The sequence below is a fragment of the Vipera berus genome, assembly GCF_964194415.1.
Source record: "Vipera berus genome assembly, chromosome: 4".
In the NCBI taxonomy this organism is placed as follows: domain Eukaryota; kingdom Metazoa; phylum Chordata; class Lepidosauria; order Squamata; family Viperidae; genus Vipera; species Vipera berus.
In genome coordinates, this window is record NC_138206.1 from 52,318,907 (window position 1) to 52,390,995 (window position 72,089).

The window sequence follows — 72,089 nt, forward strand, 5'->3', positions numbered from 1 at the left end:
GACGAGAGAACAAGGCGGGATCCAGCCTCTGTCGCCCCCTTCTCTCAGCTGCCCGGGCAGCTGAGAGAAAGGGGCGGCAGAAGCTGCATCCCCCGAAAGAAGTCTTCGCCGAGAAAATCTCAGCGCCCATTTTCTCGGCGAAGACTTCTTTCGGGGGATGCAGCTTCTGCCGCCCCTTTCTCTCAGCTGCCCAGCTGAGAGAAGGGGGTGACAGAGGCTGGATCCCCCGAAAGAAGTCTTCGCTGAGAAAATGGGTGGCAAGCTTCCACCGCCCCATTCTCTCAGCGGAGGCTTGCAGAGGTGGCGGCGGAGCTGCGCGCGCAGCTCTCCAAACCACCGCAGCACGTTTGGAGAGCTGCTGCCTTCGTCCATGTTTGATGAAAGCAGCAGCTCTCCAAACTGGGGGGTGGAAGTTCTTTTTTTTTGTTCACTGGAGTATAAGCCGAAGTGGATTTTTCAGCCCAAAAAGTGGGCTGAAAAATTCGGCTTATACTCAAGTATATATGGTACTTTATTTTTCTCATTAACTGCTCCTGACTACCAACTTGGTCTCACTGATTAGAAAATTATGAATACTTGGGTTGTACTTTTAGTATGTTGCAGAGGCATGGCCAAGAGGTGTTTTTTCCCCCTTTGTTTCCCAGGGTGGTATACCAAGGAATTCAAGATTTTCAGTGTAAATTTAATCTGCTACTAAGAAATCACCCAATTATTTATTTTCTGAGAAAACTGGGACAAATGCAGATTGTTTTAAAGCCTTAATTCCTACCTATTTAAGAAGAGGAAATCAGCTTTATCTGAAGCAATAATATAAATCCCAAATAAATAAGTAAAACCAAACATCTGCAAAAACTGCAGTTACCAATATGCCTTAAGAATTATTAAAACGTTTATATGAAATCCTTCTTAGACAGATAGTGTTTTACGTGTAGTCCCGAAGAATATGGTGCCAGGGCCTGAAGAATCTATTACTCATGCTGGGCACAACCACAGAGATAAATATGTATGGGCAATCTGTTTGCCAGAGGCGTCCTCCCAAGGTATTGGTTCACTTCTTGTAGCCCTCGCCCAAATTACCATAATTTAATTTCATATTGAGTTTTGGCAGCAAATCACTACACCGAGTGTTAGGGGCAAATTGCTCGGAAGCAGTTTTAGCAGTTAGAAAAAATTAAAGGCTGAAGTTAGAAAGAAGTTGACAAATAAAAAATATTGAGGACAGTATCATTAAACCTCTGGATAAGAAATACTGAACATTTGATTAGTTTATTTTTAAGTATTATTTTTTCTTCTTTTCAAATGCCCTCATTGATTATTTTAAGAGTATAGAGCCAGTTTATTTCATTTTAAATGTATATAGTGTTTAGATCCTTTAGCCATGAATAAAAATTTATTGTATTATAATACAATAGAATTATAGAATATTTATTGTATTATTGCATATATTTAATTGATGAACAATCAGCAGCTGGCTCTGTTGTTCACTCCAGCTCTTTTGGACCTCCTGTTTTATTTTGGCTCCATCTACTTTTGAGTATAATCCTCAGGAAGCCACCCAAGAGCAAACGTATCCCTTAATCCAGGAAAAGTTACTCACCTTATGGCTGCCTGCCCAGCTTCATGAAGCTGGAGGAACGGTCTTAGAAGGAACGCAGAACATATTGAATGGAAATTATGGAAAAAAGATGTTAACAGGCAAGAAGAAAATGTTATCTTTCAAATTGCTGGAGAAACCTTCTTATAAATGGAACAGAGCTCCAAATATACCTTATTATCTTGAAGACTTATCATGGGAATCCATGTGGCTATGTTGGAGTTCCTATATACCCAGTGGTCAAATAATTCAGTAAATTACTTTCTTCAAGTTCCCTATCTACAAAAATGCTGAAGAAAAAGCATCATCTTCCTTAGAACAATGCACATTGGCTGGAATAAAAACCTTGTGCTCCTCTTTTACTAGAACAAACTTAAATTAACCTTTCATTGTCAGCAGATACAGTTAACACTTCAGCGTTAAAATTCTTCCAAGGAATAGCTACAGATCTCTGCATTCCCCATCTCTTACTTTATTCTCCAATCCCACAGATCTCTCTGCAGAGAAGAAGCAGGCAAACAACATTCAGTATCTATTATTCCCCAGGCGGCCACAAATAAGCAGGGATTGCAGTTGGTCCTTGAAACATTGTTCAGGTATGCTTTACAACAGGGAAAAGAGCAAGCATTTAAACCAACCACATTCTCACATTGGGAAAAGGGGGAGCGAATGACCCAAAGTTACAAGTTTAAGTATGCAAAGAATGCTGCCCTTGGTGACCTGAACAAATTGCCTCTAAATCAAGAGCCAGCTCTGTCATGTCTACGCAGCACACCAGCATGAAGTAATTATCAAATTAAATGAGCAAGTTCTTAATATGTATACTTCAAATTTTATAGGGAATCCAAGACTCTAGAGAGACAGCAGCCCCCAAAATATATTGCCCATATTGATTGCTTGTGCAACATATCTCACAGCTCAAGATAGTTCAAAGGTTGCAGAGCTCAGAGCATGAGGTAATTCCTAAATGCACGTGTACAATTCTCCTCACAAACTTGCTCTAAGTTAACACCATCTAGAGATAAACATGGTTTCATGCAAAGCTACAACCTAGGTTGTAACTAAAGAGCTCTTTAATTACTTTTCCACTTAAAAATATTCATATTCAATTCTACTTTTAGTTTCCTCTTTTTATTTCTCTAACATTTCCAGTACAAGCAAGTCATATTATTTTCCACATCAGAACATTTAGACTAGAACAGCAAAATGGATTGTCATTACCAGGGCTTTTTTTGTCACAGAATGCCCCAGAACGGAGTTCCGGCACCTTTTTTGGATGGAAACTTGTAGGGTAGGCAAGGCGGGTTGTATGACATGTGTGAGTTCCAGCACCTTTTTCTTTTACAAAAAAACCACTGGTCATTACTGATATCTGAATAAAAACAATAAAAAGTGGTCTTATAACCATAATTACTAAGTTCCTGTACTTGTAGGTATTTGTAATTCTAAAACTTTTTTAATTTTATGGAATTTGCTAAGACCAGGATATTTAGTCCTATTTTAGCAAAGTGGCTTTGCAGTAGTTTGAATCTTTTGCTTCTCAGCCATTCCTCAGGGAGACCTGTGCACGTGCAGGCAAGCATGTCCCCATTATTGTGCACATTCATATGGTTGTATATTTTCTTTTTTAGACATCTTATTTTAAAAAAATAGCTGAGATCTAAAGTTCTCTCCTCTTGTTTCCTGCCTTAGCAGGGGTTTGGACTAGATGACCTCCAAGGTTCCTTCCAACTTCTTCTTCTTCTTATTATTATTATTATTATTATTATTATTATTATTATTATTATTATTATTATTATTATTGTTAGCTCTAAGGGTTCCCTTTGTTTCCCTTCCCAACCACTCCACTCCCTCTTGTACTTTCCATCCTTTCCTCTAACTCAGCGTAATATTAATACATTGAATTCATAAAATATTTGAATATTTGAAGTGACCTGAAACCACTGAGGAAATTTTCAGACAGTTCTTCCAAGATAATTTTTAATTATAAGTACAACTCTAGGAAGATGTGCACTGCTGAAAAACTGCTTTATTTCTTTAAGTATGCTAATGCATTCAAATATAATTTAAGAGTAAATTTGGGAGAATAGGAAGCACATATCTGTACCTTACTACAAAAACAAATAAGTATAAAGCAGATATAGTGTTTCTGTGCATGCTGGTATCCCTGTTTTATAAAATAACTTGGGTATTTCTGAGCCCTAGTACAAATCTAACCGATATATATGTCTAAATATGTATCTAACTTTAATTCAAATGAAGAAAGAAAACCTTTCTGGGCAAAGGAATTCAACATTGACACAGCAGAATAATATCCACAAGAGATTAAAAATGCCTGGCTGAAAACAATGTATGACCAACAAACTGCCTTCAGAATAAAGAAGCAAAAATCAAACAAGCACATATTCCCAACTTCAAGCATTTCAGAAGTATAGCAACCAGAAGTCAGGTTCTCAGGCACCATCTTATGAAAGACATCTTGTGAAATAACAGATTGTCTGTAGTTACCCCTGAGAGGTAATAATTTAGGCTGTGCAAATCCTTCAAAATGGCTGCTCTGTAACTTACAGGAGTGCTCTAAGTGTACCTTGTTGTTGTTGTTTTTAAATCAGTAAAGCAACCATATCTTTTTTCAAGCAGGTGCAATTACTTTGAAAAATTGTTCCAATTGTCTCCATGTTACCCTGCTTTCAATAATTTAATTAAGAATGATATTAAAATAAAAGTAATACAGGAACCTTATAAAAATACAAAAAATATTAAAAAGTGTGGAAGAAAGGGGGGGATTCCTCCCAAAAGGAAATGGTAAGAAAAAGAAACTTCATCCCCACCAAGTATATTCAATATAAAGTAATTTATCATTGTGTCTTAACATATAACCATATATATCTTCATACCCCCACCCCATTTTCTATTATCTCTAAATCTTCGCTTCTCATTAATCAAGAAAGGTCCAGTAAAAACTAACAGAAATATGTAACAATATAAATATATAATACTCCTTTCCATTTAGTCTAAATCCCTTTCATCTTTCTCTTTAATAATCAAAATCTAATCCCAATTAACAAGTAAACATTGTAAAAAAATTAAATGTTTAAACGGATATTATCCTGTTTTAAAAGAAGTGGTTATGCACGGAGACACATTCAAAGATAGCCAAGTACATCCACACAAGTTTGAATAAAATTACACATGTTAATTGATTTAAAAAGAGCTGCATCCCATGTTTTCCTACATATTGAAGGACTTGCACAGCTCTAACTTTTAACCATACTAAATGGGAATTCTGGAAGTTATGTTCCAATATATCTGGATGCTTCTTGACTGGAGAGGCCTAATATAGTGTATATAGCTGTTTCCCCCCAAATATATATAAAAAAGATTTATTGGTAACAAATCAGTTCCCATTTTTATTATAAATGTCATAAAGATAGAGTTGTCTGTACTTCAAAAGGAGATTTGCCATTGTATTCCAGCTGATGAAGAATAATTCTTTGAATGTGCATTGTCTTTTATCAATATCTCAATATTAAGTTATACATTTCTATATTTGTGTCTGTTTATCACAGAAAGGAAAACTACCCAAGGCTTCAAATTTACTTTCCAACACTATTGACATTCCCAGCAGATCTGGAGACTGCTAATACCTCATATCTTTCTCTCAACTTGATTTTGTTTTCATCTTGTTACAAATAAAACCTTTTTATTCAACCAATATTTCAAGAACAATATGACTCAGCTGCCAGCTTTCAATATACATGCTATGTAGCATGGCATAGGTTTTATATATTATACAATCTTGTTACAGAGATATAAAAATGTGTTTGAGTGAATTAAATTGTCAGCTCCTGCCCAGAGCCAGCTTGGTTAGTGGTTAAGGCACCAGGCTAGAAAGCAAGAGTCATTGAGTTCAAATCCTGCCTTAGCAATGAAAACCAGATGGGTGCCCTCTGCCAGTCAGTTTCTATCAGCCCAACTCACTTCACAGGATTGTTTTGGAGAAAATAGGAGAAGAATGGTGGGTTGAATGTGTTCGCTGCCTTATTTGTAAACTAAATAAATAAATAATCCCAATGCATAATCAGCTTTTTTATTTTATTTATTTTATTTTATTCTATCTATCAACTATCTATTCCACTCATCTGTGTGACTCTGGATGCTTGGTTAGTTGGTTTGCTTACTTGATTTATATAGCCACCATCTCAAATAGATGGTTCTGCGAAGCTAACAATGAATAAAAACCAGATAAAAATAACATAACAAAATAAAAAATAACATATACAGCAGCCAAGATAAAAACCAACCAACACAATCAACGTATCTATGATATGGGCTCACCCACAGATCCAGGGCTTAAGGTTCAGTAACAAAACTAGGTGTTTAAGGCCTTGCAGAAAGCTACTGTATTCATATAATAGCACATGTTGCATGGGAACATACGTTTCATATGCACCCTCTCAGACGCATCTCAACAGCCATTTCCAACAGATTGTAGGCAATCAACCAGTCCTCTGTGGAAGATAATTTTACATACTACATGGCTCTGTCATTCATATGTATACTTCTATATGGAAGTGTCTGTAAGAGATGTAGGTACTTCCATTAGTAGTTCTCTATAATAGTGAATTTGGGAAATTCTCAAAATTAGTAGAAGTGAGCAACACTGCATGTTACTTACAGCCTAATCTTTTGTATACTTGTTCCAAACTCAGTAAGATAAAAGATTGCAACTATCTATCTTGGTATTTTTCAATCTGGTGCCTCCAAATATGTTCAGACTATCATTCCAATAGTACCCAGCCCACATGGCTTTTAGCACAAAGCTGAGCAAGAATGTCTTCTTATGCCCTCTTGTTACTGCACCTAGTATCCTTACTTGCATCTGTCTCTAGAACCCCATCTCAATTTTATACATTATTTTTGGAGGGAGGAAAGCACATATAGTAAATGTTCACCATTCCACCTTAGCAACTAGTCTGAACATCCGTGCAGTTGAATGTATTCACCAGATAAATTGATAGCATTGATTATTAGCACATTATATTAAGGTAACATTACTATATTTTTTTTCAAAAATGTTCCCCAACTTCTACTACAAAAATGCAAGTTTTTCCACATTAAATTACTTTGAAAGCAAACAACCAAAACACTGCCCATGGAATTATACAGTTATATCATTTAAGAAGATATGCATCAACCAAATCAATATATTAATCACGACCAATTACCTATTCAGTTAAATATATGTTTGGATGTCCTTGCCTGGCCATAATTCTCTATAAACAAGGACAGGTAATCTTTCAAATAATGAGACAATTCCTGGCAATGTATTTCTTTCATTTAATCAGCAGGACCAAAAATGTCTGAATTACAACTTTTTAAAAATACATTTTAATATCATATAAAATGTTTCAGAAAATTAATGATTTACGTGCTGATATCCTAGATGCAGATGATTTTTAAAAAGGGCGATATCATGCACAAAGTATTTCATTCATTTTAGACTTTTTGAGAGCCAGATCATTTATTATAAACATGCCGTAGCAAACTGAAATAAGATACCGAGGGAGCTGATGTCCTTTAATTGCCTGCCATTCATTCCCATTTGCTTTCAGTGATAGTATAGGATTTTCCCATTAGAAAGAACAATTAGTTTCTCCAGCGACAAGAGAATAGGTGCTGAAGGAAATTTATGTTATCTAATATGCCACTGCAGATCCTGACCTTTTGTTTCACTTTGTTTCATTTTTCCATCATCAAGCCTCTAGGAAACAGAATCAAGTGGTGGTGAGAGAGAGGCAAATAGGCAAGATTTTGCAGGAAGTCCAAGTAATCAGGATCAAATACAGGTAGTCCTCGACTTACGACAATTGAGCAAAAAATTTCTGTGGCTAAATGAGACATTTGCTAAATACATTTTGCCCCATTTTATGACCTTTCTTGCCCAAGTTGTTAAGCGAACCATTGCAGTTGTTAAGTTAGTAACCCAGTTGTTAAGTGAATCTGGCTTCCCCATTGACTTTGCTTGACAAAAGGTTGCAAAAGGTGATCATATGACCCCAGGAAACGTCATAAATATGAGTCAGTTGTCAAGCATTTGCATTTTGATCACGTAATCATGGGAATGCTGCAGCGGTCGTCATTGCGAAAAATTATCATAATTCATTTTTTTCAATGCCATTGTAACGTTGAACTTTGAACGGTCACTAAATGAAATGTTGTAAGTCGAGGACTACTTGTGCAGTTCTGATCCCAAACTGTGAATACAACTATTTACTCATATGAAAGAAAGCTTCAGTTTTCAGATAGGACACTAAGAAGAAAACTTGTTCTTTGCTTCTCCAACTGTGGTGCTCCAGTTTTGTTTCCGTCAGCAAAAAAGGGCCGATGACATACAGTATAACATTAGATGGTCTTGCAAAAACACAATACAGGCTTACATAAAAAGCAATCTCAATAGCAGGTCGCCTGAAGCACAAAATCAGCATTTTCCAATCTTGGGAAGTTTAAGATGTGTGGACCAACTCCCAGAACTCCCCAGCCAAAACATACTGGGACTAAACAAACGAGAAACTCGCCTTTAAAGATTCCCTGTTTGCAATCTTGGTAAACAAAGTGAGGACTACCTCACTTCCAGTTCTGTAATTGTGTTCTGTTATTAATCAACTGTGGTGCAAAAGGAATCACAATAAGTCTGACTTTGTGACCCTAGTCACCTGCCAGTTTATCTGACTGCTTTACAAGCATAGATTTTTGTATCAGTTGCCTCACATCTTACAAACTCTTGTTTATCACTGATCTATAATTCTTCAACACCTATGCATTTTTTTGTTTCAGGGCAATACCATCTGCTACCGTATTAACTGTACTTAGCATGTTTGTAGCCAGATAAACTACTCTGTGTCCTACTTATTTTAACAGTGAAATTTTCTATTCCCCATCTATTGATTTTTTCCCCCTTGATGTACTAAGTCTTTTCTTCTCTCTATTTTTAAAACTGAAGAGAGTTTTACTTGCTTCGGGGTTTGCATATCACAGGTTGCCAACACCGAGCAAGAGTTAATGAATATCTGGGACAAATCTAAAAACTAGTTTTCACATTTGGTAACATTATATTTGTCCCTGAAACGTTTTTATTCAATTTTTTTATGCAAAAATGGAATTGCTTGAGAAACTCTGGCTCCCAAGTCATTTGGGTTTAAATCTGATTTAAACTGGCCTAATCCATCTCTATGAGTCAGGTATCAAAGATCTACACATCTTTCTTTAGTTCTAGCAACCATACCCCATTACTGCAATCTATTCAAACTATACAGATAGACCTCAACTTACAACCCAATTAGGACCAGAACTTCTGTTACTGAGTGAAGTAATCATTTAGTAAGTTGTACACAATTTTATGACCTATTTTACCACAGTTGTTAAGTGAATCCAGTTTACTACTACACTAACTTTGCTTGTTGGAAGCTAGTTGGGAAGGTTGCAAATGGCAATCATGTGACCCCAGGGCAATGCAAACATCATAAACACATTCCTGTTGCCAAGTGCCTGAATTCTGATCACATGATCACAGGAATTCTGCAATGGTCATAAGTGTGAAGGCCAATCTTAAATCACTTTTTTCAGCACCACTGTAACTTTGAACAGTTGCTAAACAAATGGTTGCAAGTCAAGAACTACCTGTATTTACATAAAGTGCTTGAGCAACCCCATTCTCAGCCATTCTGCAAGCATATTTTTTGACTCATGTACCTTTTACGTCATAAAACCTGTGAAATACCCTTTGTCTTGCCCTAAGGATAACTTTTGCACCTGCCTGTTTATAGTTACCTAATCCCCAATTGCACCATCCCATTTCTTAGAATAATATCCAAACTACTAAGAACTCATAACTGTATAAAAAGGAGAAAAAGAAAACAGATTTTTGTTTTCTATAGGTTTTGTAGATATAGGAGCATCTTCGACATAAAGTCAATTTTTATAACCCCCTATTGGCCAATGAGTACGTTGATTAACAAAGTTAATAAGGGTTTATTAATCAATACAGTGGATTTCAAGAACTATTTCCAGTTATGAAATATTGTTAGCTGGATTAAGAAATAAGTGCTATGAATTGCAAACTCCATACATACAGAGTATATTATCCAAACTCAGCACTTTCAAATCAGCTATATTTTCCCAAGATACTGCCAATTATAAAGATTCTGTTTCACTGAGGGGCTTCATTTGAGAAATGATTCCATCCCACAAATTCACCTGTGTTTTCTGAACCTACAATTGACCACCAGTTGCAATGTATGGCTGTGAAAGTTGGACCATAAGAAAGGCTGAGCGCCAAAGAATTGAGGCCTTTGAACTATGGTGCTGGAGAAGACTCCTGCGAGTCCCTTGGACTGCAAGGCGATCAAACCGGTCAGTCCTAGAGGATATCAACCCTGACTGCTCTTTAGAAGGCCAGATGCTGAAGTTGAAACTCAAATACTTTGGCCACCTAATGTGAAGGAAGGACTCACTGGAGAAGACCCTAATGGTGGGAAAGATTGAGGGCAAGAGAAGAAGGGGACGACAGAGAATGAGGTGGCTGGATGGAGTCACTGAAGCAGTAGGCGTGAGCTTAAATGGACTCCAGAAGATGGTAGAGGACAGGAAGGCCTGGAGGAACGTTGTCCATAGGGTCGCGATGAGTCGGACACAACTTCGCAGCTAACAACAACAGTTGACCAAGATACAAAGATTATTGCAAATTTTCCATTTTCTGTTTTTGATTTGATCAAATTACTACCTAAAATAGTGATAAACCGGGCGAGGTTCAGCTAATTTTTCTAAGAAAAACATGATAAATACGCTTTTGTGCCCTTCTTCTACTTTTAAAATATTATTTTTAACAACAATCACTTTTGTAACATCTCTGGTTTTTTCTCTTCATTTTCTCATCCCAGTTTTCTCCATATATTTTTATTTATTTTCTTGTTAAAATAAATAGTTTTATTTCTATTATTGAAGGAAACATCACTTTTCTCCTAATTAAATAGCTGTTAATTATTTATCTGGAAGAAAATTGTTCCTCCTCCTGACACTGGCATAATACCAACAAAAGGAGCTTATTAATACTGTACAGAGCATGTTAAAAGTACGAATTGATACATTCCCTTCCCTCCGTTGCTCTTGCCTCCCAGTAAATGTTAGCAGCCGGTAAAGGAATGATGTTTGCTGTCTTCCATGCTTGAGACATCCATAAGTCTTCATATAGTAAATTTCAATTTTTTACTATATTCACAAAAACTACATTCATATCTTTAAACTACATGGATTTTTATAGCATGCTGACAAATTTTACGGATATCAAATCAAAGCCTAGCAATAACAGGACAAACCCAATTATATAAATATGTCCCCTTATTCATTTTACACTTCTATTTTATAACACAATCATCTTTTGTTGAGCTAAGATCATAAGAAACCTACTTAATATTGTTTAATTTCTTAACCATTGATTTCTTAATATGGAATTGTAACTTATGCCAGATTTTTTTTGCGAATATCTAATACTGACCATAGTAATACATTAGTTTATAAAAGATACCACAGACTTAGAGTCTAATGCACATTCCAATACATGATAATAATTTGGGTGCTTTAGATGCTGCTAAGTACCAAATTGTGAATTAGTGCCATTTCACAATTTTAGGCAAACCCCATTCCACCTTCAATTATTCAAATGGTTTAAAACTTTGGAGGATAATAAGCTGGACTAAAGTGATAATTTCCTTAATTTGACATGGAAACAAGAATCAAAATTATACTCCTGCCCAACACTTTCAAAAGATCAGTTGCAAAGAGTATTTTCAGCTTAGGGTCCTTGGTGCTCTCTGAGCTTGGTTGTTTTCCTGCATACAGGGAGAAAACATGGAAGCATGGAGACATGGGTTTTTTGCAGGTTATAAATGCCAACAGTGATGATGTTACCTAATCAGGTAATGAAACATCTTCAAGAAAACAACCAAGCTCAGAGAGCAGCAAAGACTCCACGTTCAACATATACCTTGTAGCTTTAACGGAGAAAATATAATGGAGCTATGAATAATCATTAAATTTCTCAATGCATTCAAGGGAACAGAAGATGGGATTATGCCCTCCTAAAGTATCTTAAGCGTTTGAAGTCCTATTAATGATGGCATTTTCTTTGCATTTGCTGCAATCAATAGGTGAGCCAAATGGCAGCAAGAGACCTTGGGAATAAGCTCACGCAAGCAGAAACACTGATCTCAGCAAGAGTGGAGTCACTTTTGATGCTAAATGTAAAGGTATTGTCAGCCTTTCCTTGGAAAATATTAGAATTGGAAGGAGGCTCAAGTGTGCATTCCAGGATGCAATTCTTTGATAAGTAGATTTACTCTTAAAAAAAACTGCAGAAGAAAATTTCTAGTGACTGCTATATAACAAATTCAAGTTCTATTTATAGTGTAATCAAGGTGCAAATTCTAACACCTTTTTCTCCTACTGTGCAGGAGGTGAAGTTTCTCTCTTTGGGGTAGAAGAGCAATTTCCATCTGTCCTTCCTTATGATAATTAACTACTTGGGTTTCAAGCTGTTAGCTTCTGACCTTGCAGGAAGTAGTTCTTGGGATATGTAAATATGTTGAGACCTTAAGTTACATTTATAAAGAGAGGCTTGGGATTTTGTGGTCAAAATTCTTTCATAATTCTGGATCTTAACTTCATTCAAAAAGACATGTGTTATATTAATAAAAGCATATGTTTCTAAAATACATGTTAAAAGCTCTATCTCGCGATCCTTGTGCTCTATCCTTCTATGAAAACTGATCCTTAAAAATTTCATCCGGCATCCAGAGTGGGGGAGGTTTGGACTGCTATCGGCAGCATTGCAATACAAGCCCTGCTCCTTTTCTACATGCACGGAAATGCCACACACAGGGACAAAAGTGGCAATGCATGTGGTGTTAATACCACTCCTGGCCTTCTGATGAAATTGGCAATGGTCACCTCTGGAGACCACTGTGGCTTCTTCTTGCTCGGCAGCTGTGTCCATCCTTCCGCCCATACTGAAAACTTCTACAGTCTGATTTTGACTTTCAGATACTCCCTTTTTAATTCAAATTATGTTACATCTTTGCACTGTGGTTTATTTTGCTCTCTAAATAATGATTCCTGCAGAGAAAGATTTATTTGGCAATCAATTGTTGAGTATATCGTTTTTAATTATTAAATGTACATTCTGATACATGTTTTATAAAGTAGTTTACTTAGGGAGAAATCTACCAATGTAGGTGTTTCTGTTCTGACAAATGTAACATTCACATATAAAACAGAGTAAGATCTCATTAAAGATCTTACAGGGGGGAAAAAAACCTACTAGTTGCACTTCAAAATGAATTAAAACAACTTTTAATGATTTACTTTTTTATTTGTTAAACATAATTATATCGATTATCAGTGGAATAGAAGGTAATCAGTGGCTACTAATTATGAAGGATTTGTATTAGCCACGGACAAATCCTTCAGAAAAAGTGTAGAAACAACCAGAAAACAGCTTCTGAAACAGCCAGGAAGGGCTGCAAAAGGATGTAACTGCTTAAATTACCGTATATACTTGAGTATAAGCCGACTCGAGTATAAGCCGAGACCCCCAATTTCACCCCCAAAAACTGGAAAAAGTTATTGACTCGAGTATAAGCCGATCCGCCGTTCTGCAAGCCTCTGCCACCAGCAGAGGCTCGATCCGCCATTTTGCAAGCCTGAATACACAGGAATACCCTGTGTGGCCGCGGCTCTCGGGGAAGCCCTGGCTGTCCGCTTCCTCGCTCCACGCTGCCATTCGGGGCCCGCGCGTTCCCCGGGCAAATCGCGGCGCCCAGCAGGCGAGGAAACACGCCCGCTCCAGTCGCCCCCCCCTTCCCTCAGGAAACGCGAAGCAAGTGACCGCCCGGAGCTTACCGAGGACTTGCGCGCGGCCGAGGCTTCGGTGCTTCCAGGATCGCGCGCACCTCCCCAAACCTCCCCAAACGTCGGCAGGTCTCCGTTCCTCCTGCCGACGTTTGGGGAGGTTTGGGCGCCTCCCCAAACCTCGGCAGGTCTCCGTTCCTCCGCGCAGACCTGCCGACCTTTGGGGAGGTTTGGGCGCCTCCCCAAACCTCGGCAGGTCTCCGTTCCTCCTGCCGACCTTTGGGGAGGTTTGGGCGCCTCCCCAAACCTCGGCAGGTCTCCGTTCCTCCTGCCGACCTTTGGGGAGGTTTGGGCGCGTCCCCAAACCTCCCCAAACCTCGGCAGGTCTCCGTTCCTCCTGCCGACCTTTGGGGAGGTTTGGGCGCCTCCCCAAACCTCGGCAGGTCTCCGTTCCTCCTGCCGACCTTTGGGGAGGTTTGGGCGCGTCCCCAAACCTCCCCAAACCTCGGCAGGTCTCCGTTCCTCCTGCCGACCTTTGGGGAGATTTGGGCGCCTTCCCAAACCTCCCCAAACCTCGGCAGGTCTCCGTTCCTCCTGCCGACCTTTGGGGAGGTTTGGGCGCCTCCCCAAACCTCGGCAGGTCTCCGTTCCTCCGCGCAGACCTGCCGACCTTTGGGGAGGTTTGGGCGCCTCCCCAAACCTCCCCAAACCTCGGCAGGTCTCCGTTCCTCCTGCCGACCTTTGGGGAGGTTTGGGCGCCTCCCCAAACCTCGGCAGGTCTCCGTTCCTCCGCACAGACCTGCCGACCTTTGGGGAGGTTTGGGCGCCTCCCCAAACCTCGGCAGGTCTCCGTTCCTCCTGTCGACCTTTGGGGAGGTTTGGGCGCCTCCCCAAACCTCCCCAAACCTCGGCAGGTCTCCGTTCCTCCGCGCAGACCTGCCGACGTTTGGGGAGGTTTGGGCGCCTCCCCAAACCTCCCCAAACCTCGGCAGGTCTCCGTTCCTCCTGCCGACCTTTGGGGAGGTTTGGGCGCCTCCCCAAACCTCCCCAAACCTCGGCAGGTCTCCGTTCCTCCTGCCGACCTTTGGGGAGGTTTGGGCGCCCAAACCTCCCCAAAGGTCGGCAGGAGGAACGGAGACCTGCCGAGGTTTGGGGAGGTTTGGGGAGGCGCCCAAACCTCCCCAAAGGTCGGCAGGAGGAACGGAGACCTGCCGAGGTTTGGGGAGGCGCCCAAACCTCCCCAAACGTCGGCAGGTCTGCGCGGAGGAACGGAGACCTACCGAGGTTTGGGGAGGTTTGGGGAGGCGCCCAAACCTCCCCAAAGGTCGGCAGGAGGAACGGAGACCTGCCGAGGTTTGGGGAGGTTTGGGGAGGCGCCCAAACCTCCCCAAAGGTCGGCAGGAGGAACGGAGACCTGCCGAGGTTTGGGGAGGTTTGGGGAGGCGCCCAAACTTCCCCAAAGGTCGGCAGGAGGAACGGAGACCTGCCGAGGTTTGGGGAGGTTTGGGGAGGCGCCCAAACCTCCCCAAACGTCGGCAGGTCTGCGCGGAGGAACGGAGACCTGCCAAGGTTTGGGGAGGTTTGGGGAGGCGCCCAAACCTCCCCAAAGGTCGGCAGGAGGAACGGAGACCTGCCGAGGTTTGGGGAGGTTTGGGGAGGCGCCCAAACCTCCCCAAAGGTCGGCAGGAGGAACGGAGACCTGCCGAGGTTTGGGGAGGTTTGGGGAGGCGCCCAAACCTCCCCAAAGGTCGGCAGGTCTGCGCGGAGGAACGGAGACCTGCCGAGGTTTGGGGAGGCGCCCAAACCTCCCCAAACGTCGGCAGGTCTCCGTTCCTCCGCGCCCTGCCTGCCTGCTTCTTTCCACTGCGGAAAGAAGCAGGCAGGCAAGGCGTGGAGGTCCGGAGACCTGCCGACGTTTGGGGAGGTTTGGGGAGGTGCGCGCGCACCTCCCCAAACCTCCCCAAACTTCGGCAGGTCTCCAGATGGCGGTGGCTTGGGAGAGGTGCGCGCGATCCCGGAAGCACCAAAGCCTCGGCCGCGCACAAGTCCTCGGTAAGTTTTTTTGTTGACTGGAGTATAAGCCGAAGTGGAATTTTTCAGCCCAAAAAGTGGGCTGAAAAATTCGGCTTATACTCAAGTATATACGGTAGTTGAAGAAAGGGATTGTACATTGACCTGCATATTATAAAGCACCTCTTACAAAGAAGCCTTACCCAGCCTTACTGTGAATTACATCCAATATCATTGGCTGAGGGATGTCATTTTCCCCAATGATGTGATTGTGCACTGTCAAAACAGAACACTGAATTTTGACCAGACAAGAGTCTGGTCAAAAGTAACTAACTAGTCCTTCTTATGTTCTCAATTTACACCCTGAAGGTATTACAACTTTGGCTGTTCTACTGGCAATGATTACCAAAACTAATAATAAAACCGCCTGATTGTCAATATACTCCAATTGTGATCTAGTTATAGATTAATACAATAGATAGAAATTTTATTTATTTTTCTGAGAGAAGACAACTCAAGACAGTAATCAAAGTTATTATCTTCTCACTGTGCCACTAGGACTGCTAACTGGAGAGAGAGGAAGAATGTAGTGAAGTGTGTAGTGGGGTGCCCCAGGGCTCTGTTCTGGGCCCAGTGCTCTTCAATATCTTCATTAACGATTTGGATGAGGGGATAGATGGGGAACTCATCAAATTTGCAGACGACACCAAGCTGACAGGAATAGCCAATACTCCAGAAGATAGGCTTAAGATACAGAAGGATCTGGACAGACTCGAACACTGGGCACTATCTAACAAAATGAAATTCAATGGTGAAAAAAGTAAGGTTCTACATTTAGGCAGGAAAAATCAAATGCATAGGTATAGTATAGGTGGTACCTTGCTCAATAGTAGTAACTGTGAGAGGGATCTTGGAGTCTTAGTAGACAATCACTTCCATATGAGCCAGCAGTGTGCTGCAGCTGCCAAAAAAGCCAACACAGTGCTAGGCTGCATTAACAGAGGGATACAATCAAGATCAAGTGAAGTACTAATACCACTTTACAATGCTTTGGTAAGGCCACACCTGGAATACTGCATCCAGTTTTGGTCACCACGATGTAAAAAAGATGTCGAGACTCTAGAAAGGGTACGGAGAAGAGCAACAAAGATGATTAGGGGGCTGGAGGCTAAAACATATAGGGAACGGTTGCTGGAATTGGGTATGTGTAGTTTAATGAAGAGAAGGGTGAGGGGTGACATGATAGCAGTGTTCCAATATCTCAGGGGCTGCCACAAAGAAGAGGGAGTCAAGCTATTCTCCAAAGCACCTGAAAGCAGGACAAGAAGCAACGGATGGAAACTAGTCAAGGAGAGAAGCAACCTAGAACTAAGGAGAAACTTCCTGACAGTTAGAACAATTAACCAGTGGAACAACCTGCCTCCAGAGGTGGTGAATGCTCCAACACTGGAGGTTTTTAAGAAGAGACTGGACAGCCATTTGCCTGAAATGGTATAAGGTTTCCTGCCTGAGCAGGGGGTTGGACTAGATGACCTCCAAGGTCCCTTCCAACTTTATGATGATGATGATGATGATGATGATGATGATGATGCAGGCCTTCAGGGGAGCAGGGAGAAAGTCTCCTGGCAGAATTTTCTGGCTAGAGGAAACAAGAGCAAAACATCTTTCATCCTGGGATATAAATTCCAGTATCTCCTGCTACTCTTCAAGCCGAGGCCTCGATCATAGGAATCTACTCACCTGTCCCTTAGTGACAAAAGGACTCCATCACCATCAGATTTGCATTTGCTCACACTGGAATTCTTTCTTATTTTGCTCACTCTTGTTTGGCTAAGGTTACAAAACAGCAAGGCACAAGCCCACCTTTGCCAGAAACATTATCCAGAGATTCTTTCACAGATGCGGTATTATTTCTATTGTAGCTTTTTTTTTTATTAAACAAAATCGGACTTAAATTCCTTCAGATAGCTTACATCTCACTGTTAAAAGTTGATGTCATTTTGATTTTATTTATGAAGCAGAAGATAAAGCATCAAGCAAAACCAGACAGAATTATCTTCAGCAAGACTGACCTATAGGATTTTGTTCATACAGAAACCACCTCCAGTCTGAGTCCCTAAGGTATCTATCTGGCTCTAGTATTCTCACAGGAGGGATTTTATCCAAAGAAAGATGGTGTAGGAAGAATATTTGGAGCGTAGGAGGTAGAGAACAGTATTTTAGCTGGATACTACAGCTGCCAGAGAGAATTCAGAGATACACTCCTACACAAAGCAGATGCAATGTATTCACTTCTCATTTTAGAAAGTGCTCAAATATTCTCTACCTCCTCAATTACAGCAAGTGCTCCCAAAGCCTTTCCTTTGCCTACAAGAACCATGCTTTCCATTTCTAACTTCTGAAAATAAAATAAAATCAGGGTTATGCTTATGGCTTAAAAAGTGATGTTTGCACTGAAGCTGCATTTTTTTTTTGTCTTGCCTTAAAACAATCTAACTTTACAAGCTTGTTGTTATCTCTAAGAAATGGGGAGTGAATTCTTGTTACAAGAAATGCCAGTTCTAGAAGTCCCATCTTTCAAGTATTACTGCCAAAATTCTCATAGACTGGAAAGTCATTCAAGCCAGCACGCAAGAGAAGGAATACAACTACAGGTAGTCTTTGACTTACAACAGCTCATTTAGGGACTGTTCAAAGTTACAATGGCACTGAAAAAAAGGGACATGACTGTTTTTCACACTTATGACCATTGCAGCATCCCCACAGTCACATGATCAAAATTCAGACGCTTGGCAACTAACTCATATTTATGACAGCTGCAGTATCCTATTACTGGATTACTGCAGTATCCAGTAATCACCTTTTGCGACCTTCTGACAAGCAAAGTCAATAGGCAAGCCAGATTCAATTAACAACTATGTTACTAACTTATCAACTGCAGTGATTCACTTAACAACTGTGGCAAGAAAGGTCATAAAATGGGGCAAAATTCACTTAACAAATGTTTCACTTAGCAGCAGAAACTTTGGGCTCAATTGTGGTCATAAGTCGAGGACTACCTATATCTTGAATTAGAGTTGCTTTACTTTTATAATGAGAGAAGGTTTGGTGTAGTAGTTAAGGCATCAGAGTAGAATCGGAAGACCATGACTTCTAGTCCTGCACAAAGCCAGCTGGATTGACTTTAGGCCTGTCACTTTCTCTCAGCTCTAGTGGCAAACCACTTCTGAAAACCTTGCAAAGAAAACGAGCCTTGGTGGAGCAGTGGGCTAATGCCTCCTTAAGTAACACCAGCTGCCTGCAATTAGTGCAGGTTCAAGTCCCACCAGGCTCAAGGTTGACTCAGCCTTCCATCCTTCCGAGGTAGGTAAAATGAGGACCCAGATTGTTGGGGGCAATAAGCTGACTTTGTAAACATGCCGCTTGTGGGGGGGCCGAAAGCCCTAATAAGCAGGCATATACATAGAATGAAGGCTATTGCTAAGCACATTGATTTGTGCTTTAAATTGTAAGCCGCCCTGAGTCTTCGGAGAAGGGCGGGATATAAATGGCATTAAAAAAAAACCTGAAGGGATTTGTCCAAGCATCTCTAATGCAAACAAGTAAAAGAAACTAGGGAAATGCACAGGATTATTAACTAATGCATCACTTTTCAGTATTTTGCTCATTTGTGTGTGTGTGTGTATGCATGCATTTATGTCAAAAAAAATTAATTATCCTGTACTTCCAATAAGTTGTCAGACTTTCAACTTGTACCAGATGGTAATTTAAATTCCAAGCTCAAATGGATGTGAATTCTATGCAGCCAAATTTTAGTTGCTCACAACATTCATTAATTTACATTAGCATTTTTAAACCATAAAACAAGCTTTCAAGACAATGTCAAAAGCCGGGATCAAAAAACAGCCATGGGTATATTGGAAAAATGAAAGCATGTATGAATAAAATGTAGCATATATATCCATTTTTAAAGATAAAAATAAAAATAGAAGACCACCAAGAACAGGAAAAAATGTTCCATGCAAATAATCTGTCACATCAGTTTTCTATAAACTGATACCGTCCAGCTGATCCTAGACTTCAGCTTTTATTATTAAAAAAGCTGAATTGCAACCAAACTGAAGGAAGCAAAGTAAGGAAGAGGAAGACAATAGAGAGTCATCAAACATTTGACAAAATAAGATCATCGACTAACTCTGGAGCTACAAGTATTATGTGAACTCCAGTCTAGGAAAGTTCCATTCTGAAGCTGCAACAAGATTACTTTATTTAGATTGCAGATGAACAACAGAAGACTTTGTTTGTGATGGCTTTCTCTAATACTTGCCTTCATTTTTTTTAGAGGGACTTAATAAATCAAGTCTCTCTCCAACATCCAACTTTGCACATAAAGTGAAGAGGTTCTTATTTTGCCAGGCTTTTGAAGATGATGTATTGTTTTTAGCTTTAATGGACTGCTCACATAATGGCTTCTTCCTGAATTGCTGCCAATTGTTTTATTCCATTTACTTTATTGTTCCTGATTTAGATTCTTCTTTCATGTATTATGTTTTCTTTGTTTCTGTGCTTGTAAATAAAAAAAAACAATGATCTAAAAATAATACATAAAGTAGATACCTAAATCAAGAATGATTGAAATCTACAACAAATTATAATTATTCAATAATAATATGTACAATTGCTCCTGAAGATGCATAAAATAAAAATCATTTTTCCATGCTGGAAAGAAATTACATCACTTTAAGAAAAACTTAAATGTGTTAATGTTAGGACTCCAATCTCATACTAGTTATCTGGGATAAAATGTGGTTAAACGTCTGCCAAGCAACATTCAAAATTATGTTATTAGGGTCACCATCAAAGATATCTTCATATATAGCCAGGTGTACCAGCTGCCCTCTGAGCACAGAAATAAGCATTTTCACCATCATCTCTAACAAAGGACAGTATTACATTATCCTTTACAAACTTACCATTCCCAAAACAATTTGACAATAATATTGGCTGCTCTGATGCATCATTAGAAGGCAGGAGAGAAAGTACATTGCTATTACTAGCATCCAGTTAAAATAATAAGAACGTAATAACATAGAATTTTTGCTGGCACATAATCTGATCAGAATCATTTTCAAGTAGGGGTAGTAAATTAAGAATTTACCTTAGGAATTCTTCTAGAATTATATCCAATATAATTATAAAATATCTTCACTTATAAAACGGATGTGAGCTAAAACATGGCTACATAAAAAGCAAACAAAAAAAAACCCAGAATGTTAATTACTCTCAATAATTTTTTGTAAATACCTTTAAGTAGCCCACAGGCATTCCTAAAATGAAAACAGCTGAGTCTAAAACTTTGCTGTGCAGTATTCCAGGTTCCTTTTCTCTTCAAGAAAAGAATGGTTTTTTAAAAAAAATGTAAAAAAAGAAATCAGATGGAGCAGGGAGTGGCAATCACAGTGAGAGAAATGTGTGTGATACCTAAAACTGGAACAAGATTTAAAGAAACGGGGCTCCATCTCCTCTAACTTAGGAAAACAAAACAATTGTTTTTGCCAGTACAATTAATATGCCAACTTTCATAAAAAATAGATGCAGTGATTTTCTAATATGTCCTTTGAATGTGAAACACTTTAAACAATGTGAAAAATTTAAGTCTCACTGATTTGTATAGTAACGTGCATTCAGATTACCGTAATTACACATCTAACCCTTAAAATCACTTCCCCCAATAGTCACTAGGAGTCAAAAATAATAATAAATCACAGGTTAAAGGCCACACAAACCAAAAATATTCACACTTCTAGCAGAGCCCAGAATAATAGGAAGCCACACCAGAGAATTTAAACCAAACACAAATTCATTTGTTTCTCCTAAGCAAAAAATTCAAATTAACGTTAAACAATACCCACTAAAGAAAATTAGATTTCAGTATAGTGATTGGTGTGTTAAAAGTATGGTAGATTCAAGAACGTCATCTCTGGTTCTTAAATCTTACTCTTCGTTTTACTAAGAGTGTATTTAATTGTCATTGCCCACACAGCAATTTTGATGAATCTTCCAGACAAAGCACAGTGGGTCAAAGTATCTGATTGTGTAAACTGAACATGGGTGTGACCTTGGGAGATAGAAAGAAAGCTGCAGATTGCTGTACTACTGTGGATTGAGGCAAATTCTGCCCCAACTGTTGCATTAGCTGTATCATGGCATACTGTAAATTGGCAGATAAAGGTATTTTCTGAGCATTGGGGGCCATTTTTAAAACTCCAAGTAGCACCTTGGTCCCTATAGTATTCAGGTGTATGTGGGAACAAAAACAATTGCCAACTGGAATAAAGGGTAGAAATTCATAGATGCTAGGATTTATACATAGATGTATAAATATACATATAGAATACAGAAATACATGCACACAGCTAAGTGTGCACAACATAGGGATATATCCTTAGAAAAGTTGAGGCAAATGAAATACAAACAATATTTAATCAGGTCTTGAAATGAAGTCCAACCTATCTCAGAATACCCAACATGCATTTAAATCATTTAAAAATGAAAAAAAATCTTAACAATTAATTCAGTAATATATATTATATTATTTAGAGCTAACATGTTATTTGTAGTCAAATGAAAGATATAAGAAGTATACAGGACAGCAAGTGCAACTTTATTTCATTTTCGATTTAATACAAATTATATAATACAGCTATATTAGGATTCCTCAGACTAATTAGCATTTAGCAGCTCCTCTGACATTTACAATAGAACCACAAAGCATGTACGTAGCATGTAATCTAGACAAGATTTAATCTGTGAGTTAAAAAGAAAATAGCAGAAAGCATTCAAAGTTTTTAGTGCATAAGAACGTCTTGTTAAGAATCATTAATCAGGGACAGGAAATCCCATCTTTTGAGAATGCAGTCTTAGCATTACTTCTTGACATGTACAAACATAGTGACATAAAACACTGGCAGTCCCTCCTTCCTTCATCTTTAGCCATAAAGGTAATTCTAGAAGGAAATGTTTTCATCAATAATTAGGCAAATGTATAATACTTAAAATTTATCACCGTGAATTAACTTTACTTTTTATTCTATCAGCTTCAACTATTTTAAAAAGAATTTGCATCTTTGGCTAGAGAAACAGCAAGCTGTCAATGCTTCAGCTTCAGACACATCTCAAGTATCGTTTCCAAAACTGAAAACATATACAGCGGAAAGGGAAGGGAAGGGAAGGGAAGGGAAGGGAAGGGAAGGGAAGGGAAGGGAAGGGAAGGGAAGGGAAGGAAAGGAAAGGAAAGGAAAGGAAAGGAAAGGAAAGGAAAGGAAAGGAAAGGAAAGGAAAGGAAAGGAAAGGAAAGGAAAGGAAAGGAAAGGAAAGGAGAAAAAAATGGGACGTGGGGGAGAGAGCTTCTCCAATTCTAATCTCTCATTTTGAGTCTATACTACCTAATATAAATTTGTATCCAGTACAAATGCCTGTTCTACAATACCTCTAATTTAGCTTTGGGGGACTATGTATCAATGTAGTTTCTCTGAAAGAGAAGGTGCATGAATTTTTGTTATCTAAGCCAGAAAAAAATAAGTTAAAGTTACATATACACAAATCCGATCAGAATAACAAGAAAAAATATAACATCTTATCTGAACCTCTTCTGGTATCAAATTCTTCAAAATAATTTTCACATTGAGAATGTAGGAGGAACTCTTGTTGGATTGGACTAGACTAGAGTCACCTTGTCTAGCATAATGTATCTTTTCTTGGTCAACCCAATGCATTTGAGAAGCTCATAAATATGGATGAGAGAAACAGATCTCTTTCATTGTTGCTTCCGGCAGCAGCCACTTAACATGCACTCTTTTCAGAGGTAGTCCATACCCATCAAGCTAGTAACCATTGATAGTTCAGTCTTTTATAAATTCAACTAGCTTTTTTTAAACTATCTAAATTTGTTGGTCATCACCATACGTGATGGCAGTAAATTCAATAGTTTAACTATGTATTGTATAAAGAAATACTTGCTTTATTAGTCTTGAATCTTTCTGCATTTAATGACAATAAATGATTGTGTGCTCTAACATTCTGAGAAAAATATTCATGCATTTTTCTTACTATGCATGACTTATATGCCTTTATCATACCTTCCTTTAATTACTTTTATTTAAAGTACAAAAGCTCCAGTTCATTTCCTTGTAGGAGAATTAGTCTAGTTCCCCAATCATTTTATTCATTCTGTTCTGCATTTTTTCAGTTCTATAATATCTTTTTAAAGGTAGTTTGCAAAAAAATACAGTTAATATTTCAAGTGCAATCATAATATAGATTTATGTCAAGGATACATAGGCTACCAATTTTGTTCTCATTTCTTTTTCTAATTATTTCTGCCTCTTTTTTTCTTTTTACAAGTTACATTTTCACTATCCACTGTAATTAATTATTGTAATTTATTATATATATGAAAGGGTTTTGTTTTATGTTGCAAGAATATGCATTGTTATGCACTATCTTCACACAACACCTTCCTTTTAAGAGAAAATGTAGAATGCTAGCATTGCAAAAGACTCTGGCTCAAGCATAATTAGAAGTTAGGTGCATAATGCATTCTTAGTAATATGAGTAGGAAACTTTAGTGAATTACAATCATGATAACAGTGATAAGGAATGATACTATGCTTACAACGTTGACTTACCAACTGCAATTTCTCCATTAGAAGCAAGGCAATCTGATGAGCTCACTTGACATCATGGCTCCATAATTTGAGAGTGATGGCTGTGTAGAAATAAACACCATTTTTTTATTTGCACAGGTTTGCAGCATGGGATGTATGTCATCCTTGGGTACTGTTAGATACGGTAACTATCTCAGGAAACTGAAAGGAATTGTCTACAGCTTAGATTGTTTAGCAACATAAGAAAAGAAATTGGGGGATATTGTTCCATGTCAAATTAACCATGATGATTCATTTTTGCAAGAAACCTTGATAAGATTTTCATGCAATTTTCTTAAGCATTAAAGCAATTCTAGCACAATAAACTTGGATGTATAATTTTTTGAGAAATGTCCTGATTCATAAATCGTGCACTCTGAAATATAGGATGTATAGCATCAATATGTGTGTGTGTGTGTGTGTGTGTAACAATTAGCAATCCCAAAAAAAAAATTTACACAAATATGAGCTGTCACTGTTGTGACTACTGCCTGTGGATGGCCTTCGGTTAGGCTGAAACAGGAAATAAGATTTGTCCCATGTTTGGGGCCTAGCAATACATACATATATATATATATGTATATATGGGCCGGTGCTCATCTCTGTTTCAAAGCCGAAGAGCCAGCACTTGTCCGAGAACGTCTCCATGGTCATGTGGCTGGCATGACTAGATGCCAAAGGTGCACAGAATGCTGTTACCTTCCCACCGTAGTGGTCCCTATTTTTCTACTTGCATTTTTTACGTGCTTTCGAACTGCTAGGTTGGCAGAAGCTGGGACGAGTAACAGGCGCTCACTGTTACGCAGCACTCGGGATTCGACCCGCCAAACTGCCGACCATCTGATATATATATACACACACACACACACATACATATATATATACACACACACACACATTACGACTTGCTATACAAGATAGTTTTAAATAACTATCGTCCAGTCTCCAACCTTCGCTTTCTGGCGAAGGTTGTTGAGAGTGTGGTGGCGCATCAGCTTCCTCTGTTCCTGGAGGAAACTGATTATCTGGACCCGTACCAATCGGGTTTCAGGCCCGGGCACAGCACGGAGACGGCATTGGTCGCACTGGTGAATGATCTCTGGCGGGCTCGGGACAGGGGTTGCTCCTCTGTCCTAATCCTATTAGATCTCTCAGCGGCTTTCAATACCATCGACCATGGTATCCTACTGCGGCGTCTCAGGGGGCTGGGAGTGGGAGGCACCGTTTTATGGTGGTTCTCCTCCTATCTCCTGGGCCGCTCGCAGTCGGTGTTGATGGGAGGGCAGAGATCCACCCCGAGGCCTCTAGTTTGCGGAGTCCCTCAGGGGTCGGTTCTCTCGCCGTCCTGTTCAACATCTACATGAAGCCGCTGGGCGAGGTCATTCGTGGTTTCGGGGTGGGGTATCATCAGTACGCTGATGATACCCAACTTTTTTTGTCCACCCCGAACCAACCCAGCGATGCCCTCGCTGTGATGCCCCGTTGCCTGGAGGCGGTCCAGGTCTGGATGGGGAGAAACAGGCTTCGTCTCAATCCTGCCAAGACTGAGTGGCTGTGCATATCGGCATATCGGGTTAACCAAATTATTCCACCTTTAACGATGGGGGTGAAGTGTTACCCCCCGTTGATAGGGCTCGCAACTTGGGCGTCCTCCTGGATTCACAGCTCAATTTTGAAGACCATATAGGAGCTGTGACCAGGGGGGCCTTTGCCCAGGTTCGCCTGGTTCGCCAGTTGCGACCCTACCTGGACCGAGATGCCCTACGCACAGTCACTCATGCGCTCGTGGCCTCCCGTTTAGACTACTGCAACGCTCTCTACATGGGGCTGCCCTTGAGGACCACTCGGAGGCTTCAACTGGTGCAGAATGCAGCTGCGCGAGTTGTGATGGGGGTTTCCCGATACTCCCATGTAACACCTCTACTCCGCGAGCTGCATTGGCTTACGGTTGCCCTCCGGGTGAGATTCAAGGTGCTGGTGATGACCTATAAAGCCCTGAATGGCTTGGGTCCGGGTTATTTGAGGGAACACCTGCTGCCAGCATCAAGTTCCCTTCGTCCAGTGTTCTCACACAGGGAGGGTCTTCTCAGGGTGCCGCCGGTAAAAGACTGCCAGCGGATAACACCCAGGGAGAGGGCCTTCTCTGTGGGTGCACCTGCCCTCTGGAACCAGCTGCCCGTGGAGCTTAGGACTGCCCCTGACCTTTGGTCATTCCGCCGGGACCTGAAGACCTGGCTCTTTGAGCTCTCCAGCCCAGGCTGAGAATTTTTAACTGGGGTTTTTATTTTTAGGGATAATTTAATCTTTTTTAATTGTTTTTTAACTTTTGTATTTTGCATTGGTTTGATTTTAAAATACCCTGTAAACCGCCCTGAGTCCTTCGGGAAAGGGCGGTATATAAATCTAATAAAATAAAATAAATAAAATAAAATAAATATATAGATAATAAAAGAATGTAATAAGAATATATTAAGCTATTTTAGATCAATTTGTTATACATACTGGTACAATATTAACTTCTTAACCTTGCACTTTTTTTTCAGTATATAGGGCAACAACCTGGCACTTCCCTAGCCAATCAGCTGGAGAAAACCTTTCTACACTGATAGGCAGATTTTCCCAAGGTTTCAGATTTTTCCCCATTCTACTTAGAGACGGTACAGACAGAATCTGGGATTTCTGGATGTGCAGGATATTAAGGTACTGTCCATCCTCAAAATAGGTATATGGTAAGGTAACAAGAATGTGCTTAGTTTTGCAGCCGCAAATTTGCTTTCATGTTTGCATCACTCACTGAATAGCTTAGCATCCTGAAATGAACATGCAAATTGTTCATCACTGAATGGATTAAATGCAGATTTAACCAAAATAAACACAAGGTAATTACGGGGAGAAACTAGTTGGACCAAACCAATGGGACTATTCAAATCCAGATCTAATGCATTAAGTTTAAAACAAGGATTTGCAATGCTACATAATAAAAAATACCTTGACTCCATGAGAAAAGCAGTTCAATGCCCTTGATGCTACGCAGTCTTGAAGTTAAGCATTCCAAGTCACACAATGAAGAGGGCCCAACAGCAACAATTTAGCACATCATATTTTAAAATGCCAGCATGTCTTTAGGGCAATACATATCTTGTGAGGGAAAAACTGCTCCCAAAGATGATGTTCAATTTGAAAGCTGTAAATTAAATGACACACATAGATACACATCAGGGGTGGAAATCAGCTGAAGCTTCTTCTAATATGAAAACCTTTCTTTTTTCCCTTTATGGCACCGGTAGTCTCTTTATAAAGGCAGTACACTTACAATACAATAATATTCATTTGTTTATATTCCTCAGAGAGAGAAGAGATTGTAGTTTAATGCCTTTATATTTGGAGATACTCTTCACATTTCAATATTTTTGGCCTGACTTGGGGCTATTTTTATTATTGTCTACAGCAGTTGATGGTAAAATATATGATAATCCTCTGAAACAGTTCCCCTAAAATGTATGATTTTTCTACAGTACATTAATTTATCCATAAAGCTGTGATTATTAATCTACATCAATTGAACTATATCTGTTTCATTTAGTATCCAATAAAACTTATTTTCAGTTTCTTCCCAGTTTAAAAATTATTATTTTTAAACTATTATGTACACGACTTTCTATTTGTCACATATTCAAGGTAGCAACAACTTTTTCCATTTTGAATAAAATATAGGGTTGTTTCTTCATTATAAACATATCCAAAATAAACTCAATCACTTCACATTTTGTTCCCTGTGCAGCCTACTGAGGTTATTAATACCATTGTTACAAAAGTCACAGCCATCTGCCCAACTCAGGGAATAATGTTCCATTTGCCCCTCTGAATCTTTACCATTTTAGCAGCTCTTGTAAGAAAATACACATAAACTGTTCTTTCTTGTTGGATGCTTTTAAAAGAATAGCCCCTTCAGGGCCAAACATGGTACAGATTTAATTATGCATTAAGCAACTGCAGATCAAAGACTCAAATAACATTTTGTGTTTATTCTTACCTAAATTTTACTTTTACTAGACCCCAAGTATGCAGTCCCCTTCATGGATTACTGCCTTGTCGTGGCGAAGGGGCTTGCGTAATTCAATGAAGCTATGAGCTATGCCGTGCAGGGCCACCCAAGACGGAAAGGTCATAGCAGAGAGTTCTGACAAAACGTGATCCACTGGAGAAGGAAATGGCAAACCACTCCAGTATCTTTGCCATGAAAACCCTATGGACAGTACCAAAAGGCAAAACGATATGACGCTGGAAGATGAGCCCCTCAGGTCGGAAGGCGTCCAATATGCTACTGGGGAAGAGCAGAGGGCTAGTACTAGTAGCGCCAGAAAGAATGAAGCGACTGGGCCAAAGCCGAAAGGACGCTCAGCTGTGGATATGTCTGGTGGTGAAAGGAAAGTCCGATGCTGTAAAGATTTTTTCTCCATAGGAACCTGGAATGTAAGATCCATGAATCAAGGAAAGCTGGACGTGGTCAAACAAGAGATGACAAGACTAAACATCGACATCTTAGGTATCAGCGAACTAAAATGGACAGGAATGGGTGAATTTAATTCAGATGACCATCAGGTATACTACTGCGGGCAAGAATCCCTCAGAAGAAATGGAGTAGCCTTCATAGTCAATAAAAGAGTAGGAAAATCAATACTGGGATACAATCCTCAAAATGACAGAATGATCTCAGTTCGAATCCAAGGCAAACCATTCAATATCACAGTAGTCCAAGTCTATGCCCCAACCACCGGTGCTGAAGAGGATGAAATTGACCGGTTCTATGAAGCCCTACAGCACCTTATAGAACTAACACCCAAAAATGATGTCCTTATCATCATGGGGGATTGGAATGCTAAAGTAGGAAGCCAAAAGATAACTGGAATAACAGGCAAGTTTGGCCTTGGAGTACAAAATGAAGCAGGGCACAGGCTGATAGAATTTTGTCAAGAGAATACGATGGTCATAGCAAACACTCTTTTCCAACAACCCAAGAGACGGCTTTACACATGGACATCACCAGACGGTCAACACAGAAATCAGATTGACTATATGCTCTGCAGCCAAAGATGGAGAAGCTCTATACAGTCAGTGAAAACAAGACCAGGAGCGGACTGTGGCTCAGACCATGAGCTTCTTGTTGCAAAGTTTAGGCTTAAATTAAAGAAAGTAGGGAAAAGCGCTAGGCCAGTCAGGTATGAATTAAATCATATCCCTGTTCAATATACAGTAGAGGTGACAAATAGATTTAAGGAATTAGATCTGATAGACAGAGTGCCTGAAGAACTATGGACAGAGGTTCGCAACATTGTACAACAGGTAGCAACCAGAACCATCCCAAAGAAAAAGAAATGCAAGAAAGCAAAATGGCTGTCTGAGGAAGCTTTGCAAATAGCTGAGGAAAGGAGGGAAGCGAAAGGCAAGGGAAAAAAAGAAAGATATGCCCAATTGAATGCAGAATTCCAGAGAATAGCTAGAAGAGATAAGAATGCCTTCTTAAATGAACAATGCAAAGAAATAGAAGAAAACAATAGAATAGGGAGGACCAGAGATCTTTTCAAGAAAATTGGAGAGATGAAAGGAACGTTTCATGCAAAAATGGGCATGATAAAGGACCAAAACGGCAGGGACCTAACAGAGGCAGAAGAGATTAAGAAGAGGTGGCAAAATTACACAGAAGAACTATACAAGAATGAGCTTAACGTCCCTGATAATCACAATGAGGTGGTCACTGACCTCGAGCCAGACATCCTAGAATGTGAAGTGAAATGGGCCTTAGAAAAGCTGAGCAACAACAAAGCTAGTGGAGGTGACAGTATTCCAGTTGAGCTATTCAAAATCTTAAAAGACGATGCAGTAAAAGTGCTACACTCAATTTGCCAGCAAATTTGGAAAACTCAACAGTGGCCACAGGATTGGAAAAGATCAGTTTACATTCCAATTCCAAAGAAAGGCAGTGCCAAAGAATGTTCAAACTATCGCACCATTGCACTCATTTCCCATGCTAGTAAAGTTATGCTTAAAATTCTACAAGCTAGACTCCAGCAGTATGTGGATCGAGAACTACCAGAAGTACAGGCAGGATTTCGAAGAGGCAGAGGAACTAGAGATCAAATTGCTAACATACGCTGGATCATGGAAAAAGCTAGAGAGTTCCAGAAAAACATCTACTTCTGCTTCATTGACTATGCTAAAGCCTTTGATTGTGTGGATCATAACAAACTGTGGCAAGTCCTTAAAGAGATGGGCATACCAGACCATCTTATTTGTCTCTTGAGAAACCTATATGCGGGCCAAGAAGCAACAGTGAGAACTGGACACGGAACCACTGATTGGTTCAAAATTGGGAAAGGAGTCCGGCAAGGCTGTATACTGTCGCCTTGCCTATTTAACTTATATGCAGAGCACATCATGAGAAAGGCAGGGCTAGATGAATCAAAAGTTGGAATTAAGATTGCCGGGAGAAACATCAACAACCTAAGATATGCAGATGATACCACTCTAATGGCAGAAAGTGAAGAGGAACTAAAGAGCCTCTTGTTGCGAGTGAAGAAGGAGAGTGCAAAACTTGGGTTGAAACTAAACATTAAGAAAACCAAGATCATGGCATCCGGCCCTCTCAATTCCTGGCAAATAGATGGGGAAGAAATGGAGGTAGTGACAGATTTTATTTTCCTGGGCTCCAAGATTACTGCAGATGGGGATTGTAGCCAAGAAATTAAAAGACGCTTGCTCCTTGGGAGGAAAGCCATGGCAAATCTAGACAGCACACTAAAAAGCAGAGACATCACCCTGTCAACAAAAGTGCGTATAGTCAAGGCTATGGTCTTCCCAGTTGCAATGTATGGTAGTGAAAGCTGGACCATAAGAAAGGCTGAGCGCCAAAGAATTGAAGCCTTTGAACTATGGTGCTGGAGAAGACTCCTGCGAGTTCCTTGGACTGCAAGGCGATCAAACCAGTCAGTCCTAGAGGAGATCAACCCTGACTGCTCTTTAGAAGGCCAGATCCTGAAGCTAAAACTCAAATACTTTGGCCACCTAATGAGAAGGAAGGACTCACTGGAGAAGAACCTAATGTTGGGAAAGATTGAGGGCAATAGAAGAAGGGGACGACAGAGAATGAGGTGGCTGGATGGAGTCACTGAAGCAGTAGGCGTGAGCTTAAATGGACTCCAGAAGATGGTAGAGGACAGGAAGGCCTGGAGGAACATTGTCCATAGGGTCGCGATGGGTCGGACACGACTTTGCAACTAACAACAACAAGTATGCAGTATAAGACTTGAAGAATCATTTATTGGCAAGGCCAACCCCCAAAACACAGAAACATCTATTGTACAATAGGGGGAGACAGGGAAATAAAGAAAATTCACTAAAGAAATGTATCTAAAACTGAAAGCGTTTTGTGGAATTTTTGCAGGAAATGAAAAAAATTCAAATTATGACATAGGTATTTAACCATTGTTAAAATTTAAAATTTTCCCTATGGGGAAAAATGGACATCATATTACAGTATTAAACTAAGTGTTTAATGAGTTTCTTATAACCTTGGAAGAAGTTGGAAGTTATTTTTATACATATGTTTCGTTTCCTTTCTTTTTCTTTATATCGTTCTGCATCCCTATTTCTATCTACCTGTTTCCTCTTTAACTTAGTTATTTGGTTGTTTTGTAAAAAAAATATTATGAAACATTCATAATACTATGGACTGATTTGGGCTTATTTATTATCACGTATCATGAAGATGCTAGACACAGCATAAATTTAAATTTAGCCCTATAATATTCAAATATCATTATCAAAATCAGACAAATCAGTATTTGGGTACAAGCCCCATTCACAAAAGAGATTAAAAGTATATGAACATAATCCTTAAATAAGAGTTAAACTATCTAATGTCCTCCAGATTTTTGGATTGTAACTCTCATTAGCTGCAGCCAGCAGTCAGGAATTATCAAAATTGTAGCCAAAACATCTGGAGGGCAGCTTGTTATCTATTACAGTCCAAATCACATGAAAACACTGGTTTCTAATGCAACAGATGAATTCCTCACTGCTTTAGATCTAGGTCTACATCTACCTAAGAGAGAAAGAATGTGTTTGAATTACAAGAGGAATGTGGATTATCAGTAAAAAAAATGAAAACACATTCTGTTTTGCCTGAAAAGGAAGGAAGAAGCAGCAGGTATCAAGAACAAATAGAGTAAGCTGGTTTGTGTTGTATGTGTATGGGTTTTTTTTAAAAAAAAAGTGGCTTCAAATCAGTCTTGACTCTGGAAAACTGCCCAGAGATGTCCCTGCAGTTTTCTTGGCAAAATTTTGTAAGTTGTTTCCTAGGGCTGAGAGAGTGTGACTGGCCCAAGGACACCCAGTTGATGTTATGCCTAAGGCAAGAGTAAAACTCAGATTTCCAGTTTTTAGCTTGTTGTCTTAACCACTTTTTCTGGCTCTCTCTCTCTCTTCTAAACAGAGAAGTGTTATTAAAGGGATATGCATTGGGAAAACAATATAAAAATGGCATAGGTTAGGTTAGGTTAGGTTAGATCATATTTTCATTATTTGGACTATGTTTCTCCTCTCTTTCAAGTAATCTGGTACATTACAAAACTAAGTGTTCCAATACTTAATTTTTATTTATTTTATTTTTTATTTTAATTCCATTTATATCCCGCCCTTCTCCGAAGACTCAGGGCGGCTTACAAGCTTAGCAGTAGCCTTCATTCTATGTATATGCCTGCTTATTAGGGCTTTCACACACACCCCAAGAGGCATTATTACAAAGTCAGTTTATTGCCCCCAACAATCTGGGTCCTCATTTTACCTACCTCGGAAGGATGGAAGGCTGAGTCAACCTTGAGCCTGGTGGGACTCGAACCTGCACTAATTGCAGGCAGCTGGTGTTACGTAAGGAGGCATTAGCCCACTGCTCCACCGAGGCTCTATTATCAGAAACATGGTCTGGTTCTTCCTGAGATTCTTTACACAGTACTTTTCCTGCCCTCTTACCCAAAACACAATGAAAAATGGAAGAAGAAGAAGAAGAAGAAAAAAGAGGGAGGAATCTGCCTAGTTTCTTTACTCAATCTTTCTTTCCATCAAAAAGAGCAGGGGGGAGCGGAATTTGCAACGGATCCGTTCCCTTTCGTTTCCCAGGCCCAGAAATCAGCCTGAAATATCTTCTGGGACCGGGTGATCAACTCTTCCTCCTCCTTTATCCTGGCTGCTGAAAACCAGAATTAGTCTGATTAAACTTGTGAGACCTTCCCACCCTCGATATCTTTTTTGGGGGGGGGAGTTTTTATTATCTCAGCTGACAAGAAGCCCGGACAATGATGGCCATTCAAAGCGACCCACAGCAGAATGAGTTGACTCTACAATCATTTTAATCTCTGAGTTGGAAGGGACCATTTAGGCCATTAAATGTAACTCCCTGATCAGTGAAAGTTAATAACTGAAATAATTCAATGTTCACAAATTCATTGTTTAAATTATATATCAATAACATTTTTACCAACCCAATGAACCCAATCACTGAATTCAAGGACTGGAAGAACAAACTGCATAAAATCCATCTATCAACCAACCTCTCAAAGCTCTTTTAATTTATATAATCCCAGGTTTTGCACACTGCCTTAAACTATCTACGGAAGCACAAGATTTGTTCAGTAATTAAAACATGAAGGATGGGAAAATGCTGAAAAGTATTGTGTTGAAACTGAAAATCAACATAATTTTGACAAACTTCCAGCCCCCTACATAAAAGCTTGTAATTTCAGCCCAGATTGTATACCATTTAAGAACTCCTTGGTAAGGAAGTGTTTGTCCCATTATGAGTTCTTACAAGATTTTGGGCACTGAGCTAATAAAACACAAGTACTCTATAATTACCCTTCATGCACATCAAAATCCTTTCTTGTTCAGATATGCTTTCTTCCACTACCACTCTCCTCAAACCCTAATTGGAGCATCATTTTTCATTTTTAAATCTTCACTCTTTAACTGGCTGATCCTTTCCCGAGTTCTCATGACTCATACAATTGTATATTGTATTGAAGAATTCAATTTATCTCTCAACCTATTCTTACCACATACTTCAAAGGAGATGATCTTCCAATATAATGCATTTGAGAAACCAGACAAAGGCTTATCCAGTCCTAACAAGTACCTTAATTTTCAAATACCTTTCTTTTAGCCTGGATCTATATAAACAAAGAGCAAAGGAAAGCATTACAGTATGATATATATGAGCTAGGGAAACAGGAAATGCATTGTGTCACTTTGCAACTTTAAATCTGAGAAATAGAATTGCACAAAGCCATCAGTACACAGCATGTGCCAACTTGCAGATTTAGTTTTGGTCACCCTGAATTTAATTCATCAGCACCGCAAAGAGTCTAAAGGACATGAAAATACATACACAATAGATGAGCTCACCTGCCTGAGAATCATTTGAAAAAGAAATACACAAGTTCTCCAAATATTAAGTTCCACCATTTCCAGCAGTTGTAATCCAACATATCTGGACGTTCAGTGAAGACAAATCTTCAACCAAGATTAAAAATCATACATAGTAGCTTATGCACCAATTTTATAGACAAAAGTGTTATTTCTGAACTGCTGTGGAAGCCATATTTATTTGTCTGTTAGCCATCAAGAGGAACTGAAGAAGAGTTTGCCATGAGATATTTACATAGGCAGTTACTGAATCCTGCTAAAGAACTGTGCCAAATAAAATAAGATGACATAGGGCAGGGGTGTCAAACTCGAAACATCACGTGATGTTTTGTGACGTATTGTGACTTTTTCTCCATTGCTGGCAATGGGGTGGGCGTGGTTTTGGCATGACGCATCTGGCCCGTGGGCCGGCAGTTTGACACCCGTGACATAGGGCACTCAAACAATCACTTCAAAACTTGGAGGATGGGCTTCCGGTTTGCGTGTGGGTTGCTTCTGGATGCGCAGGAACAGTCCACTTCCTGCCGTCTGTTTCTTTCTTTTTTGGAGGACGCTGAAAAGGGCTAAAAATCGCCCTGGAGGGGCGATTACTGAGAGGAGGCCTTCCCTGCGATTGCAGAAGGGCGGCAGCCCTCCGCTTGAATCCGGGATAATCTCCTTTGGCCCGAAGAAGAGACCGGCCACAAAGATGGCCGATCACTAAGCCGCTCCCTGCCGAAAGCCAAAAGCACTACCTAGCACTAAGAAGCAATCTGGAGGACCTGGGTGAGCCTTTACCTTTCCTATTCGCTTAACCCTCTTCCTGTGGGACTTTCCTGAAAATCTCCTTCCCTATTTCTTGAGAAAACGGCAAATATCTACTCTGGGAACAAATCTTAAAGCCTTAAAGCTTTAAAAGAAACTCAATTAATTCAGCAAAGAAATTAAGCAATTTAATCTGTATTTACTAAAAAGCTCCTATTTGTTGCTGGGGATCCACTATCCTATTTTCTCTCTAAGCCGTGAATTAAGGAAAAAAATTGGACTAATCCTACAAAAGTTCTATATTAATTTGGGGAAGAAAAAAAAGAAAGTTCTTACATTGTATATTATATGTTATTGATGACATCTTGTGGCGAAACGTGGTACAGCAAGTAAATTTCTTTTTTCTGTTGTGAGAGCTGACTGAATAACAGAGCTGTCCTTGACATTATGCTTAAAGATAAGTGTGGGAACACCTGGCACTGAAAACAACTCTTCAGGAGGTGGAAAATCTTTGACTCTTATTAAAATAGCCTTCATGGAAGATTTAGCTGCAAACAACAACAAAATGGATGAATATATCCCACCACTTGACTATAAACTGATACTGGACACAATTTTGGCAATGACAGAGCAAATTAAAGCCAAACTGCAAGAAAAATCTGACAACTTAAAGCCACGAAATCAAATTTTGACTTTAAATGAGGAAAAGACAATCCAAAACCAAAGAAAGAAGTGGAAACTAACACTAAAATAGGAGATTTCAAAGAACAACAAAATCAACCTACAGAAAACCTTAAAATCCAAACCTTAATGGCAACTACAAAACTTACAACTCAAAAAGCAACAGCACCTGAAGAAAGCAATACTAAGAGTGAAGACACTAAAGGCCTTCAAATGCACTATATTGAGAATTCAACTAATCAAATGACAACCATAATACCAGCTACTACTTTCTACCTAACCCAGATAGAATTGGAAGAACAAAAAGACTTGAGTGATCTAATGACAACTATATTATATCAATCATCAAAACTGAATTATCAAAGCAAAATTACAATGGTTACAAAGGGGACATTTTCCTTGCAAAATTGTCATTTGGATACGCTCCCTGGATTCAAATAAGGGGTATAGGAAGAAAGGAAGATACATTTGAGAATTTAAAGATGCCAAGAGGGAAGCCTGATTGGCACAAAAGGAAGGCAAGAGTTAGATTTAAAAAACTGAACTTGTTTTCTTTTTTGGGATTCCTAAGGATAGACTATAAAAATATATTTCAATGGATTAAGGGGAATCTCTAAAAATATAACTGATTTTACATTTAGCTTTTAGATCTGTAAATGAAAACAAAAGTAAGCTCTTAGAATATAATTCTGAACTATATTATAGAATTTGGAATGACATATCAAAAGATAGTATTTTAACAATTGATGTACGGTCAAGATGACATAGAATATATTAGTGGTTACTTTTGAACTATAGTATAGAATCTAGAATTTTATACATAAAAGATAGTATTTTAATAATTGTTGAACGGTTAAGACAAAAAATATATTTTTAATAATTGGTGATTTGTTAAGATGAAAACTAGACTTTAATGGTAAAACATAAGAATGTTTTGTAATGAACAATGTAAGTTTTGTAGACAAGAGAATTACTCTTTATTGAAATAGGGAATTGTGGGTTACCCAAAAATTAAGCTTTCTTTTGTATACTATAGGCTATTCTAGAATATTCTATTGCAATTAGATAAATTTTAAAAACAGGATATTGATATGTATTAGTGAAAATATATTTTAAATTTTGTTAATTGACTAGGTTACAACTAGAAGTATAACTAACTTGCCTATTTTGACTATGTAATAACTAAGGGAATCAGAGAGGGAATCCCTGTTGATGCAACCTGAACTATTTACAACTTGTTATTTCTTATTTTAACTACCCAACCACCATATTGTTTCACAAATACATGTATATGTAAATATTAAAAAAAATCAATAAAACTTGTATTAAAAAAAACTTGGAGGGGGATATGAGAAGCTGCTAGTAGAAAAGGAAAATGGATATCCGTCCCCATTAGTGTAATATATCCTCCTGACAAAGGAAAATACTGACTTCTTGTTCTCACATATGTCAAGAACTGGAAGCAAAGTACAAACTACATTTGTCAAAATCCAAATTGTTCAGAATACATGCTGAATGTACACTAAAGAAACAGGTACTGGATTTCCTGTTGTTGTTTTTAAGATACTCCTGCTAGGAGGAGTCAAGAAAGAACAGTCAAATAGCCCGCACAAGCATGTAAAGTTAAAAAAAAACCTTAAAAGATGCATCCACCTAAAATTAAGCAACTTTAACCTATCTCACTAGGACACAGACAAATCGACTCCAATCTTCCTACGGAAGTAAATGCTATTATGCCTTGCCTTGTTTTAAGTATTAGATTCCACAGGTTTGCAGAGTGGCAGTTCAACGGGTTATATCTCTGTAATTATTCATGTCACTTGTGACCTAATGAAAACACAAAAATATACAGATACACAGGAATATTATGCATGTAGGTATACAACCTCAAAATGTTTTAGACATTTTGCAAGACAACAGAAGTGATTAACATATTTGGTATGTTTGCTATACTACTTGTTCACATGCAAAACATGTGGACCTATATGCTCCTCTGAAAAAGTGGAGGCTAGATTACTAGTAAAGCATGAAAAAAATCTACCTTTTCAAACCGGCAACCTAGCTTTACAGACTGATCCATATGAATTGTAATTTTCAGCTTTCCTAATAATTCTGTTATGATGGTTCTCTGGTTACTCTTTCCTACCAGTCTTTCCAACAGAAGACACATTAGACAGACTCTTTGCTAATATAAATTTTCTAGGGAAATTCCAATGATGTGCTTCCAGGTGAAGTTCTCTCACATACTAGATCTCTCTGAAGAAGCAGTAACGGCACACTGAAGTGAACACTGGCTAGCAGTGATTTCTAGCCGGCAAAAGTCTTTCTGGATAAAGGGGAGAACAAGGGTTTGCCCATCTGCAAACTGGATAGCTGCTTCTCAAGAGGATACTGCAGGATAGAAGTCTTGTGTCTTCTTATAGGTAGAGTAGATGGAGGGTCATGGGAGAAATAGCTCCCTTGAATGACACTAAGTAAGACCAATCCACATTTTCTTAATCACATTGGGATATAATCAATGTACAGTTGAAAAGAGCTCATTGAAAACAACAGGACAAAGAAAACTTCTCAGTGAAGCAGCTTTTCTTCTGAGTTAAAGAAAGTGAAATAAAGAGGAAAATAACACTTTTAAATATATATATATATATATATATATATATATATATATATATATATATATATATATATATATATATATATATATATATATATATATATATATATATATATATATATATATATATATATATATATATATATATATATATATGCATTCAAACCCAACTTGGTGGGTTTAATGGATAATTAGAAAAGAGAATGAAAGATTATTTCTGCATATGATTACTATTATATGTGCAAAAATGGAAAGACTCTGAAATACACATTGGATTGGTTGGTAAAAATGACTGAACTAGCAGAGAAAGCAAAATGAACTTGTTTGATTACAGAAAGATCAATGGCTACATTTATTAGTGACTGGAAGGGAGTTTTTGTTGAAAGAAGAGAAAAATGAACTTGTGATTTATATCTTTGGCAATTAGAAAGAAGAAAATTATGATGTAAACTAAGACAAAGAGAGGGTAAAATATAAATGTGTCTATAACTGCTGTCAAGATCAGAAACCACTAGAATTTTTTTCCCCTTTCCTTTCCTTTTTTTCTATTTCCTTTTCCATATTTTTCACTTTTTTATTGGTTTTCTTTTATTCTTCTAAAATTCAAAATCTGTATTGTCTTTAATTCTGTTGAAAAAATTACAATAAAAAAAAGAAAAGAAAGGAAATTCAAATGATGCATGTTGCATTAGACTAACTTGGCCTTCTGACAATTTGCTCATTTTGTTCCAAAGCTTATTTCCCCTGAAAAACTTTCTCAGAAAAAAGTGTAAGATTCCAAAAACCAAAGTAATCAATGATGTAATATATATAAAATGTCAGATCAGAATCATCTGAAGGTGCATAGATTGCACTTGATAAGCTATATAAATAGATATAACAGTTCCAAAGGAAAACCAGACATTTCTGGAAACTGGTCTTCCTGGGTATTCGGAGATTGTGAAAAATTCGCAGAAAGTTCATGTGGATGTGTTACATAAATCGACTGAATAACACAGAAATTTCCATGTGAGTATGACTTAGATGAGTGTTTCTCAACCTTAGCAACTTTAAGATGCGTGGACTTCAATTCCCAGAATTCCCCAGCCAATTTGGAAGTCCATTTATCTTAAAATTGAAGTACATACATCATAACGTTGCCAAGGTTGAGAAACACTGACCTAGATTAAGAGAAATATTATTCCAAAAAGAAGCAGACATTTATGGGCCAGTTGTAACACATACTGATGTAGAAAGCTTGTGACAAGAAAACAACAATTTTTAGTTACCAAAGTATTAAAGACACACACACCTTGGCAAACTGAAAATAATCTACTAAATAATATTTCCATAGCTGAATAAGGTGACTTTTGGTATTTCTGACACTTATGAAGACAGCTACCAACCTTTAAATTTCTAGTACGGGTCACTTATTCAAGTGCAAGTGGAAAATATTAGAGACAGATGATTAATTGCTGCAATATGGCATTCCTTACTGGCAGTTTTTATTAACAACGTCTTGGTCAGCCAAGCTTGAAATCCCACTCACTCACTGCAAGTCAGACATTCTCCTTAGAGAGTAAAAAAAACCATATATCCATCAATCTCTGAACATTTTTTTAATGTGTGTGTATTTGTGGAAGTCCTACTCCCAACGAAAATAAGATTCTATTCCAAAGATAATACATATTGTGGTCTTGTTCCCAGATCTTCTTAACAATAATTGCTTAACAGTAAGAATTTTTTTTTAGAAGGGACGCGGTGGCTCAGTGGGTTAGGACGCTGAGCTTGTCGATCAGAAGGTCGGCAGTTTGGCGGGTCAAATCCCGAGTGCCGCGTAACAGAGTGAGCGCCTGTTACTCGTCCCAGCTTCTGCCAACCTAGCAGTTCGAAAGCACGTAAAAATGCAAGTAGAAAAATAGGGACCACTACGGTGGGAAGGTAACAGCGTTCCGTGCGCCTTTGGCGTCTAGTCATGCCGGCCACATGACCACGGAGACGTCCTCTGACAAGCGCTGGCTCTTCGGCTTTGAAATGGAGATGAGCACCGGCCCCTAGAGTTGGAAACGACTAGCATGCATGTGCGTGGGAACCTTTACCTTTACCTTTAACCTAAGAATTTTTTATAAGAATAGATGGTTTTTGTATTTATTTTTAATAAGAATATAGGTATCTCTTATGACTACAATTGGGAACAGAACTTCCAATACAAAGCAATGCAGTCGTTAAATGAATCATGCCCAATTTTATGACCTTTTTGTCACAGCTGTTAAGCAAAGAGCAATAGCAATAGCACTTATATACCACTTGAGCTGGTCAGGATCGAACTGCCAAACTGCTGGCAGTCGACTATCAGCAGAAGTATCCTGCAGTTCTGCATTCTAACCACTGCACCACCACGGCTCACCACAGTTATTAAGCAAATCATCCAATTGTTAAGTGAATCCAGGTCCCCCCCCCATTGATTTTGCACATTGGGAACCCCCTGGAAAGATCACAAAAGACAATCATGTGAACCTGGGACACGGCAACTGTCGTAAACAAATGCAAGTTGGCAATCACCTGTATTTTGATCATGTGATTAGAGGGACACTGCAGAGTCATAAATGCAGACAAACACTTTTTTTTAGCACTGTTGGAGCTTCAAACTACTCTTAAAGAAATTGAGGGCTCCTGTACTGCTAAATTCATGCTGCATTTGTATTTAGTGAACAAGTATAAATCAAATGAAATATTTATTATAGTCATGGACCAATAAATTAAAAATACTCAAAGAGTATGTAGTTAAAAGTTTTAGAATAAAATAATGGCAAATAACTAATAAAAACTCTTGTCGAAATCCTAATTTGGCAGCCCTATCTATCACTTAAACAAGAGCACAGCCTGTAATGTCATATTAATCCTTACACTGGGGAAAGCCTATAGTTCTTAGGTACTAAAATGCAAAGGGCGATAATATCAAAAGATTTGGAGCATTAATTATATAAAATGGTTAAAATGGATTATTCATCAAGTTGCAGCGAATCTTTAGTGCCGCTGCACAGAATCTGGCTACCTGCACTGTGACTACAATTTGTTGTCTTTAAGCGACCGCTGAAGATAAACAGCGTCAGAATGGCCAGGTTTTCTATTAATTATTGGGAAAATAAATTTTATTTGAATGTCTCTATAAAAAGAGCAATGAAGAAGGATGTGTCCAGAGGATGTTTCCAGCTCTCCAGAATCACAGGGACAGAGTCTTTCAGCCAGTGGTATAACTTTATATTTGCTGTCCAGGATGGGTAAGCAAGTAAAAAAAATTCCAATGTATAGTAGGAAAGTAGTAGTAGTAGGAAAGAGGAAAGAGATATATTCTAATTGCACAGCCAGTGAGTGGAGCTGAATTACTAACAAGGGGATAGTATTCACGGAAGCTGCTGCACGCCATGCAATTGTTAATCAAGGCTTTTCCCAGTAACTCGGTTTTTCCCAGCCATAGCATTGCAGCATAAATAGATTTTAGGAAGCTGTCTTATCTGGAGTTTATCTAGCCTGGTATTATTCCTAGCAATAAGAAATGCTTGTCCAGGGTGTTAAGGAGTAGTTTTTCAAGATCTACTTGTAAAGACTGAAATCTGCTACATGTACATTCTCTATAATGTACATTCTCTCCCTAAAAAAAACACAGAAAATATAACTTACCTTTTAACTTTATTCTGATCATGATAGTAAAATCTGATACAAACTAAACTTAAAGTTTTAAGGCCTTGAGTCTTTGTACTTACTTAAACTAAGAGTATCCCCAAGGAAACAATTATCTACAAAATGAACTAAACTAAACCTGCTCAAGACTGATAAAGACTGACTTGAAGAAAAATACCTTCCCATACAAAAATGTGAGATCTGAAATAGGAGACCTGAAATTGAGCAAAATCCATTGATTAATCCTTTCAGTTAAATTTGCTTTCTCAAGGAGTATTTTCTTTCTTTTTTTTCTTTTAAGAAATTTTTATTGGTTTTCTAGTTTTACATTTAAATATTTGAAAAGCAACATGGTGGCTAAGTTGGTCAATAATTCAATAACATCCAAATATCTTTAGTACAGATCTCAAACTATTACGTTAAATGTTTCCTCTCTTTTCCCCTTAGTATTTACTGTCTCATATTTAAATTAATACAATTCTTATTATATCGATTAAATAAAAAATAACTTTCTTACATTTATCAATAATTTTTAGTTTATACATATCCTAGTTGTTTTAACATTCAAACTTTTTAGACAATCAATTTCCTGGTTAATTTTTCCCAATTTTTAGTTTTCCATTAATATTTATATTTAACGTTTGATATTTATAATTTCCAAGTTTTAAATAATCCCAATTCCCTTTATCACAATTCATCACAAGATCTAATGTTCAGAATACAAGTCTTATCTATTTGAATTCTCACCATCTTACATCAACTAATGCCTCAGAGTCACTTGAAAAGCCCATACGTCGGAAACTTGACAATAATATTCTTGTTTTCTGGTAATTTCCAGATATCTTAAATTTAGTAACCAAAATTCCTCCTATTTCAACATTTAATAATTCCTGTCTTTTTCTCTTAATATCTACTATCTCATATTTAAGCTAATAATTCTTATTATTACCACTAAATAAAAACATATTTATTACATTCATCAATAGATTTTTAGCTTATATAATTATATAATCTTAATTACCTTTACATTTAACCTTTATAAGCAAATCAAAGTTCAAATTTAACTATTAATATTTATACTTCTAAGTTATAAATGACCAAAGTTTTCTTTATCTCTTCTCATAACAATATCTAGTATTCAAAGTACACATCTTATCTCTTTGAGTATATTATATTTTAATTCTCATGAGTAAGTCAAAACCTCAATTTTCTTCAGTCTTATTCTGCCTTTCTTTGCCAAATCGTCTTCCATGTCTGTGCTTTGGAGTCATCAAACAAATTTCCCTGTGTTGTTATATAGAATGTTTGATGTAGAAAAAGCCATCCGGTCGCCACTTTTTTGAGAGGACTAATAAATCATCTATTTTTCCATCTCATGTAGTTGTCCTGGATTGTTTATCTTCTCTTCAACCTGTTCTTCTTCTTGATCCTCAGGTTCCTTCTGATTTATGTCGAAAGTTTTTTCCTTTTTCCATATTGCCAGTTCCTTTTCTGGGTTTTCCATTGACTGTATTTGTTGATCAGTTGAATCTTCTGTCATAATCTTTAACTGTTCCACCTTTTCTGTTATATTCTGTGTAGCTGATTTTTTAGTTCTAATCAAAGTTTGAGTTCATATATCTGGGCTGGCATCTTGTTCTTTTCTGTAACCTCTTATTTCATCAGTAGCTGTAAGAATAGTTTGATGAATTGCTTTCAACATAGAGAGAATCTGTTCCTGATCGTCATCCACATTCTCTTAGTAGTGTATTAGGTTAAAAGCTTTACAATCAGAGAATGCAAAAAAAAGATTTTGTCACTGAATAAGGAACACAGCTGGGCTTCTCACAGCTGATGTCTCAAGGTTACATAAGTCTTATTTATTGTCTGGGCTGCTGGCCAAGTCTCTTTTAAGCAATAACAAATTGTAGTATCAGGTTTAGCCACAAGATGTCACCCCTATCATTTAAAGTTTTCTTTTAAATCCAAAGTTTTTATAATCTTTTCAGTTTTGCTTCTTTCTTATAAGTAGAAATCCCAATCTTCAGTAAACATAGAAAATCTTTTAAGTCCACAAACTTTAAAAAATAGAATTCCAATTAGGATCAAGTTATTCTTTCAACGTTTTAAACTCCCCTGGATAGTCAGTCGCTGCTGTTTTTAGAGGGAGGGAGAAAACCTCCCTTCCCTCTCCACAGGGGGGAAAGTACTTTAACCAGCTTATGCAGGTAAAAAAAATAGTTAGGATTTAAGAGAGGTAGATCTCACCCAGTCTCATCCGTGCTGCTTTAAAATTGCCTGATGGTAAGTATGACTTCAGCTGTCTGAAGCCTAGTGACAAGCCATAATGCTATGGCCTGTCTTTCGTCTGCCCATTTGGAGGGCTGCCCTGGATCAAGCGGAATGGCTACCACACTCCGTGAACCAACGGGGATCCCCTCCTTGCTGGTCGCCCCTACAGGGAAACTTTCAACCCTTTCCAGGGTTCCCCAGCAAAGCGAAACTGGACGCGGAAGACAGAGCTCGCCTTCCAGACGTCCATGGCGGCCACGTCGGCAAACCAGAAGTCTCAAGAACTATTTTCATACTACGTATGCCTCTAGATCAGGGTCCCCAACGTGTAGGCCATAGCCCACTACTGGGCCGTGGCCTATTTGCAACTGGGCCATGTGAGTGGTGAGCTGGCACACACTGGCCCGCCACTCGTGCGAGTCGAGCACCACACACATGCATGCCCACCAGCCCACTGCTCATGTTCCCGTCTCCCCTCCTGCTGCCAGCCAGGCCACCAAGCCACCAAGGTTGAGGGCCACTGCTCTAGATGATGAAATTCCTGACATATATAAGAAACTGGTAACTTTTTCTCATCCACAATGAAACGTTAGGAGACTATAGCTATGATCGTGAAAATTTCTGAATCAGTTTCAATAGGTTTTATGATCTTTTCTCTTGACTGTTAATCTAGCTTTCTAGATTGCCAAAATAGACAAGAGTTTACAAAAGTGCACCTCATAAGACCATATTTTACCTTCCATCAGGCATAATAAAAAGATGGTAATCACCTCTGCTGTTGAGAGAGAAATATCAGAAATAGCTTTACAAGAATCTCAAATTCACCATAATCATAACCTTACAAAGTAACTGAGAAAACAGTACCACTCTTGTTGCTTTCTGACTAGTATGCAGAGCTCAGAATAATATCAATAAAGTATCTCACCCTTCCATCCAATTTTTTCAGTTGTCCCACTTTTTAAAATCATATTGCAATTTTAAATGGCCACTGAAACAAGAAAAATTGTTTGAACTGCTGAGCATTTCTGAAAGCAATCTTGCTTTTCGTTTTTAAAGTATTTAGTGTTAAGTTAGTTGTTAATGAGTAAGAAAGGTGGTGATCTGAAATATAATTAAAGCACAATAAATACACAGGAAGATCTTCTAATTCTCTCCTGCTAACAAATACACCTAGTGACAAGATAACTAGACTATTTGCTCAACAATATTATCTGATCTTAATAGAGAAACCTTCCCAATCTTCTGTTTCGTAAGCCAATATTGTACAACTTTTAAGATTTGCTGTAACTTGTAGCCTGTTCTCATACTCTTATACTGTTGCATAAAACTGGAAGCAATACCCATTCCTTCAACGTGCAAACTTGCAAACTCTCCATTAATTAAAAAGAGAAGAGAAGGAGTACTAATAAAACCTCATCATTTGAAATTTCTAGGTGGCATTCAACCATGTGGCAATTTTATCTATATACAACATTCTAACTGGAAAGTAATTCAGTTCAATTGGCTTTAAGTTCTTCTGGGTTAGATTTACCCAGCTAAACAGCTAAAGGCAGACATATTGGAAAGTAGGGAAAAGGAAGGACTCATCAACTGTTTAGCTTTCTTGGCTTCTGCAAAATAAATCACAGCAAAAAAACCTGCAAAAAATGTACTTAGGCTTACTACATGTACATGAAATTACTTTTTCAGCATCAGAAAAAATGGTTTTTCATTCATAGTATTTTTTTTAACAAATCTTTATTTTCAAGCACGTATACTACAGTAGTGGTAATATAGAATCAACAGTGGTGTGCTTTTCAACTTTTGATGAGTGATGTGATCTACAGATTACAGTTGTAATAGATTTGAAGGGGCTGGACTGAAGCTGATTGCTGGAATCAGAAAATGCATTAATTCACATAAATCTAAGCTGTTGAGTCTGTAGGTTGACAGATGAGAAATCAGAAACATACAATTTACAAAGACGTATTGCATGAAAGTTTGAACAACTGTTGTGGGGGAAAAAATTAAATCAAGGCACTCAAAAGCTAGACAAATTTGCTTTTAAGGCTATGCCTACTAGACATATTGGACATCTGATAACACTATTCTGAGCTGAATTTAATATACAATGGTTCACAAAAAGCTTTAATCTCATTTTTGTGTGTCCTACATGGAACTGTAAGAAAAGATAAATGCTTCCACAACAAATCCCATTGACATTTACTCACTTGGGTGGGTGGGAAGGGTGCCAAAAATGGTATAGTTCTTACATTTGTAAGGGAAGAAATTAGAATGATGTTTTCCTCCAGGTACTTGCTCCAGAAAATCTTAAGTAGTCACTCCAGTGTAAGAAGTGATAAGGCAGTATATGTGATGGCTTCCCCAGATGCCAGCTCAGATGATAAGGAAGAGCCAACTCCGTAAACTTCCGGGGGGAGGGTGCGGAGAAGCACCAGGAAGTTGCTGACGGCTCCAAGCCAGGAACAGAGAGGCAAGGCATAGCAGAGGAGTCTCTTGAGGGGTGACCAGATGAACGTCCCACTGGAGAAGAAAAAGGAGAGGCACAGCTGCAGTGGGAAAGCTCAGATGGAGAAGGTGCACAGTTCAGGTGGAGAAGGTGCACAGCTGCAGGCGGCCAGTGGGGATTGCCTCTTCCACCTGATCCGCAGATGCGCAGGGCAGAAGAGAGGCAGGCTGAATGGAGATTGGCGAGGTTACTCGCAAGGAAGCAGCCTTACCCGATGAGCTACACCAGCAAGCACCTATTAAGTCAAATGAGTGGAGCAGAGGGTTGTTCTCCTGCCCTGTGCATGCTTTGTCTTTGTGACTTCGGCTTTCCTGGACTCTTAAAACATGCTGCATTTGGGTTTCAGACTTGCTTGTGGATTTTGGACTCATACCATGGATTTCAGATTGGGCCTGGATTATGGACTTTGTGGGTCTTGCCTTGCCTTTGCTTTTGAATTCGGTACCTAGACTGAGCATTGCTGGACTCAACATTACTTTGCCTTGGGTGCGAGCGGGAACCTGGGGAATTCATATTAAGGGCTTAGACTATCAATAAAGTCCTTAAAACTTTCTTGCGTGTGGATTGAAACGGGACAGTATATTTTATTAGTATCTGTCGTGATGGTGTTTCAAGTTAGCCAGAGTTCCTCAGTACCCTACTGAAATGGAATTATCTTCTATACAGAATAAGAAAGCAATAGAAAATTCTGAATACATCATAATGTCTCTCTTTAACAATGCTACACCAAATACTGTTATTTTCCCTCCCACTGATCTGCAGCATACCAAGGCCCCAATCCCTGCTAATTTCTTGCTTAAACTGGCTCAATAATTTTCTTACAAAAATTGGGAGCATTAAACATTTTAAAAAATCCAGATGATATGAATCATTTTGATCATCCCTATGAACTAGGAGGTACATAACAGAGGTGTTAAATAGTTTTGCCTTTATGTTCTTTGGTTCCGCCACTGGTATTTGTTGTGCAAAGTACATACACTACTAACACAGGCAGCCTTACTAGGTGGGCTCAAGACATTTGTTTCTTTTATAGAACCTCCTGTGTCTATGACTCAATTACGGGGGAGTATTTACCATGGAAACTAGAGAGAAGGTGCTTTTTTGCCATAGCAAATGCACTGTTTTTCAGGGGGATGTCTTTTTTTAAAAGCAAATGCTTTCAGTATTGCAAATATTCCCCAACCCACACCAATGAAGGCAAGAGAAATTTCTTAAGTTGAGCCATGTGGCTTAGCATCCTTTTATAACAACAAAACAGGGCCTCTGCATGTCAAGCCATGCCGTACAACACCACCCCATTACAAATCTTCCGCTTCCTTTGACAATCCATAGCCCCTGTTAAGAGAGGAAAAGGCACAAGCATGGTCCCTTCACTCCCCATGTGCCATTTCACAATCCTTTGTCAGAAGAATTAGGGATCAGCAGCATAGTCAGTTAATATGGACAGTCAGCATAGCAACTCTGTTAGGCTTGTTCTTTCCTTGATCAGGCTCAGGAAGATGCTCAAAACCTTCACAGAGCACATGTAAATTGACTGTGTCATCAAACTTCAAGGTATACGTATGCATTGCTAACCTGTACTTACTATAGTTTGATTTAATTTTATTTTTCTTTATCACAAAGGTTTTCATGTTACCTTCCATGGATGTTTACTTGTGCAAACAAGTTAACCATTGGGAGCTCTACAGCACAAATCCCCAACCTTTTGGGCACCAGGGGCCGGTTCCGTGGAGAGAGGTTTTTCCACGGACCAGGGGGTGCGTGGTTTTGTGTGCTGCCTGAATCCTGCGGATGGGGCTTTGCTTGTTTGTGCAGCCCAGTTGCTGGAATGCCACTGCCCGGCACTGGTCCATGGAGCGGGGGTTGGGGACCCCTGCTCTACAGGGTTTGATGGTACACAAGAATGAGTAAAAACGAATTTGCTTCTTTTCACCAAAGCACAGAATCCTTGCAAATTAGACAATATGAAAATGCTTATGAATCTTTGCATGAACCATTATTATGGTCAAACACATCATATCATATATCCAGCAGGATGCTTTCAATAGACAAGAAGAAGGCCTTTCAATAATAATGGCCTGGAGAGAAAGAAGCTTGTCACCCAAGACATGTGATGTCATTCTTGGTATGTCCTGCTGTGAGCCAAATGACAAACTCTATTTTAAAAATAAATGTTACTAGGACTAGTACTGCTACTCCACAAGAGGCTTGACATTCCCAAGTAAAATGGCAAAAGCGTCAATATAGGTATGATAAGTTACAGTACATACCTGCCAGTTATGCTTGTTTCCATTTCTGATGTCAAAACTGGATATAAGAGACCACAGTAAGCTTCAGATAATCAAAATATATAGTATGTTCTATTTTCCTTTCTTTTTCTTTGACAAGATCAGTTTTGCTAAGCATCTGGTGGTGAGATTGGGGAATTTTCTTCTCTTCCTTCTCTAGTCATTAACTGAAGATATTATCATAGACCACAGGTCTGCAACCCGCGGCTCCCATTCCTCTGCCATGTGCAGTCCCCCAAAAAAAAAGTGGGACTAAAAAAGTTCAACCAATCAATTCAAATATGCAGGGTAGGTGCATATCTCACCTTGGCTCTACTCTTCAGTCAAACCCTGTTCTGTGCATGCACGCATGTACGCACATGCGCACACATTTTTTGCGGCTCCCAGTTTTTCCTTTTGTGAGGGAACCGGTTCCGAGTGGCTCTTTCACTGTTTCAGGTTGCTGACCCCTGTCATAGACTATCACATTGCATGCTTTTAAAAAAACAACATTGACTACTGCTTTCACTTCTACCATTCATTTTTTAATGTGGAAAGATTATGTACCATTTCTGACTTAAATCAAAGATTCACAATAGTTCCACTTCAGAGACAGAAAGTGACTACTTCTAAGCACATCCCAAGTAAAACATGTATGTAGAACATGTATGTGCAGATGTGCACACATATGTAAGAAGAAATCTATGGCCATTGGCCAAATCAGTGGAAATACACATTCAATCCAGTGAAGAAACAGAATTGTCATTTACAGAAATGTGGTTGCTTGGGCCCTGATTCACGTATCACTCAATGCAATAAAGTAGCTTTCATTTTGGTTGTCGTGTGAGCAATACTGTGGTACTTTGTAAAACATGACTATAATGTACCAGACTGTATGATTCATACAAGTGATTCTACTTGTTACTACAGAAACCATGACACCATACGCCCATTTGTGAAACCCATTTATTCTATCTATCACTATTGGAAAAGATATCCCTCCTGTTTTGTATAATAATAATGAAACGAGAAGTTAATCTTTCAAAAAATTATCTTTAAATATTTCAGCTCACAAATCATTATAATTCGAAGTTAGCCATCAGCAATAATTTTATGGAACATTAAAAATTAACAAGCAGCATACATTTTAGGGGTTCACAGGCCCTCAGACCAATGTCACATGATACTGCTGGTTACTTATTGACCCATTCACCTTTTAACCTGGAACAGGTTGCTAGGCAACCAATTTTTACTTCACTTGCCTTTAAAAGATAATTTAGTAGCAAAAGTCAACAAGCTACATAGTATTATACAAAGATAATATTTTAAGATATGTTGAATAAATAGTTGCCTTATTATTTCTTTTTAAAAGCATTAGTAGCCCAGTCATATAATGTTATCTTAAAAATCCTACTACATTCAATTATAGTTACTCCCTAGGATGTCTGTTTAGAACTGCTGCTACAATAAAAGCTCTATCAGTACATACATTCCTATTAACATTTCTTTAAAACACTCTGGTTTACAATAAAATTCATTACTTTCACTATTAAGCAATTCCCAAGTCCTTCATATAGGGCATACAATTCAAAATCAGTGCTCCTAACAAGCAAGCACCTAAAGCTGTATGTAATAAATATGTAAAGACTTGTGCAAGGTCATGACACATATAAAGGGACTTCACATTGTACAGTTCTAAAAACTTGGAAAGTCATCTCCCTAGTGTACTACAGAGTCCACCTGATTGCTCACTGCCCCTTTCTATACCAATTCTTCCACCCACACACTTACAGTACAGATTTAATTTAGAATAAAATTCACTGAAATTTGAGAAATCAGACTGTGATTTTAAACTGTGTTTCTTTCTTGTGTTGCTAATATTTAAAACTCCTGTTTTAATGATAAACTCTCTCCAAACTAAAAACTCAACGAGCTGTTCTATTAAAGTTGCCCTATGTATGTGTTTTTCACATTTATAGATTGATTAATATGATTTTGGGATAGTAATATCAACTGCAAGTTACTTCTACATATCATCCTTTCCTGTAAAAATTTGAACAAATATTTTGCCTGACTTGCATTAAAAATCCTCATAAGCACAATCGCTGTTTCACTTAGTGGCTGTTTCACTTTACAATCAATTTGCTGGTCACTAAATAACAACTACTTGAATTGTTTTCCTGTCTGTTTTTCCAGTGTCCCGTAAAATTACTTCATTACAAACTTTTCATTCATTTATATGCGTGAGCAAAGCCGTAAACATGCATGGTCTACAGAACTTTCCTTTAAAAAAGAATGCTAAGACCTTTTTTAAAAAATGCTATTGAATAGCGAAGCAAACACAGTTTGAACTAACATCAAGAACTAGTCAGTCAGTCTTCATTTTAATAATATTTAAACACACCTTTTCAGTTCTATCAGAATGGTGCGTAGGGCAGGAGGAAGCAGATGGCTCAAAAGCAAAAGTCATAATTCAAGGGAGGTGCCAAGAACAGAACTGGAGGCAGGAAAAGGAAGCTACAGTTCAATGCTGAGAGTGAATTCATCCTTGGAGTTACATTCCTTTTTTGTAGCGTAACTGCACAGTCAGATCAGCCAGTTCTGACTTGAATATAGAACCATGTGCAATATGTAGAGTTGCATTTACCCTCTTCCTAATGAAATAATTTTAATTAAAAGTGAGATCAATTTCACAACTACTTTTTGTTTTGGTTGGTTATACCAGCACAAGTGCTATCATATGAGTAGTGACAGCAGGCACAGAATCTGGCATCCAGTGATCTTTAAAATGACTAGTTCTGACAGGTTGCAGAAGATGCTGAAATGCAATACACTCCCAATACAGATTTTACCAATGACTTCCACACTCAGGATAAGCAAGGTGTTGTGATGGCAACTGTCTGTAAAAATGCAATAATCACAGGATTTTATTAACTACATTTCCACAATTATGTTTCTTTTTAAGATCACCCAAACTTTGAAGGGATAATAGCAATGCTGAACTTCAAAATGAAAAAAAATCATTTTAATGTGTGTGGCTTAAAATCTAAGTAGCCAAATTTAATATGTTGTTCAAAATTAGATTCAAAAGAGCCAAATTCTCCCAACTCATACTACTAAAGGACTACTATAGTCTAAACATAAGGACTCTCAAAACAGTTCTGAAGACTAGCTTGAAACAAGCATATGTGTAGCCATTGTAAAAAGACTTCCATGAGCAGTTCATTTCCAAGTAACTGGGGAGAAAAATCCTCAAAGTTTTGATGTACTGAGAAGTTCACCTACATCGAGCACATTAAATGGACTGGAAGCTGTGCAATAGCATACCTTATTCTTATGATGCTATCATTTCTTTTCAAACATGGAAGATTTTTGTCTTCATTCATTCTGTTAAAACAAAAGATACCACCACAAACCCTAATAGTGCAAAGAAAAGATAATTCCATTTACAAAAGGTAGGAAAAATCATGTGAAAAACATATTTTACAAAGGAGGTTGGAAATGAAAATTAACCTCAAGTCAGTAACCCAAGACAATACATAGGCTTGCATAAAATAGTTATCAATACACTAACCGTAACTAAAATAACAAATTCTAATTGCATGCTCTCCTGTTGTTGTTGTTAGCTGCGAAGTCGTGTCCGACCCATCGCGACCCTATGGACAACATTCCTCCAGGCCTTCCTGTCCTCTACCATCTTCTGGAGTCCATTTAAGCTCACGCCTACTGCTTCAGTGACTCCATCCAGCCACCTCATTCTCTGTCGTCCCCTTCTTCTATTGCCCTCGATCTTTCCCAGCATTAGGCTCTTCTCCAGTGAGTCCTTCCTTCTCATTAGGTGGCCAAAGTATTTGAGTTTTAGCTTCAGGATCTGGCCTTCTAAAGAGCAGTCAGGATTGATCTCCTCTAGGACTGACCGGTTTGATCGCCTTGCAGTCCAAGGGACTCGCAGGAGTCTTCTCCAGCACCATAGTTCAAAGGCCTCAATTCTTTGGCGCTCAGCCTTTCTTATGGTCCAACTTTCACTGCCATACATTGCAACTGGGAAGACCATAGCCTTGACTATACGCACTTTTGTTGACAGGGTGATGTCTCTGCTTTTTAGTGTGCTGTCTAGATTTGCCATGGCTTTCCTCCCCAGGAGCAAGCGTCTTTTAATTTCTTGGCTACAGTCCCCATCTGCAGTGATCTTGGAGCCCAGGAAAATAAAATCTGTCACTACTTCCATTTCTTCCCCATCTATTTGCCAGGAATTGAGAGGGCCAGATGCCATGATCTTGGTTTTCTTAATGTTAAGTTTCAACCCAAGTTTTGCACTCTCCTTCTTCACCTGCAACAAGAGGCTCTTTAGTTCTTCTTCACTTTCTGCCATTAGAGTGGTATCATCTGCGTATCTTAGGTTGTTGATATTTCTTCCGGCAATCTTAATTCCAAGTTTTGATTCATCTAGCCCTGCTCTCCTAGTGACACAATTAAAACCTCAATTGTTGCTATGAGTGAAAAACGCCAACAAAGCAGCAGCAGGAGCAACTTCCCACAGATCACTGCAATGACTAATCATAATCACGTTCAATTATGATATTCCACTGAACAGTGAGGTGCAGTGACAGCATGAAGGAACCGGTCTGCAGGGCCTTCCCACACACATTGCACAAGTATACTGAGATAAACAGCATTCCCACTAGCACTGGATTAGAAAGCAACTTGTAGAACTAGGTATAGGATTTCAGAAAAAGCAATCATTCTACTTCTGAGCTAGAACAGGACAGAGGTCATTCAGAGAGCATTAAAGAGGGAGAGAATGTCCTAGACCAAACATGTGATTGTACACCAAAGTCTACTACAACCCAATTGTGGATTCAGAAATTCAAAAATGTTGGATTACAGCTGCTGTTGGCCATACTGTACTGGCTCACAATTCTGGAAACTGTAGCCAATCTTTCTAGAGGAAATGAAATTGGAAAGCTCCGGAATGGGTTCTGTTAGGAACAGCTTCCAGGCCAGGAAGAAGGAAGAGAGACAGACAGCCAAGAGTGAAAATGTTTATAACAGCAGCAAAATCACCCATAGATGTTGTAGCTGAATGGAAAAAAGACAATGCAGTGGGGAACAGGAGCATTGTTGGAGCAGATACCAAAACTCCACAAGACAGAGACAAATGTTCCTGGTCTACTAGAAAGGAAGCCACTCCTCAATTCTCACTTCAACTGCGATATTAAAAATGCAGGAAACCTGAGAAAGAGCAGTTTCTTACCTTCTCTGCAACGTAAATAATGTGATGGCTTAACTGCAATTTATCGTATAAACCACCCTGACTGGATTGATACAAGTTTAAGCACAAACTATTACTTACATATCTCCATGGATCGTCTTACTTGATAGGGTATGCGAAAACCAAATCAACCGCATTTCGGCTTAGTAGGTATGAAAAGCATGCTACTATCTTTTCTCTAAATTCTGGGTAAACCAAAGTGGAGCTGGTGATGGGTAACGATTGGTAAACTAAAATAGTCACTCTTTTGCTTAAATTATATGCAACTAAAATTAGTATCTGAGAAGATGAGCACTCATAAAGATAAGCAGCTTTATGAATGCCCTATCTGCCATATCAAACAAAGGCTAGTTACCATTTTCAGATTTTCAAGAGCTAGCAGACATAGCTATTTCCATATTGTGGTGCATTTAAGCCATGAAAAAAACTGATGGTACTTTCAACTGACCCTTCTTTAATGAGAGACAAGGAGCCATCCCCTACTTCAGTTAGCAAATTATCTCTGCGGTGGATACACAATCTGGCAGGTGAGGTGGATGGAAGCAATATTCTGTACAGTACATGCTTTACATTTTTTAATGTGTGTTTAATTTTCTTTCTCCAGGTGTTTACATCTGACATGAGGATATTGGATGTGGAACTGATTCTGAAAGATGTTCAAAAGGCTACACACTACAGCTAAATATTTGACTGGAATACAGCAAAAGGAATATATCTGATTAGTTTTGAAGCAATTTTTCAAACTGTATTTTCAGAGTATTTCAGAAGGCAACATAAAGGACTTGTTCTAAGGTTTCCTTATACTTTGATCGGCTTCGGGAGGTACTGGCTAACAGAATTACAAACTTGAAAAGGGCCATTTATGCCAGAGAGTCCAGCTCCCCATCCCCCACTCATTGCAGAAATCCAAATTAAATGTCTAGTCTTGTGATGGAATGTGCACCTGGAGAAGCAGTGGGGGAAGAGTTTTGGCAGCAGAGAGCTTTCTCTGAGAAAGGCCCAGATTAAGACACTGTGCAGTCCCAAACTAGATGGGAGAAGGGGAAGAGATTCAGAGTAGCCACACCCTAAAAGCTCTCAGGATATATCCAGTAGGTTGGAAGATTATAGCTTTAATATGGCAAGATCCCGTCCATTAGGTATAAGCAAATAAAAGATTGAACTCAACTAGATTTCACTCTGTCAACTCTGGGCTTAGGCCTAACAAATCCTGTCTCTTCTTGAATATATCCAGTGAATAGAAACCTACCACTTTCTCTGTAATTGGTTTTACTGTGAACTGTCAGGAGGTTGCTTTTTTTTCTTTCTAAAATCCAAATAGAATCTGCCTTCCTGTAATTTATATCTATTATTCTGCATCCTACATTTTTGAATAAGAGATAATATAGGTTGATCTTTTTCAATGTGATATCCTTTCAGGCATTTAAATATGGCTATCATTTCTTCCTTTAGTTATCTTTTCTCAAGGGTAAATATTAACAGCTCTTTCACTGATAAGACTGTTCTAGATTCTTGATCACCTCGTTGCTCTTCTCTGAAACAGTTGTAATTTCTCTGAAGCCTTTTTAAATGCAGTGACCAGAACAGGACACAAAAATAGAATTTTACCAAAGCAAAATGAAGTGCAGCAACTAAATGCTACAATTTGGAAGGTAAACTTCTCTTGATGCAGCCTAAAACTGCATATTCTTTCTTTGCAGCAACATCTGTTGCCTCATATTCAATTTATAATTCCATTTCACAAATACAGTAACCAAGTTTACAGAATTCAGTTCAAAGCTTTTATAATCATCCCATGCTTTGGCAAAACACATTTTTACCAGCCTTTTCAGGAACAGCTCATCTCATGCCTCCAGTTTATCTAGATAACTCTGTTCTTGGCCCAGAAACTATATCTCTTCCATTGACACAGACTGCATAACCTGTAATCTATTTCAGTATTCTCCTTTCATCAACCAAAGAAATAGATAAGAAAATCTTCTGAGGCCCTAGGACACAGGTCGGCAACCCGCGGCTCCGGAGCCGCATGCGGCTCTTTGAGCCGGCCCATGCGGCTCCCAGGCCTCCTCCCTCTTGAAAAAAAAAATGGTACTAAAAAAACTTAATCAATTTAAACTTCTCACAAAAAAACTTGAAAAGTTTAAATTGATTGGTTGGTTTGTGGGACCGCCCACAAACCTTTGTTTTTTTACTGGCAGAGTGGAGGAAGAGAGGAAGAAGTAAAACGTAAGTAGATCTGCTTCTTCCCCCCCCTTCCCTCTCGTCGCCGGGGCTAGCAGCCCCGACGAGCAAGAAGGCGCGCTTCGCCCGCCCGCCCCCCATTGGCTCCTCGTCGCCGGGGCTGAGAGCCCCGCCGAGCGAAAGCCGCGCTTCGCCCGCCCGCCCCCCGTTGGCTCCTCGTCGCCGGGGCTGTGCGCGCTTCCCCCCTTCCCTCTCGTCGCCGGGGCTGTGCGCGCTTCCCCACCTTCCCTCTTGTCGCCGGGGCTTGCAAAACGGCGGATCCAGCCTCTGCCGGCGGCTTGCAAAACGGCGGATCCAGCCTCTGCCGGCAGACACGCTTGCAGAACGGCGGATCGAGCCTCTGCCGCCAGCAGAGGCTCGATCCGCCATTCTCCAAGCGTGTCTGCCGGCAGAGGCTCGATCCGCCGTTTTGCAAGCCGCCGGCAGAGGCTGGATCCGCTGGTGCACGTTTTGCCTCTCTCGCCCGGTGGAGAAAAGGGGGCAGCGGGAGCCTCTGGGTGCCCAAGCCACGCCGGAGGGTCTCCAACCTGTGTGTGTGTGTGTGTGTGTGTGTGTGTGTGTGTGTGTCGCGGGGGGGGAAATCAAATTGGATCTTTTTATTGATGTATCCTACTTTTATTCGGTATTAGGTTTTTATGGATCAATTATGAACACCCGGGGTCCCTCTGCGACTTACGGGCGAAATATCTAACTTCAGAGCCATCCTCTCCAGCTGCGGTGGCCCGGGGGAGGGCAGCGCGGGGCTGTAGGTACTCAAGATAGTTGGGGGGGATCCAACCTGCCGCGGGGGGTGGGAGTGGGACTTTAGTCACGGACGGCGAGAGGAACCTTCGGAAGGGGAAGCGGGAACGAAGAGAAGATGAGGGTGGAGCGATCGGGGAGCCGGTAACTCAAGTTCCCCGAGTGGCTTTCAGCACTGGAGAAAATGCAAAATCGCTCGAGACCAAACTCGAAGGAATCAGCTGCCGGTGGGAGCGAGGCGATCCGTGTGGTCCCGTGACAGCCAGTCGGGCAAGCAACGCAAAGAGCGGCAGGGCTTTATTTTTGCACCGTGGAGCTCCCCCTCCCCCCCAAACTCCCCCTCCCTCCCCCTCACTTCCCAGAGCTGAATAGAAGGCAGAGGCTCGATCCGCCGTTCTGCAAGCGTGTCTGCCGGCAGAGGCTCGATCCGCCGTTTTGCAAGCCGCCGGCAGAGGCTGGATCCGCCGTTTTGCAAGCCGCCGGCAGAGGCTGGATCCGCCGTTTTGCAAGCCCCGGCGACGAGAGGGAAGGGGGGGAAGCGCGCACAGCCCCGGCGACGAGAGGGAAGGGGGGGAAGCGCGCACAGCCCCGGCGACGAGAGGGAAGGTGGGGAAGCGCGCACAGCCCCGGCGACGAGAGGGAAGGGGGGAAGCGCGCACAGCCCCGGCGACGAGAGGGAAGGGGGGGAAGCGCGCACAGCCCCGGCGATGAGAGGGAAGGGGGGGAAGCGCGCACAGCCCTGCCCCCATCCACCTCCAGTATGGATGGCTCTGCCAAAAGAAAAGCAGCCAAAGCAAGCCTCCCATTGAGAGAATGGGGCGGCGGAGGCTTGCAAAACGGCGGATCCAGCCTCTGCCGGCAGCGGAGGCTTGCAGAACGGCGGATCGAGCCTCTGCCGGCGGCGGAGGCTTGCAGAACGGCGGATCGAGCCTCTGCCGGCGGCGGAGGCTTGCAGAACGGCGGATCGAGCCTCTGCCAGCGGCAGAGGCTGGATCCGCGCTCTGCAAGCCTCTGCCGCCGGCAGAGGCTCGATCCGCCATTCTGCAAGCGTGTCTGCCGGCAGAGGCTGGATCCGCCGTTTTGCAAGCCTCCGCCGCCCCATTCTCTCAATGGGAGGCTTGCTTCGGCTGCTTTTCTTTTGGCAGAGCCATCCATACTGGAGGTGGATGGGGGCAGGGCTGGTGCACGTTTTGCCTTGTTTTGCGCATGCGCGTGTGTGCATGCACGCGCGCGCACATTTTGCGGCTCCCACTTTTTTGTGTTTGTGACGGAACCGGTTCTGAGTGGCTCTTTGCCTTTTTCCGGTTGCCGACCCCTGCCCTAGGATATCATGCTTCCTTCTAAATCTTCAAAGACTGATCCTTGCCATTTCATTTATCCATATATGTATTAGCAGCAAGTAATAATTGTCAATAGACTAGATCAGGTCCCCAACCTTTCTTCATTGGCAGCCTGGTACAGGAGGGGGTGGAGACGCCATTACCCGCACACGCGCACAAAGGGGGCTGCAAGCACACAAATGGGGCCATGATTTTTGCCGTGAGCACACACTCCCCCCACTCGTGCTAGCATCACAGTGGCGTGCAGGTACTAGTGTCACCCGAGCACTACTTACTTCTGACATGGGTCTGGTCGGCACATATTTCTTTCACTTCCATGCAGTAATGAATCAAGAAACTGCAATTATTCTTTTCATGGTCTTCTCATATAGTATAGAGTTGCATCCTTTCTGCTTTTAGGAATCCATCATTCTGTTCCCCCAGGATGCAAGGTTTTTCTTTCTTAAAACAGAGCCTTAAATATGTGGCTTAAATATGTTTCTGAGTTCCAACAATGAAGGAATAATTTCTATAATTTATTTCTGATTGTTAACTCTTATCCACTCGCCTTACATCTCTATTGGTTTCATTATGGAGATTTGCTTCCATTGTGACTTTCTGGAGAATGGTCATTCTCCAAACCTTTGCCTTTTTCCTTAAGCACTAATACGAGTTTATCTTTGCTGCCAAAATCTGCAAACATATTTTGAACATACAACAAGTACTGCAGATTATGGATTCTGCAGATTATCATTTATCCTCATTTTTGTTCTTTAGAGCACTACCATTAGAAAAACATGAATTTATTTTCTTCTTAGGCTCTTAGGTTAGCAAATTCTTGATTTAGAGGAAAAGTTGTTAGGGACTCCTACATCTCCCCAACTCACCTGACATATTGTTAGCTTTTCCCACTACTTTTTATATTCTCTGCTTGTTCGGCAGAAAGCAGTCATTCAAACTTCTATGCTAGGCAATCAACAGCTCTCAAGATACGTTTCTTGTGTAGCAGCTATGACCTTGTAGATGACCTTGTCACCCCTCGCAGCTCAGTACAGAATTCCTTAGAATACACATCAACTAAGATTATTTTCCTCTATATTCCACAATCAGGATATACCCCATTCAGCAGATTATCTTTTCACCTCTAACCCTTAAGTTTATTCTTCCCAATGCAAAACCGTCTATATTTTAATACCATCCTTTGAATCACTTCTCTTATTTTAAACCACTACCACTAATGGCAGAGTCCAAACCTTTTATTGGAAACCATTCTCTTACCTTAGTTTTGTTTTCTGCATTAGAAGATTTTTTTTGGTCAAGGGCTTCAGTTTATCAATCTATTTAATACTTGTCTGGTTTTACTGGAGGTTTGTATTAATTACTGCATAAATTTTCTTGCTCACTAAAATGCAAGGTAAGAGGTTTTCTATACACACCCCTCATAAACACATAGTATTTTTATTTACTTCTAATGAAGACAGCATTAAAATAAATTTTAGGAATCCTAATTTGACAAAGGAAATTGGCAAAACAGGAGAAAAAACGTATTTGCAAACGGCATGTAAAGTAATCTATTAAGATCAATCATACTGAAGTAACAAAAAAAGTAAAAATATTGTTTGTATTGTGTTCCACTAAAACTAGCTTAATAAAGCTCTACATACAGTACTATGTTGCCATGTTAAATAATTTACAGTGCTTCAGAATAGATGCCATGTTTCCGGGACCTAGAGAATAACGTGTTTATATTTACTGTGCCCAGTGTCATCTCTGTCAGCACAACCAGTTCCAATCACTTCTCAGACCTTAATTTTAGTTCAGCAGCTTCCATATGACCAATAAAACTTGTTTTCAAATTGTTCCTAGAGCTAATATTCAATCTAAATTTAGTCTGCAGCATAACTATCAGCACATTTGAAAATCAGCACATTTCTGATTTTTAGCAATGATAACTATGGAATCTAACAAAACTGAATGTGCCATCTGTTACTTAAATATGAGACTTTTAAAGAATTTCTTAAAACTGCACTAAAATCAGTTTTGTGTAACACGTTTAAATTGCTTTTCTACCCTTAAACTGGTAATCCATTTATTTTCTTAAAAATATATCCTGTCTTTTGATTGAACAATTTTCATTGTATATATGTGTCTGTCTATACATCTCTTCCCACCCCTCTTCTTCTCTCTGTGTGTCTCTGTGTGTGCACAGAAATTCACACAGATCTGGTTTATAAATCTGAGCCATAGTTTTCTTAATTTTAGTTTGTTGAAGCAATCCATGGCTTAACAAGACTGAATCCATTCTAGAGTCTCTATTTGTGTTCATGGGAGTTTGGTCCCAAAGATTGGGAAGATACCAGATTTGGGAAATCAATGCTAGCAGAACAATATCCAGGATTTCATCTTATTACGTGAAGTAAATAGAACAATATTTTGTTGTTTTGAGAAATACAGGGAGAGAATACAGAGGAGATTCATTCGTTGCTTACATTCTCCCCAAGACACCCATGACCTTCAGTTTTTTTCTGCCTTTCAGTTCAATGGGGGAACAGGAAATATTCCTGGGGCGACAAGCTGAACTATAGAACGAGACTTTCAGGCTCCTATACTGACAAGGTTATCACACTGAATAGAAAAAAGGAGCAGGAAAGAATAGATCATCTGAATACACATCAGATTTAAGAGCCACAGGTCACATCATGTGTGCAGAGTAAGTAAGAAGAAGACATTCTTCCTAAGTTATGACAACCTAAGTGCAATTAATCTTACTCTTTATTTGTAGTATACAAAGCATTAAAATGGAGCCATTTATTTTGACATGGAGAACCAGTATTTTAGCCAAGCATCTCTTCCTTTGTGAGCAAAAGATAATGCAGAAGCTTAACCTCCCCCACCAGCAAGGGCAACAAAGTATTTTGATCCGTGTTGTGGTCAAAAAGTAAGTAAAGGTGTCAATTTTAAAGCTACTTTAAAGCTACTTCATAGCTCAATTGTGGAAATCTTGATTTTATAGAAGCTAAAGTGAAGAGAGCTAAAAGGCTCCTTCTGACAGGACAAAGGTATTTCAAGAGGACACTGCCCCAATTGAAGTACTCACAGCGTACACTTACAACAGAATTATTTCCTGCTTAAGCAGAATTAAAACTAATCTCACAGATGGAGTCGGACTATAAATTAAAACAATCAACAAAAAGACTACTTCAAAAAAAAGAATTTGTTTTTCACATCATCACCATCAGTCAGTTTTGGGGGGTTGCCACATCACTGCAGATGGGGACTGTAGCCAAGAAATTAAAAGATGCTTGCTCCTTGGGAGGAAAGCCATGTCAAATCTAGACAGCGCACTAAAAAGCAGAGACATCACCCTGTCAACAAAAGTGCGTATAGTCAAGGCGATGGTCTTCCCAGTTGCAATGTATGGCTGTGAAAGTTGGACCATAAGAAAGGCTGAGCGCCAAAGAATTGAAGCCTTTGAACTATGGTGCTGGAGAAGACTCCTGCGAGTCCCTTGGACTGCAAGGCGATCAAACCCGTCAGTCCTAGAGGAGATCAACCCTGACTGCTCTTTAGAAGGCCAGATCCTGAAGCTAAAACTCAAATACTTTGGCCACCTAATGAGAAGGAAGGATTCACTGGAGAAGAGCCTAATGCTGGGAAAGATTGAGGGCAATAGAAGAAGGGGACGACAGAGAATGAGGTGGCTGGATGGAGTCACTGAAGCAGTAGGTGTGAGCTTAAATGGACTCCAGAAGATGGTAGAGGACAGGAAGGCCTGGAGGAACATTGTCCATAGGGTCGCGATGGGTCGGACACGACTTCGCAACCAACAAGACAACAAGACAAGACTCCATTCTATTGCATTAACAGAATTCTAAACTTAAATAAAAATACTTCCATTTTTTAAAATGTAATACATAAAACAGCCAGCATCTCAAAAAATTGTCACATTTCATCAAATGTTGGTTTCCCACCGGAAAGATATTGATAAATATTGGGTGACACCATCCAAATTTTGTACAATAAAGGGCTACCCCAAGATTTTGGCCTTTTAAAATGTGTATTGTATGCATGCATGCATGCCTGAAGGTTTGGCATCCATACCATTGACCAGACATGTCAAACTCACGACATCACGTGATGTCGCGCGACGTATCGGAGCTTTTTCCCCATTGCCGGCAATGGGGTGGGCGCGATTTCATCACGATGCATCCGGCCCACAGGCCGGCAGTTTGACACCCCTGTCATTGACCAACCACAGTACTTATCCTCTCTTTGCTGGCTAACCATGATACCTTAAAAACACTAGATCCATCACTATAGTATAAAAACCTTCTCCAACTTGGTGCTCTTCAGAAATGTTGCCTATAACCCTCAACTAGTTGAGCCAAAATCACAAAAGGTGAAATAAAACTTCATTGCTAATTACAGACAGCTATAAAAGAAAACAAACTTTCAGCCAATTGTACTCCTCTTTTTACCTATTCCCCACCATTCAGGATTAAAGCCATCAGTTTCTTTCTGAATGTGTTTCCTTTGTTGACAGCTTTAAAGTAACCTAAGAAGATTGTGTTACGTGTGAAGAAGGAGAGTGCAAACTTGGGTTGAAACTTAACATTAAGAAAACCAAGATCATGGCATCCGGCCCTCTCAATTCCTGGCAAATAGATGGGGAAGAAATGGAGGTAGTAACAGATTTTATTTTCCTGGGCTCCAAGATCACTGCAGATGGGGACTGTAGCCAAGAAATTAAAAGACGCTTGCTCCTGGGGAGGAAAGCCATGGCAAATCTAGACAGCACACTAAAAAGCAGAGACATCACCCTGTCAACAAAAGTGCGTCTAGTCAAGGCTATGGTCTTCCCAGTTGCAGTGTATGGCAGTGAAAGCTGGACCATAAGAAAGGCTGAGCGCCAAAGAATTGAGGCCTTTGAACTATGGTGCTGGAGAAGACTCCTGCAAGTCCCTTGGACTGCAAGGCGATCAAACCGGTCAGTCCTAGAGGAGATCAACCCTGACTGCTCTTTAGAAGGCCAGATCCTGAAGCTAAAACTCAAATACTTTGGCCACCTAATGAGAAGGAAGGACTCACTGGAGAAGAGCCTAATGCTGGGAAAGGTTGAGGGCAAGAGAAGAAGGAGACGACAGAGAATGAGGTGGCTGGATGGAGTCACTGAAGCAGGAGGCGTGAGCTTAAATGGACTCCAGAAGATGGTAGAGGACAGGAAGGCCTGGAGGAACTGTTGTCCATAGGGTCGCGATGGGTCGGACACGACTTCGCAGCTAACAACAACAACAAGAAGATTGATATTAAGAATGTTTTATAAGAAGAACAAACTCTTAGGTTTTTTTATTTAAATTTTAGCTCCTTATTGAGATTTTAACTTTACTGATGTTCAGTTTTATCACTCCATATGTAATTTAATATATGTTTCTTTGTTGAATTTAAACCAATTCACAAACTATTATGTGGTGCCTTTGTAACAATTTGGGGTGGTTTTTTTTGCTCATTGGTAAAGAAAAAAGGCCTAAAGATGTGGATGTGATTCTAAATATACTGTACACCTTACATATGGAATATGTAAAGTATATTCATTTATTGAGCATGAGACATAGCAAAAAAATAATTTTGTTATGATGGAATGGCAGCATCAGCCTGAATGTATAGTCTCAGATTTATGACATGTGTTCTGTCTGTTATGGATAAAATGGAAAGACTGATCGATTTTATTCCATGCAGTCAAGAGTTCATGATATATGTAAAAGAGCAATGTTTGTTATAAGTAGAATTTGCATTTCTGCTTTTTTCTTTTTTTTCTGTTTTCTTCTTATTTTTTCCCCTTTGTTTTGGGATTGCTTTCCCTTTTTTGTTTTAGTTTTTGTTCTCTTTCTATATAATAAAGCAAGAGAAATATTTTAAAAATGAGAAATATATTAACCAAGAAATAGAAACATATATATTTGATTGTAGTTTTCAACAAAATAAAATATTTTACCATGTCAGATTGGAGTCTACAAATTCATTAAATTTTTATTAGCTATTTATTCAGGCTAAGCCAGAAAGGTAAGTATTCTACTTGTGGAATGCAGTAATCATGTAAATCAGGGGTGTCAAACTCAATTTCATTGAGGGCTGCATCAGCATTGCGGTTGCCCTCAGGGGGCCGGGTGGGTATGGCCTGGGTGGGCGTGGCCTACTGGGTGGGCGTGGCTAGAGTGCGTATGGCCTACTGGGTGGGCGTGGCCAGCTCTACATCGTTCGCATCAAGGGTGCCTATGGGGGCCTGGGCAGGAGTGGGACAGATCTGAGGGTCTCTGGCAGAAGGAGGGTCTCTGGGCCAGGGCCAAGGCAGTGGGGGCCGTTCCCTCACTGTTTCCAGGATGGCTTCGTGGGCCACATGAAACCACTTTGTGGGCCGGATCTGGCCCCCAGGCCTTGTGTTTGACATGTCTGATGTAAATGGTATAATGAATTACAATTCCAAATCAGCATTTTAAGTTTGAATCACAGATGTATCAACATTGTCCTGATCATAATACAAGGCTCCTTATTAAGCATTTGCATAGAATGTGAGTAACTTGCTCTGCAGTTTCTTTACGAAAGGACCATAGAAGTCAGTCGTCAAGCATATCATACTAGTGCTGGATTTGGATACAACATTTCTATGTTGAAAACAAATGTAGCTATGAATTTATTTATTTATCTTAATATGATAAAGCCCTCAGTTCTCAAATTAAACAACTATTCAACCACATAAAATTAATATTGAGCCCCAAAACTGTTTCTCTGTATAGCCTCTGCTACTTCCACTTTTTTCACCACTTTCAGTATGATAATTATTTTTAGTTTCTTTATTTTAACATCTATATTTCATATAGCTTCCAATATATTACCTTTCCACCTTTGGCATTAAAATAATAATTTAACTGTTAATTATTCAAAATACTGGCACTAACATTATTAATTATGGATATTTTTTTTTGAAAACCACACTTCATCATCTTAAAATGCCACATGGTATGTTTTAATTTAATTTCCATCATAACATTTCTGAATATCATTCTAGTTCCTATGCCAGAGAAAATGTCTGTTTTGGGATCTGACAATACAAGGTTACTTATGAACACAGCGACAAAGGAAAAAGGATATATTTTCTTCAATATCCCCAAAACAGAGGTATGGGATCTAGTTGGTAAGCACATTTCAATAGAAAGGAGAAAATTAAGCTAAATTGCAGAACATACTTAAGGAAATTCATGAAAAACTGTGGGATGATAAGCTAGGTGCATTCAGTTTAATCGGAAGATAATGCAATGATTGCATTGTTGTTTTAAGGAGTGAATGTTGTAGCATTTTTAAAATCAGTTTACCAGCAAATTGCGGCAATATAATCTTCAGAACCACAAGAGTTCCTAAAAAAGGCTATTCTGAGTATGTCTTAGAAAGACATATTGATTTGTGAAGATTTAAAAGAAATAAAAGCCCTGAAAAAAACATCTGTGATCTAGTTGATTTCTAAACTGCAATTGTACTGGATTTGGGTTTTTTATATGCTCAGTGGAAAAAATTACAGTTGTTACTATTTTTGTTTACCAAAATAGAACCCAAGGGGTATTGGATAGGTGGGTAAAGGCATGACAGAAAAACTCTAGGGCAAGTAATGCTGCAAATGTAATTTCAGAATTAAAACAGAAAAAAAATCATTTATGACCCAGGAAACCATACATACAAATTGAGGTTTTTAGCCACTAGGTGCAGATTGAGATAATTCTAGTTTATTTTACTTAATTCAATAATTTTGGTTATGTAAGCCATACTGTAGCTTAGTGCATTGGATGCACAACATACCACACTACTGTAGATCATAGTTTAAAAGCCATAATAGCCAAGTTCATAAAGCATACTAAGCCAAAATCAAACAAAGGACATTTCTAAGCCAGTGTGCATGTGGAAGGGGACTTACAAGATACATTGGGCTCAGAAAAATTATCCTTGGGCTCCAGCTAGTGGTCTTGCACATGTCTTTAATTCTCATATGTAAACTAAGAATTACAAACAGGAATTGCAAGCACAAATAGAAAATCCAAGGAAAGGGCATTATTTAAATATCCACACGCACATATACACACACACACACACACACACACACACACGTATAAATTTTGTGGACACAGTCATTAGGCAATCATTACAACAGCTACTCAGTTTAAAGGCATAGTTTACAGAGTCAGAGAAGTAATTCAAATTGTTATTATAATTTACGGGGGGAGGGAATCAATTCACAATTCAAACTGAGCCCAAAATTAATATCCCAATGAAAGACCTTTCTTCCTCTTTGACGAACGACCATGGCCACCGCTCATTAGACAAATGAGCATAGCTGTATTCAAACTAGAAGTCACCATTGTGAGCGGTGATAGCGGCCTCCAGAGATCAGTCCCTCACACTATAAAAGGCACTCTTCATAGGTTTTTGTTTTTAATCAGAAGCTTGAAAGTGCCATTTATCGCACATTGAGGAATAAAAAGAACTCAAAGGGACTTTTGGAGAAATAATTTTAAACTTAATTTACATCTAATGGAACCTCTTTTCTTGTATTTAATTATCATTTAGAAGAAACCTTCATTAAAAACTGCCAAATGCATGCATTCATTGCTATCTGACTGAATATTATTAAGTATAAAGGACTTCATCTACGGTAATTAATGGGAAAAACCAAATAAAATTAACATGGCTTCCTTTACTTTCAGATTCATATATACCAACTTGCCATCAGCAAATCTGATAAAGCTTATTTGTACAAATAGTTATTCATCCTAGTCTCTAGCTGCATATACATTTTAACAATTATCTTGGCTGATTTTCCCTTAATTTAAGCCAGCCTCTGCAGGTAACAGCTCAATAAATCATTTTCATACTTTTTTCATATAACAGTCCACAGGGAATAAATCCTGTGATGTCAGGAAAATATGGCTTTTTTAGAAGTAGGATTATATAACTAAACAGTCTTCTAGTGAAGGACATGATAGATTCAAGGTGCTGGTGATGATCTATAAAGCCCTAAATGGCTTGGGTCTGGGATATCTGAGGGAACACCTGCTGCCAGCATCAAGTTCCCTTCGTCCTGTGCGCTCCCACAGGGAGGGCCTTCTCAGGGTGCCGGCAGGCAACACCTAGGGGGAGGGCCTTCTCTGTGGGCGCGCCTGCCCTCTGGAACCAGTTACCCGTAGAGCTTAGGACTGCCCCTGATTTTCATTCGTTCCGCCGGGACCTGAAGACCTGGCTTTCCGGCCAGGACTGAGGATTTTTTAATTTTTTAACTTATTGTAATTGGGTTTTTAATCAGAGATATAGGGGTTTTAGATTTTAATCAAGGAAAATTTAATCTATTTTAATTGTTATTAATTTTTGTATTGTAATGTTGTTTTAATTGCCTTGTGAACCGCCCTGGGTCCTACGGGAGAAGGGCGGTATATAAGTTTAATAAATATAAATATAAATATAAATATATGATGATTAGCAAAAAAACAGAAAAATATAAACCCCCAAAACTATGTATATAACAGTGTAAAAGCCTTATTTTATATTTAATATCAGATATATTTTTCACACACATACTGTACACCAAGGTTTTCACTTGGTGAACCCATTCTTCAAGTAAACATATATCTGATACTGCATAGCGTATAAATTAAGACTGATGGTAAGATCACATCCTCTTTTACGCTGAAGTAACCCAGCTTACTATCTCAGACGACAACCCATCCAATTCAGCCTTCTATCCTCACAGCAACTAACTAAATATTCATAAAACGGACACCTATAAGAGGCCTTGAAACAATAGCACTTTTTGATTCATATATTATAGCAATTAAACATCAGTGGCTTCCAAGCGCTTTCTAGGATACATATAGAAATATGAAGTGAACTGGTCTGCTGAATTGGCTGCAAAAATAAACAAAATCAAGTTAGTATAGTCTTCATCTTGTATTCAGGTTTTTTTTCTCATGCTATTTGTCCTCCCAAGTTTTTTCTTCTCTCCAAGTAGCTATCTTTCCCCATATTCAGGGTAGTGTGCTTATAATGATTATTTCTTTGAACAGTTTGGGATTGAATTGCACAGCTAGAGTTGAGTTACACTGATGACTAACATAATCTTAGAAGTTAACTGGACTGCATCCATTCTTTGCAAAAATCCTGGCATAGAGCATGTCTCTGCCTGATTTTTCAGGATCCTTTCAGCTCCCTCTGGCACAGCTCCAACATTCAGGAAGCGTTCCTAATACTTGTTTATAATATTTTTAAAGGGAGTTTCGGGTGGAAGGGAAGAAGGCTAAAGGAGTTGGCTTCCATATGCTTCTTCCTGGTGGCTGAAGGTTGTTTCTGTCAAAAATATATTAAAATCAACTTATCTGTAAAAAAAAAGCAACAACCTTTTAAATAGGTTTCTATCCTATTTCTGTTTAATCTTTTTTTTTCCTCTCAGCTCACAAGAAACTGTTAATCATGGCACTGACTCTAAGAATAAAAGATAATTTTGAGGGGGAAAACCCTTGGATATATTCAATGATCTTATGAGGACTTGCAAATTTATTCATTCAACCCACAGTACAAGTACAATTTTACATTGTTTCTTTAAAGATGTCCATCATGTAAGAAAGTCACTAGTCATGAATACTTACCTAAATCCTTCATCTTATATTGGCAATATGAATGAGAAATGTCTCTCTATAAAGTTTCACTCTTTCTTAACAATGGACATTAAAACTATAAGATTCTACTAAAACAACTGAAAAATCAATTCTGGAAAGATAATTTATTTCTAGAGAAATGCTCTAAATTGTTAACATGGATCATGGATTTATGTTTAAACAGTTCTAAACTTTAAAAATACAATTAAATAATATTTGGTTGTGATTGACTGACTGACTGATTATGTGCCATCAAGTAGTGTTGACTCTTAGCAAGCATATTAATAGACCTTCTCCAGAATGATCTCTCTCCAACCTGGTCACTCAGGTCTTCCAATTCACCCATTGTCACTATAATCAAATCTATGTATCTTGCTGGTGGTTCTCCTCTTTTCTTTCTTTCCAGCTTTTGAAACATTATAAGCTTCTCACTTGTATAATGTGCACAAAAATTTGAGGCTGAGCATTCGTGCCTCAAGGAAGAACGCTGAACAATTTGTCCTACATCCCATTTGTTTCCTTGTTTTTGACTATCCATGGTATTCTCAAGAGTCTTCTCCAACACAAAAGTGCCAATATTTTTCTACCTTTGCTTCCATGGATCATTGCTAGGAAAACCATTCTGATATTTGTGAATATAGACATGTCATGGCACTTGAATATCTTTCCCAAGTCCTTCACTGATATCTTTTCAAGTATAGTCTGCGGTGTATTACTTGACAGCTGATTCCTTGATCCTAAAAGGCAGAAGCGCTTTAATATCTTTAGTGTCAGTTCTAACAGTAGTTGTACCTGTTGTCATTAGTTTTGTCTTCTTTATATTCAGTCTTAATCCTATTTTTATTGTGCTCTTTGATTTCCATTACTAGAATTTGCAGGTCATTTGCATTGTTAGCTATCACAGTCATGTCATCAACATAGCACAGATTACCAACCTTCCTTCCTCCAATTTTACAACCTGATCATCTTCTTCCAGTCCAGATTCCCTCAATATATATTCAGAATACAGGTTGAATAAATAAGGGGAGAGCATACAACCTTGCCTCACTCCTTTGCTGATTTGGAGTTTGTCTTTTTCTCCATGTTCCATCCAGACAATGGCTACCAGGCCTGCGTATTGGTTTCACATGAGGACAATGAGATATTCTGGGATTCCCATTTTTTTTCTAAGCACATTCCACAGCTTAATATGTTGTACTCAATCAAGGGCCTTTTCTATAATCAGTGAAGCACACAGTATGGAGGGTTATGGCTTTTGCAATTGTCCTGCATGCATCAGCAATAATGTCTCTTGTCCTTCAGCCTTTTCTAAAAAAAAAAAAAAAAGCTGACATTTCCACTCGGTATTTCCATTTCTACATAGGGCTCAAATCTATATTAAATGAACCTAATCGCCAAAATAGTAATGATTTTACTTTTAAAGTATTTTAATAATATGAGTACCTACAGAAAGTAAAATAACATTTTAATCAATGCATTTATTTCAAATGTGTTTATGCTTCAAACCTTCCAATTCCAAGCAGCTTACACCAACAACAGCAAAGAATACAAAAAAGACCCATAAGAATTAGAAACCACCATTAATGTCATAACTTCAGACATTTCTAACATAAATCTATCATAAAAGTGAGTAAAAGTGAGCTCCTTGGTGGAGCAGTGGGCTAATGCCTCCTTAAGTAACACCAGCTGCCTGCAATTAGTGCAGGTTCGCATCCCACCAGGCTCAAGGTTGACTCAGCCTTCCATCCTTCCGAGGTAGGTAAAATGAGGACCCAGATTGTTGGGGGCAATTAAGCTGACTTTGTAATAATGCCGCTTGGGGGGTGTATGAAAGCCCTAATAAGCAGGCATATACATAGAATGAAGGCTACTGCTAAGCTTGTAAGCCGCCCTGAGTCTTCGGAGAAGGGCGGGATATAAATGGAATTAAAATAAATAAATAAATAAAATAAATAAAATAATCCAGACAATAGTGTTGACATATATCTCAGGTGTATCTATTCCTTATTCCACCATCCACCTGCTTTTCCTTTCAGAGCTGAAACTCAAAAAAAAAAATTCTCCAAATTACAGGCTGAAGTACCCCGAAGCTCAATATGAGGACCCAGATTGTTGGGGGCAATTAAGCTGACTTTGTAATAATGCCGCTTGGGGGGGGGTGTGAAAGCCCTAATAAGCAGGCATATACATAGAATGAAGGCTACTGCTAAGCTTGTAAGCCGCCCTGAGTCTTCGGAAAAGGGCGGGATATAAATGGAATTAAAATAAAAAATAAAAAATAAAAAAATATCTCCTGCTTCCTGTCCATCATTTAGAACTATCAGCCTAACAAAGAATGGGGCCACCATGAAACAGCACCCCCAAAACAGTTCAGAAGAATGCCATGTTGAAAA